Here is a 70,007-nt window from a genome sequence, read left to right on the forward strand (position 1 = left end):
TAACAAGGTTTGACTAGGAATAGCAATTGAGAAAGGAGACAGAGTCTGGGTGTAGGTGGGTGCTTGTATATCACATGTGAGGCCCTGGGTTTAATCCCCAACAATAAAGGAGGGGCCTGGAAAGAGGGAGATAGGGAGGACCCAGCCATGGCTCAGCTTTGTAGATGAGGGAATATAATAGGGGAGTGGTGTCTCAGGATCCAAGGACCACCAAGAACACACAGGTTTGAGAGACCCCATGGCTCTGTAAGTGTCTTTCACTGCAGAGAGAGCCCCAAGCCTCAGAGCGAGCTCACACCCCAGCTGCCCAGGATCCTCTACTGTTAGAGTCTCTTAGGTGTGAAAGAAAGGCTGAGAGGAAGAGTTTGTAGGAGTAGCAGGACCCATCTTACTCCAGCTCTTATTTTTCTCCACCCACATCTCTGAAGGTTTTCTCCCCGGATACCCCTGTTTTGGGTGAGAAAATAGAAAGAGCAGACACTGAACCCCTAGATCGTCTTCGCTTAACAGCTGGTGGATCGATCTCCTCTTCCTCCATGTCAGAAACAAAACTGCCTTACAGTTGCAGTCATTAGAAGAAGCGCATTAGGCTGCCCGACCTGGAAGCTGGCATATAACATGGCAGGCATGACTTTGGGAAATGGTTTTGCTTTTTCTCAATTCTCTCTGTTTTTTGCCCAGATCCCCTTTCCCCTCTCATAACCCCTTTTAGTGTTGTGATTTCTTCTCTTGGCTTACCCCCCCCCAGATGTTCCCCCTGTTTATTATGTCCCTTCCCCCACTCATCTGATCTTTAAGGCCTCTCAATATTCTCTTTGCCTTAGTGGTTGGGGTTTTTGTTTTCTCTTTTTGTGGTATTCCTCCAGAGCCTGCGGACCAAAAGTCTGATTCAGTGGGGCTAGGCAGGGGCTGCAGACAGATGTCAACTAGCATAATCTCATTCCACAACTGACCTTTTCAAACTGTAAAGGAGTTTACAGTGTGTATGAGTGTGTGTGTGTGTGTGTGGTGAAGGGTCGCTCGCATGTGCTTGCAGTCCATACCTGACTGGTTGCTGGGACCTGATTTCTGGGCCTCTCACTTAGAAAGCAAGCACCTTCATGAGCACACGGCCACCTCTGCAGCTCTGACCTTCTAAGCTGCAACTTGCCCTCTGCTCTCCAACTCACCACAATGACAGATACTCTCTTTTATTTTCCCTTTCCTTTGGAGTTTATCTATTTTATTTTATTCCAGATAGGTCTACTTATGTACCCCAGGATGACTGTACCCCAGGCTGACCCCTCAGTCCTCCTGTGTCCTGCCTCTTAAGTGTAAAGATTACAGGCATGAATGACTCCCCCAACTCTGGCTTTTTTTTTTTTTTAATGAGATTTATAAGTAACAAAACCAAAACCAAAACAAACAAAAATACTTCCCTTCCAAGACTTACAGCATCATCAATATCTTCATCCCTGCTGACTGCTGACATGTACTTCCTCTCCCTCCTTTCCTCCTTCCCTCCTTCCTTCCTTTCAAAAAGTGTATTTATTGAGACAGGATGGCATGGGCTGGCCTGGAACTCTTGTTATAGAACAGGCTGGTCTACAAAGGACTCCCAGACTGCCTCTGCCTCAAGTGCTGGGATGAAGGGTGTGTACCACCAAGCTCAGACTAACTTTTTCTATTCCCCTTTTAACATCCATTTATTTATGTGCCTGCACATGGGCTCATGTGCCTCTGTGTTTATGTGGAAGTGGGAGCTGTTGGCTCTCTCCATCCATTATACAGGCTTTGGAGCTCAAACTTAGGTCAGCACAGGCTTTATTCATTGACTTCTCATTGGAGTCCCTTTCCCACCACAGGTAACATCATGATGAATTTTATTATTCCCCTTTCTAAGATTTTTTTCAACACAAATGTATATTTTACTGACAATGTAATGTTCTTATTGCTGAACTTTAAAGCAATGACATGTTTTATAAATGTTCTGGATTTTTCTTTTTTGTTGTTCTGTTTGAGACAGAGTCTAGGCTGGCTTCAAGCTCATAATCTCCCTAAATTTCCTCTGTACTGAAATTTACCCTCCTGCCCAACAACAAACAAGCAACACTATCATTTACTTTTTAATCTCTGTATTGTTGCAAATTGTTACAGTCACTCGTTTTTTGTTTTATTTATACTTCCCTTTTGAGAAAGGGTCTTATTTAGCCCACGCTAGGTTGGAAGTGTCTATGTGGTAGAGGATGACTCTGAACTCCTGATCTTTCAGTCTCTGCCTCCTAAGTGCTGGGGTTCTGGGCATGTGCAGCACCTTGCCAGCTGCCTGTGGGATGACAGCCAGGGCTTAGGTTATGCTAAGCACACGCTCTGCTGACTGAACTATACATCCTTAACCCTATACTTTTTCCTGTAGTTTAGTATTATGGGAAGCATACCAAGGCTCACACGGTGGAGGACAGAGCACAGGTTTGTGAGATTCGGGTTACAGGGATGAGTCTCAGGTGCAATCCTGACACATCACCTGCACCAGCCCTTGCTGAGTTTGTTATTATATTTTCTTTTATTTTACCTATTTAGTTTTGGTTTTTCTAGACAGTTTTTTCTTTTTTTCTTTTGTAACCCTCAGTGTCCTGGAACTAGCTCTTGTAGACCAGGCTGGCCTTGGATTCACAGAGACCCACCTGCCTCTACTTCTCAAGTTCTGGGAACAAAGGATTGTACCACCATTGCCTGACTGTTTTGTTTTTTTGTTTTTAATTATTTCTTTTATTTTAATCCTTTTTATTCTTTTTTTTTTTTTCAGACAGGGTCTCTTTATTATGTATCTCTGATTGTCCTGGAACTCCCTATGTAGGTCAGGGATTAAAGCTGTGTACCACCATGCCGGTGTTAGAGTGTTTTCAATCCTGTTGCATACTTGCTTAGTTTCCGCTTCTTGTTTTGGTGAGAGTGCCCCTGTGAACAGCCCTTTGCTGAATACCTGTCAGAGATCTTTTCAGGCTATGTGCCCTGGACTGCTATGCCATAATCTCTCATATGCACCTTTACTAGAGTACGGTAAGTATTCCTTTCCATTCCCACCTGCGGTCTCTCTGGCCCAAGATCTCCTCAGCATTCTGTGACATCACAGTGTTGCCTGTCTGGTGGCTGTAAGTCGTTCTATGGGGTCAGAGGTGGTAGGAGCTTGTCTAGTATCTGAGAGATCCAAGCCTTCACTCCTACACAAATAGCATTGTTGTGGGATTCATTTTATTTTGTTTGAAAGAGGGTCTTATTTTTCAGCTCTGGCTGACCTGGAACTCCATATGTTAGATCAGGTTGGCCTCAAATTCACAGAGATCTGCTTGTCTCAGCCTCCTGAGTTCTGGGATCAGAAGCATGCACTACCACACTCAGCTCAATTTTTGTTGTTGTTGTTGTTGTTGCTTTTGAGACAGGGTTTCTCCCCTGGCAGTCCTGGAACACTTTTTTGTAAACTAGGCTAGTCTTGAACTTGGAGACTGCCTCTGCTTCCTGAGCCCTGGGACTAAAGGTTGTGCACTGTCAAACCACCCAGCACGCCTGGCCTTTTTAAAAAGAAACTGCATCCATGTGTGTGGGTATGTGCAGCCGGGTCCCATGTTTGAGAAGGGCAGAGGAGGGACTTTGGATTCCTGGACCCAGAGTTACAGGTCATTGTGAGCTGCCTGCCAATGTAGGTGCTAGGAACAGAACTCCAGTCCCCTGCAAGAGCAGTGATCACTCACAAGGGTAAAGCCATCTCTCCAGCCCTGACACCTCTCTCTCTCTCTCTCTCTCTCTCTCTCTCTCTCTCTCTCCTCTCTCTCCTCCCTTCTCTCATTGAAGTGTCTGCTTGGATACCAATAAGATAATCGGCACAATTTCATGATCGACAGCTCAGCCCAGCTAAAATCCTCAGTAGCAACTGACACATTGTGTAGGTATATAACTGTTTTCTTTTAAAAACTTTCAGCTTGTGTGTGTGTGTGCCTGCACTTGTGTGTTTGTGTGTGTGCCTGCACTTGTGTGTTTGTGTGTGCGCCTGCACTTACGTCTGTGCCTCAGTTGTGTGCCTGGTGCCTGTGGAGTCAGAAGAGGGTGTTGGATCATCTGGAATCACAGGAATTACAGTTGGGAAACATCCTGTTGATACCAGGACTCAAACCTGGGTCCTTATTCCGACAGTGCTCTTAACCACTCCAGCCCCTTTGTTTTCAGAATGCTGATAACCAGTTTGAACAGACTAAGATAGAATCTCTCTGTGTGGCTTGAGTTCCCTGTCCCACTAGCTAAGGATGCTGAACATTTTTTTTCATACATTTACTGGCCATTTGTGACTGGTTTGCTTGTCCATTTACTGACCAGACTGTTTGTTTTCTTGCCCTCCATCCCTTCATATTTGTCTAGACATTAGTCCCAGCACTTCTATATCTAGATTTTTCTCTCGTTTTGTAGCTTGTCTCTTCGCTCTGACAACTGTTTCCTTTGCTGTGTTGAAGCTTTTTTTTTTTAATTCACTTATTTTATTTATGAGTACACTATTGCTATCCTCAGACACACCAGAAGAGGGCATCTGATCCCTTCACAGACGGTTGTGAGCCACCATGTGGTTTCTGGGAATTGAACTCAGGACCTCTGGAAGAGCAGTTGGTGCTCTTTAACCACTGAGACATCTCACCAGTCCCTAGGACTTACTTTCATTCATTTGAATTAATCTTTGTTCAGGGTGAGAGAGAATCTTGAACTTTGCACAGGGGACCATACCAAACTCTGTGTCTTAGCAATTTCCATGTCTATACTCCTGAGAGAGCCCAGGCTCTTTCCTCACCGTGTTCAATGTGTCCTTTAGACATTCTGACACTGACCCTTTTCGGGTAATGATTTATATCAATTTAGGGCTCTGTATTTTTGCTTTTAAATAACAGACCTTTCTTTTTACAAAAATTATTTATAGCTGGGTGCGGTAGCTCATTCTTTTAATCTGGTACTCTGCAGGCAGAGGCCAGAGAATTCCTGTAAATTCAAGGTCAGCCTAGTCTACCTAGTGAGTTTCAGGACAGTCAGAGACACACAATGAGATGTTATTTCAATATAGAAATCAACCCTAGAGTCTGATATGTTGCCGCCAAAAGTCTGTAATTCCACCAGTGTGGAGGGGGCAATAGAACCATAATTTCAAACCATCTTGAGCCACATAGTAAGACCCTGAGTCAAAGAAACCAATTACATTACATGTGCAAATGCACACACACACACACACACACACACACACACACACACACAGCATGGGGGTGGGGAGAGAGACAGAGACAAAGAGACAGAAAGAGAGAGACAAAGAGGGGCAGGTGATGGCCCAGTGCTTAAGGACTCCTGATAATCTGGGCTTAATATTAAGACACAAATTGTAGAAGGAAAAAATTAGCTTCTGTAAGTTGCCCTCTTACCTCTATGGGTGTGCTGTGGCACACACACACACACACACACACACACACACACACAAACACACACACACAATTTAATTTAAAAATTTTTTAAAAAGGAAAAGCAAGCACGATATACATATATCCAAACATCACATTGTGCCCCTTAAAATATGTTCCATTATTCTGCATTGACTTAAAAAACAAACAAACAAACATTCATCCCAATTTACAAATTAGATGTAGTAGCATAGCATAGGCCAACTGCAATCCAAGCACCGGGAAGGCAAGAGACAAGGGGATAGGTGCAGCCTTTAATCCCAGCATTAAGAAGGCAGAGGCAGGTGGGTCTCTGAATTTAAGGCCAGCCTGGTCTCCAGAGTGAGTTCTAGGACAGTCAGAGTTACACAGAGAAACCGTGTCTCAAAAACACAAACCTAAATGGTCATTACCAAGGCTTTTAGAATGCAGTTTCTCATTTGCTGTGGACATGACCAAAAAGAAATATTCCCATTAGGTTTTTCATATGCTTACTTGAGTAGCAGTTAACCTGTTGGGAACAAATCCTTACCCAGTTACTAATGATATGCAGATGGTTCTAGTGCTCATCTGATTACTCCCATGTTCTTATGCAGGGCTGAAAAGCACAACTGGATGACCTTTGAGAAAGGGCTATTTCAGATGACCTGGATGGACAGCAAAGGAATCAAATACCTTAAATAAAAATTTATTGACTTAATAAATAATTCTATACATTACAAAAAGAACCCTTAACATACTTTGTAAGAAGTCAGCATGTATTTTGGGGGGGGGTCTTGAAGTTTCTCTAGTGTTCTGTAGAATGAAAATTTAGCTGTTTTTAATGAGTGAAAGACTGGCACCTGTTCACCCCTTTTCCTGCTTTGTTTTCTCTTCTCTTTGCTGCTGCATCTCAGCTAAACTGCCTGTATAACCTGTAAGAGAAATTTGTGGAATTAGGTTGACACAAGTGCCTTTTGGTGCATAATTAATGTCGTGGGCAGCTTTTCCTCTCAGGGTTCTAAGGAACTTACCTGTCTCTTTAGCTTCAGGGAGCCGAGTTTTATTCCAGATCTCTCTCTGTCTCTGGTAGGGTCTTTCCATGAATGGCTTTTTTCTTTTCATAAATGCTTCCTGTAAACTACCTGGTGCAGCAGTAATAAAAATATTCATGGAATTAATTAGCAAAAAACAAACAAACAAAAAAAACCCCACAAACCTAAACCTGAAACCAAAACAAGTTTGAGATTGTCTTCAGCTACATGGTGATTTCAAGACCAGCCTGAGCTACCTAAGAGCCTTTCTCAAGAATAAGTCAAAAAGAAAGAGGTTGGCAGGTGGGCTCAGCAGGTAATAGAGCCGGCTGTGCAGAATGCTGCCTGAGTTTGCTTCCTGGATCTCATGATGGAAGGAGAAAAGCCACTCCTGAAAGTTGTCTCCTGACCTCCACACCTATGCTGTGATACACCCAACAGAATCACAAAATAACAATAGAAATGTATAAGGTTGTGTGTGTGTGTGTGTGTGTGTGTGTGTGTGTGTTTAACAAGTACCCTTTTTAAAAGATTTATTTATTTTATGTATGTGAATACACTAACATTGTGGCTGTCTCCTGACCCACCAGAAGAGGGCATCGGTTCCCATTACAGGGGTTGTGAGCCACCATGTGGTTGCTGGGAATTGAACTCAGGACCTCTGGAGGAGCAGTCAATGCTCTTAACCGCTGAGCCATCTCTCCAGTCCAAGGTTGTGTTTTCTTTTCAGGTTAATGGATTAAATTGCAGGAATACTACCTTAACTCTTTCTAGAGAAATAGCCCAGACAAGGGGTAGGGGAAATCTTGGGAGGCTTGGTAGAAGGGCTGAACTGTGGGGGAGGCACATTTGAGGAGATTGGGCAAAGCAAGGGCTTCATGTTCGGACTCTGCACAATTCCAGGGTCAGAGCTTCTACTACCCACCTGCTGCCTCTCCAGTCCACCCTGCCCCTGGCATGCTGTCCAAGGCCATGTCTATGAGTGGTATCAATCTCCTCTTGGACTGCTCAGATCCAAATGGTGAGTAAAAGTGTGGGGGGGGTGGAATAGTAACCCCTTTTCCCATCTGTCTCACCGGCTGTCCCAGAGTTAGCTGTTTAGTGTTCAGACTGCTGACATCATACACTCCTGGGGCCGAAGGGAGGGAATCATTTTTGTTTGTTTTTGAGACAGGGTTTCTCTGTGTAACCCTGGCTGTCTTCGAACACAGAGATTTGTCTGCCTCTGATTGTACCACCCAGCTAAAGTGGGTGATTTAAAAAAAAAAAAAACAAAAAACACTATTTATTTAATGTATATGAGTATCAGATTCCATTACAGATGGTTGTGAGCCACCATGTGGCTGCTGGGAATTGAACTCAGGACCTCTGGAAGAGCAGCCAGTGCTCTTAACCGTGAGCCATCTCTCCAGGCCTAAAGTGAGTGATCTAATTCAGGACACCAGCATCTCTGAGCCTGTCATGCCGGTGGAGGACAGAGAGAAGAGGTCTTTCCAAGCTCTCTTATCACTAGAGATGGGGGTGGCTACTTAAAGTGCATCTTTGTCCTGAGGATGACATTTGGGGACTGGCAAGATGGCTCTCTGTGCTTAGTGGGTAAATGTGTTGGTCATAAGTCTAACAACTTGAGTTCCATCCCTGGGACCCACTTGGTGGAAGGAGAGACTCTCCTGATCTCACATGCCTGGCCCTCTCCTGACAGGCACACAGAAAAATAACTGCACAAAGGTTAAAGGATGGAGTATAGGGAGCTCTGTGGAACCACAGCCCCCTCCGTTCACCTGAGCTGGAACAAACCATTCAGTTCCAGCTAGCTCTTCACTTTAGCTTGTTCTCAAGTTGTTCAGCTGTGCTCTCCCCAGACCCCGCCCTCTGTCCTTGCTCCCCAGTGGCTGCCCTCAGGAATGGCGTCACATGCACCTGCAGCCTGGGAACCTGATCCAGGTGGAGGGGGGTTGGGAAGGCGGCCTTAGGTGCCTTTGTCTGGCTTTTTACTAGACACGGGTCTCTTTTCCTTGTACACCTTGTAGGTAACTCATCCCAGTCCCATGCCACAGACCTCAGCAAATGGTGAGTTTGGGGGATTCTGAGCCCACAAAAGGCCTGGATGTAGGAGAGATGGGTGTGGGCTTTGTAGCCCTAAGATTTCCTGCTTCTTCAAACACTGCCCCCCCCACCCCCGCAGTGCTTCTGATGAGAGAGGCCTTTAATCGCCATCTTCCTGAGCTGCATAGAATCCTTTAGCTTTCTGTGTTGTGCAGTAGCCGAAGGAATGGGATGGAGAAGGAGCAGGCAAAAGCCGAATAGTAGAGAGAGATCTGCTTGCTGTTGTCAGAGACATAGGGAGGAGTTGGCCATTCTGCCGCCGGATGGCAGATAACCGGCTGATAGGAAGTGCTTCTAAGGAGAGCTATTTGACGGCCTTGGAATTCTCAGCAGCGGGATAGGGCCAGCAATGGAGCTTAGAAATGGAGATGGATGTGGGACGTTTCAGTAACTATGCAAACAAGCATGCAAAATCAGCACCTGCTCGTCTGGCTTGTGTGGCCAAAGCCTTATTAGATCAGGGCAGCCCTCATATTCAGTGTGTCTGTGTGGGCAAAACATGGGCCCTTTAAGAACCGGGCTCTGATTTGTGATCCTAAAATTCTCTAGCTGACACAACCTCCTGGCTCCAGTTGGGATTAGCTCATGGGATGGGCTGATGAAATCCCAGGAAATTCAGTGCTTTATTGGCTCTAGGCCCAGGGGCTTGTTTCCAAACAGCAGAGGGTCTACACAGGGCTCTTGTTCCGACCGGGGAGATGCCCCCTGGAGGGCCCTCTCTCCAACCACTCTGGATGGAGAACAGTTTGAGAGGGACCAGGCCCTCCCATCTTCAGCTGGAGAGGAAGCGGGAGGCTGCCTTTATCTGGGAGGAGTCTGGAGTTTTCTCATAAATAGAGGGACCCGGAAAACTTGAGCACCCTGATCCAGAAGCCTTACAGAGGTGGGGATTATTTCTAGTCTCCTCACTGCTTGGCGTGGACACCTGCCATCCCTGTGCCCCTCCTCACCTCTTCCCTGTCTCTCTGCAGTGGTAAACAGCTGGAAGAGGACTCGGGGACCTGGGCAGGCTCCTCCCTGCGCCGGACCTTCAGCTTCCTCTTTGGCATGACTGGCAGGGACAAGGTAGGACCAAGGGACAAGGAAAACAGAGGCAGAGGGCGGCTCCCCTTTTATCCTCCTTGTCCACCCCTCCCCAGCTCTCCTGTTAGAGACTCAGGCTCTTATTGTAAGGGAATACCTGCTGTACCTTCAAAGCCCTGAGGGGCCCAGTAAATCAGCCTTTCTCTGTTCCCCTCCTCTCCAGCTTAACAGCCAGCTGCTACTGCAGACAGCTGGAAGAGGGAAGGTGGCAGGAACTGAGAAAAGGCCTAGGGATCCCTCATTTTAGGCCACCTATAGCTAAGAGGTGGGCAACAGGAATCTTGCCCTTTGTACATAAAAATGATAATTACAGCAGTGCCTTTCACTTATTCGTAGGGTGTTAAGAGTTTTCCAAGCGCTTTGACACTCATAATTTTATGGGTGGATACAGAGACTGAAGGGTTGAAATAAGACCACAGGCAGAGCGGGAGCGGCGAGGTGTGTGATTATTGTAGCACACGTGTGGCATGTGCCTTCGGATACCAGGAAGCGAAGGTGTTGCCCCGCTCTCTCCTCTGTCATTATCCCTTGGCTCTGGGAAGCAGGGAGCTTTGGCTGTAACGAGGATCCTTCATTTTCTTTCTTTTTAGACTCTTTTGAAACAAGGTCTCCCTCTGTAGCTCAGATGCCCCTGGAATTCACTGTGATGTAACCTAGGTAGCTTCGGCTGTGTCTTTCCTCCTGTCTCAGCCTCCAGAGCGCTGAAAGTCTATATTCTACGAATGAGACATCACACTTCGTCTTATTATTCATTCTTTGCTTGTTTTCGAGCTAGGCCCTTAAATTTCGTGTTGAAGATCTTGATTTTTCAAAAGATTTATTTATTTATCACATATAATTCACACTGTAGCTGTCTTCAGACACACCAGAAAAGGGCATCAGATCTTATTACAGATGGTTGGGAGCCACCATGTGGTTGCTGGGATCTGAACTCCGGACCTCTGTAAGAGCAGTCAGTGTTCTTAACCTCTGAGCCATCTCTCAGTGCTCAGATCTTGACCTCTTGATTCTTCTGTTTCTATCTCAAGTGCTAGGATTCCAGGCAGGCACCACCACACCTAGCTATGGTAGCCCCCCTCTCTCCCTCCCTTCCTGATTTCCTCCCTCCCTCCCTCCCTCCTTCCCTTTCTGACTTCCTCCCTCCCTCCCTTCCTTCCTGATTTCTTCCCTCCCTCCCTCCCTTGCTCCCTCCCTCCCTTCCCTTCTTTTCTCATCCCTCTCTTCTGGTGACGACGACTACCCAGCCCTACAGCCTGGTTGACTATTCTGAGCACTGGGACTGCAGGCCCCTCTTACTGCCCCACAATAAGCCACTCCCCTTTCCTCTGGTATTCATGTGGTTTCCACCCAGAGGTCACCTCTGATTGAGAGAAATCTTGAGGCAACACCATCCTATTCATCTGGCAGAACCTTGGGGTCCCCTCCCCCAGTCAGGTTGTTGCAAATGCAAAGGTCCTTTGGAGGGACTCTGAGGGCAGGATTCCCTTCCTACAGGTGAGCAGGGACAGCAGCCAAGGAAGCTAGGACTTTTTTTTCCAGAGAGGGAGTTGAAGCTGACAGATGCATGGCTAACATACCACAATCTTAGAACCCCTGGACATGGGGGAGGCAGACAGGGTCGGGAATCAGACTGCTAGAAAACAAAGCAAGCAGGAAACCCTTAGGCTGGGAGTCTCCCTCCCCCCAGGACACAGGCCCTGTCTGGCTGTCACACTGCATTTGCTCACCCTTGGCCTAGCAGCCCTGTAGGAGACTGAATAACCTGAAGAGGACTCTGGAGCATGGACAGAGACCAAGAAGAGCTAGTGTAGGTCAGCATATTGTCCTGCTTCTTGGCCTTAGTTCACCAGGGTCTCTGGGCCCAACTTTGTATCTATCTGTCTTCTCTATACCTTTATTGAATGTGTGTGCCTATATCATCCTTCCTCTCCCCTTTTCCCAGCTTGGGTACCACTGCTGTACTTTGCTAGGGATGGAGAGGAGGAGGTAGCTTGTTTCTCCCAGCTTGACTGGCATCCTATAGGTGGCCAAATACTTTCCTAGAGCTTATCTTGTACTTCTTAGAATGGCTCCAACAGTGCCTCTCAATAAACCCCAAAGCTTTCTTCTGAAAGGAAAAAGAGATATCCGGTCGTGAGGAAATCTAATCTCCTCACACGGGGCACCAATGTTGTTAAAAGATGACGTCCCGGGTTTCCGAACCATGTTAGGAAAAGGATGAAGAGAGTGGGGAGGATATGGCCCATGGAGCTGTGGCGAGGCCTGGCAAGGGAGATGCCTTGCGGGGGGGGGGGGGCATGTTAAGAATCCCTTCCCCCTCTGGCTGGAGAGATGGCTCAGCGGTTAAGAGCACTGACTGCTCTTCCAGAGGTCCTGAGTTCAGATCCCAGCAACCACATGGTGGCTCACAACCATCTGTAATGGGACTGATGTCCTCTTCTGGTGTGTCTGAAGTCAGCTACAGTGTACTTATATATAATAAACAAATAAATCTTAAAAAAAAAAATTTCTTCCCCCTGAGGGACCAGCCACAAGATGGTATAGTACAGAATAGAGTTTATTCAGGTCATGTGGAAGTTAAGAGAGTAGTAGAGGCAGAGAGAGAGAGAGAGAGAGAGAGAGGAATAGAAAAGTAGAGAAGCTGAGGCTGGCCACGAGCACATGGGGGGAGGGGGGGAGGGGGAAAAGGAGGGGCAAGGGGAGGAGTAGCAAGAGGGAGAGCAAACAAGAGAGAGGAGGGGACAAGCAGCCCCCTTTATAGTGTCAGGTAACTGGGGCATACCTGGCTATTGCCAGGTAACTGAGGGGTGGGGTATACCTGTCTGTTGCTAGGTAACTGAGGGGTGGGCTTTACAGAATCCTAACATCTTCCACAAGCTCTTGCTTGGAAGCCACTGTGGTTATGTACACCCTAGTTATCCTCAAGTCACATCCAAGGCTCAAAAAGTTCAAATTAATCTAAGGAAAGGCTGATGTCTGGACTGTATATGCTTGGATCTAGACAGTTAAGGACACTCTTGGGTCCTCTGATGGCCCTTTGGAAACCAGACCCTTCCTCTAGCTGTCAATGGTACTTTTTTTTTTTTTAAAGATTTACTTTATTTATGAGTACACTAGCTGTCTTCAGACACACCAGAAGAGGGCATCAGATCCCGTTACAGATGTTTGTGAGCCACTGTGTGGTAGCTGGGAATTGAACTCAGGAGCTCTCTCTGGAAGAACTCTTAACCACTGAGTCACCTCTACAGGAATGGTACTTTTTTTTTCTTTCAAGTTGAATGAGCCAAAGAAAGCATTGGCTACTTTTAGATTCTGGCAGAGGTTTTTGATTTTATATATATATATATATATATATATATATATATAAGTTTCTCAAAGATGTCACTGGTAGGATTATAGGGGGCCTGGGATGAGAGTGTTTGGGGAAAAGGAGGACCCCCAGAAGAAAGGAAAACGTTCATTGTTCCAGAGGCTACAGAAAACAGAAACTGAGTCAAGCTGAAGACATAGTGCACTGTCCAGATGGTTTTAAAGGTTTGTTTTCCAGAGCAGATGAGGGAGAGGTGAGTAGGTGAGACAGACAGCAAGCTGAGGTTGAGGGGAACACAGTAAACGGCTGGAGGAGGAGGTGGCCCTCTTCCAAAGACCCTCCACATGGGCTTTGGGTATTGACTCGACCCTCAAAGAGTCTTGGTAAAGCTACATTTACTGGTTACTCAAGAGTTCCACTTAGAACAATTTCTGGTTCAGGCCTTAAAGAAAAGTGAGGTCCCAGCCCAGCAGAGGTCTCTAGCCCCCTAGTGATAAAACCAGGCAGCTGACTGTGGCTCTAGCTGACTGTACACTTCTCAGCTTTGGCTGGTCACTGAGGGAGAGCAAGTCTGGAGGCTGAGAGCCTCCTCATGGGGAGGTCCTTGAGGCCTTTCCTAGGATTCCTTCAGAGAAAACAGGATTGGTCTGGAAAAGTCCTTTCCAGCCTCATCTGGCTAGCCTGGACTGAACATTGTTTCTTTTTTTCCTAGTCTTCACTATATAAGGATCCTAAAAGGGAGAATGGGTACAAAAGGTGAGGGAGGAGATTGGTCAGAGGAGAGGGGAGCAACGCAGGGGTGAGGAGGGAGGAGCGAGGAGGCCAACCAGCACAGCCGGTGGTTGAGGCAGCAGAGCCCAAATTAGAGACTGAGGCTAAAATTGGCACTCTGAGTGCTGGGTTGGGCTAGAAACCTGCAGTCCTAACACCATCCTGACCTGCTACCGAGAAAGCCAAAAGCTAGTGACAGTGGCTGGGCCTCATCTCCCTCCCTCTTTACCACACGCGTTTTTGGATTAGGCAGTACCCTGAATTTTTACAAAGCCCTGTCCCAGGATGCTCTGTTCTTTACAGAGAAATGAGAGACCTTGAAAGGTCGAAATGGAGCAGACTGGAGAATTTCCCTAGCGGCAGGAAACTCAGGTTGACTCAAAGGGTCCAGAGAAAACCCACCCACACTCCTCAGCAAGCTCAAATGTTTCCTGACTGGGGCAAGTTGTTTCCAGTCTCCTGTGACAGAAAACTGGTGTCAGGACACCAGGAAGGATTTCCTCAGCTAGCCTCGGGAAAAGTGGAGACTTCTCACCTTCACTGCCAAACTAATTGGCAGAGGTGGGACTAAGGATGGTCAGAGTGTGTTCCACGAGGCCCAGAGGGGTGAGAAGCTTGCGGGTGGGAAGGGACACCCTCTCCTGTGGATTCCTAGCCTTTGGAAATGAGTCCGCTTCTTCACTCTTTTGGGGGGGAGTGAAGCTTGCTAAAGATGAAGCTTCTAGTTCCCCTTGGGTTCCCCCCTCCTCTTGTCATATCAGTTCAACATTGTAAAAGCGGTCTGTGTACTCAAACCTGTTTGATGGGTCCTTAAGGCCAGGTCTCCCAGCTACCGATAAGGTGACAGAATCCTCTAACCTGAGGGACTTTAAAGAGTGTGAAGTTACCCGGAACAGGAGCCAGTGCTTTTCAAGGACAGCTGAGCTAAGAGGAGGTCGCTGAGGTCAGAGCGTGTCCCTAGGCGCTAAAGGAAAAAGGGATCCTCGAACCTGTCCAAGGACCCCTGTCCTGCAGGCTGCAGCAACACTAACCCTGGCGTCCCGTCCGGTGCGCGGGTACCCCGCCCTGCCTCCGCTCCGCCTCTCCCCTTCCTGAGCCCGGGTGGGGGAGGAGACTAGGGTTTGAGGAACTGGTGCTGGGTGCAGGGGCGAGGGGACTCAGACTTCCTGTCCCCGAGGCCGACGCGTGCGGCCGGACCCCTCCCCCGCCGGAGCAGGACACCCGGGGCCGCCGCGTCCTCCCGCGGCTCACGCTGGATTATGTCTCGGATCGAATCCCTCACTCGCGCGCGGATCGACCGGAGCAAGGAGCTGGCGACCAAGGTGGGCTGGCTGTGCGACCGGGCGCCCTGCCGACCTCTGGGCCTCCGCCCCGCGCCCCGCGTCCCCCCGCCCGCTCTGGGGCGCCCGAGTCCGCGCGCCGCGGCCGGACGGGGTGGGTGGGGCTGCGAGCGCGTGGGGAGGGGGCTGGAGGGCCGCAACGTGACCCGCGTCTCCAGCACCGGCGCAGCTGCTGTGCTGGGGATCTAGGAGAGCTGAGCTGGGTCACCAGTGGTTCGGCGGGACCGAGTGCTTCGGGCCGCTCGGAAGAAAGTTGCTCTGGTAAGGGACCGAGCGGGAAAGGGGGTGAGCGTGTCGGGTTCCTGGGGACGACGCGACGCTCTTGGGCACCTCTTTCCACACCCCTGTTCCCGGGGTTGCTCGAGGCCGTGCCCCCTAGCGCCGGCTCGGTCGTTCCCCCTTTGTCCCCACCATCGGGTGGAGGGGGCCGGAAGGGGTGTTTTCCCAGCTCCCTCCCCCACCTTCCCGCCCCTCCAAGACAAAAGTCAGCTCCTCCTCCTCTTGCGGATGGACTTTCCAGCTGTGATTCAGTTCTTGCCTGGGGTGGGCGGGTGGCTGGGGTCAAGACATCAAGCGGCCGCCCATTTTCCCGGCCAGACCAAGCCGATCCCTCAGGTGAAGCGAGCTGCCTTTGTGTAGCTGTGATGCCTTCTCTCGTCCTGAGCATCTCCGTGCCAGGAGCCCAGAGTAGTTCCCACCCTTATCTGTTCCATCAGCTTCCAGGCTCCTGGTTCTCCTGCCGCCTCGGCTGACCCACTCCCCACTCCCCTCAGCCATATTTCGATTATCGCCTCGGGTTGGGGGCCCCTTCACCTGTCATCTGGAGTCTGGCTGTTGTAATTATCAGCACACTCTGCAATACGACCTCTCCAGCACGCTTTCACAAGTGTCCTTTATTCCTGTCTTTGTATTCAGACTCATTCCCAAATGCCATGACTTTTCCTCACCTCAGCTCACAGGAAGTGGTGAAGCGGAGGACTTGGAGATGAATAAGTGAATACAGGGGGGTGGGGGTGGGTTCAGGCAGACGGCGCCTCCCTGTACCTCAGGGCACTCACATTATAAGGCTCTCTCAGAAAGCAAAGGCCGGAAGGGCTTTAATCTTAATCCCTGTCCTTAGAGGGAGCATAATGATCCTCTCGTAGCCAGCCAGCCAAGCAGGTCATTTTCAGGCTGGATAGCCACTCACTCTGCGAAGGGAGAGCTGCTCTCTTCCTTCCTCCTGGTTCCCCGGCTTTAGCTACTTGTTTTACTGCCACACTGGGAGAAGGTCGGTAGGGTTGGAGAGCCTGGGGAGGGAGCTCAGCCTGAGGCTTTGTGTAGGGTTTCGGGATGGAAGTCTGCTCACCGGAAGAAAGCTAGCAGGACTCTGAGCAGCTCCCGGGTGAGGTGACTGAGTGTGAACTGTGGGGTGGCAGACAGGCTCTTAACAAACCCTAGCGACAGGCCAGGCCCCAGCTCCTCCCAGAGTCTGTTTATTTTTTCAACCGTTTGAGCGAGACCCTGGAGTAAAGCCAGGGTGGGTGGGGGGAACTTTTTGAAAGCACGGAAATTTGGTTCCACCCTAAAAAGGAAAGCCACTGGGGGGGGCGGGGGGCGGGCAGACCTGTGGGGCTGTAGGAAGACATCCTCAGGGGGCCTTTCTCTAATCCAGACACCTGGCATCTCATCCCGTTTTTCTTTTTTCTTTTTCCTCAACACAGTAACTGGAAACCCAGAAAGCCTGGCTTTTTTATCTTGTGCCTAGCTAGCTATGGAGGAGGGACTGGGGAATCTGACGGGTCTCACGGACCCATGAGTGGTTCTGAGAGGGCAGAGAGACCATGGGGAGGAGGGAGGTTGTCAGTTTGAGCTGGTCGGAAGGGGAGGGACACCTCCGGAAAGCTGTGGTTACCCAAGTGGGGGGGGGTTGGTTCTCAGCCACCAACCCTGGATCTCCCTCCTCAAGCACACCAGCTGTCTCCTTTCTTTTTATACTGTGGTGGGAAGTAGAGGGGCCCACTGGAAGTGAGATTATTTGAGGAACGTGGTTTTCCCTGCTACCTACTAGGGAGAAGGGTCAGCCCAGAGATCCCCTGCCCTCCCCCCACCTCTTTCCTCACTCCTAGATATCTTTAGAGCAGGAAGATTTCGAGTGTAACCTGCCCCCTTTGCCTTCCCCGGCATAGGATCTCTCCTTCCGCCCTCGGAGCTTCCCTTTTCTCGGCATTGTCTCTGTTCTTCCAGGCTGTCTTCTGTTCTCCGCCCCTCAGTTCTCTCTGCCCTACTTCCTACCTCGTCAAGCCTCAAAGCTGCTCTTTCCATCTTTAGAGCCCCTTATCTCCCCACCCCACTTTCCTGCGCCCTAACTGCCTTGGCCCACAGAACAAAGCAGGAGCATTATGGGTCTTCCTGAACCTGGTGGGGACCAGGGAGAGCCGGCTGCCTTTGTTCTGAGTACCAGAGAGGTGGTTGGCTTTGTTTGCAGGGCCAGAAGGGCAAGGCTGGGGGAGCCCTGGAGGGAAAGAAGAATCCAGATAGTTGGGGAGACTGGACGAGTTGGATCCTCTAGGAAGCTGACGATTGGAGGCCATCCGACAAGATCCTAGAGGTCGTGGGTGTTGAGGAAAGCACTGAGTGGGGAGAAAGAAGCAAAGCTGGGCATAGGGACCTTAGACTTAAAGAGGTCATCTAGGGACTGAAAGATGTTTGAGGAGCACCTAAGAACACCCAGGGGCACCAGAGTAGATGAAGAAGGGTCTGGTCTGTAGTGCTGGAACTGTGACCTTCAATCGGGGAAGGCATGGATCAAACTGCTTCCCATGTGTGCATGCTTCTTGTTTTGGGGGTGTGTCTCTGTCAGAGATGCTCAGGGGAGCTCTTTGAAAAATTAGTGCTCACCAAGCACAGTGGATATGAAGTAGTTCCCATCTTAAAGTTCAGCCTCTGTGTTGATGTAAGCTCTGAGTGGATCGGTCATGGTTTCTGGAGCTGGTAGAGAAATGGCTGAGAAGTGCTGGCTAGACCCTTCTGGGTTTGTTTGTGTCTCCTTAGGGAGGTGGGGGTAGGGCTGCAGGCAGCCGCTACCCCCTCCCAACTCAGCTGGCCTGCCTTGTGCCAGGAGGGCAGGGAGTCTGGTACAGCTATTGTTCGCCTGTACAAATGCCCGTCTGTCTGCGTTTTTCTTGCCTTCTCCCTCTTGGCCCGACAGGTGTGGCTGGGAGGGGAGCAGGCTGGGGTCCAGGGTAACTGGTCTCAGAGCCTCTATCTAGCTGGATTTTATTGCCTCTGGCTTAAGTACCCTTTTCTGCATCACCAGGATGCTGCCCAATCTCACGACCAGTGGTTTACTATCCTTCATTAAGCAGGGGTTTGCTAAGTGCCTTTGTGTATCCCTGGCGCCTTCTCTTTTGTTTCTGGCTGAGGTTTTAGTGTCTGCATTTGTCTACCTTCCCTTAGCTTCCAGTCTTCCAGATGCTTCCCTGGGGTGGCTGAAGGAGCAGGGCCTCACGCAGACCATCCAAAGTCCTCCTCCTGGATTCCTCAGGAATCTTCTCTCTCTTCGTTCTCCAGGCTCATAGATTTCCCCTTGTGGAATTGAAACCAAGTTTGCAGGCTCTGCACTGCTCAACAACAGCCCTTCCCCTTCACAGCCATCGACCCCTGTGTCTCAGCAGTCCAGGGCGGAGCCACAGGCTTTTAGTCCCAGTGAACGCCTTCAAGAGTCCTTTGGCATTGGAGTCATAAGAAAGAGGTTGAGGCCAGTCTCTCACAATCAGTGGTGACTGTGAAAAGCACACAGTTCTCCCAGAGGCTTTGGTATGGAGAGAGGAAGGCAGTGGGAACGGGGAGAGCCGCTCTGACTCACCCTGAGGAGCCCGGGAAGCCAGAGCCTAGGTTTGCCTTTATATGAATCATTGTTTTCTCTTAACCTAGGGCCCAAGATGGCGAGAGCTTGTCTCTCCACAGTGGCCAAGATTTGGTGTGAGAATGGAAGGTTTTGAGTTGACATTCTGACCTCCAAGGGAAGTCTCAGTCTGAGGGAGTAGGAGTGCTCCAGGAGGAGGGAAAGGAAGGACTGGAAAGGGGAAAGAAGTTTCTATGGTTCTCCTAGGCAGTAAAGGGTGTCCCCAAAGTAGGGGTGCTACTGGAACCCCTATCTTTCCTTCTTTTTGTACCTCCCGTTTCCCAGCACACACTGGGCGTCTGCTGTACATGAATGAGGCCTTTGGGTCTCGGGATGAAAGTTGGCCTTGAACTCCTGAGTCTTCTGCCTCCCCCTCCCCCCACCCCCTTCCCCGCCAGTGCTGGAACTACAGGACTATGTCTGTTCAGTTTGATATCCAATAAGCCCCACATGTAACATCAGCCTGGGTAATGTCCGTGAGCAGGGAAGACTTCCGAGATCTGTGAGGAAGACGCAGGAGGACACCCAGAACAGAGCAGGCTCTGAGCCCTGAGGTGGAAGTTTAGACAAGTTTAGACAGGAATGACAGGTGACAGGTCTTTCGTGCCCCTGCGGTACTAGGATTAAACAAAGTGCTTCACGTCTATTAGACCCTGGAACAACATCTCCTGCCCTTTTTAGACATTTTCTTTTAAGAGTGTGTCTTGCTAAGTTACCCAGGTTGGCTTTGAACTGACCACCCTCCCACCTCCTTAGCCTTCCCAGTGTCTGGGCCTCCTGTTGTGCACACCACCCCTAGCTATGAATACTCCTTTCCTGGACATACTGAGGCACAGAAGGGACGAACACTGTTCTGCTTGCTGTGTGTAAATGGGGGACAGTGAATCAACCCAGCTCACACACCCCCAGCCCCCCCACTCTCCCAGTAAGCAGTTCCCATGTCATTCCATTGTCCACAGCTTGAGCCCCGGGGCAGGCTCAGTACAGCCATCCCTGGGACAATAGTGCTAGGCCGCGCCAGGGTTGCCCGCTGCTGGCCAGTGCCGGGCTGGGATGTGCTGTTGCTGCTGTGGCTGCTGCCCTCTGCTTGCCCACCTAGAGCAGGGGTCACTTGGAGAGAGGGTGAGTGTTGTTGGAGGAAGGCAAGGACCAGAGCACCTTGGGCCTGTACAGGCAGGGATGCAAGGAGGTGAAGGGCTATCAGAGCCCTCTCTGGCCCCGGTCCCTCGCTCACCCCCAGCAGAGTTGTCCAGGCAAATAATCCAGAGAGCTGTGGTAAGGACCTATCCCGGCTTTAGAATGTGTCTGTAAGCACGCTGTTTCTGGAGTGGTCCTTATCAGGCGAGTTGTTCTGGTGACTGCTGTTCTCCTTTTACTTGCTTGTTTGTTTTTTAATTAAACTGTCATAAATATTCATACTCTAGATTGGTGTCCTAGAGAAGCGTGGGAGGGCAGAGAGAGAGAGAAAGAGAGAGAGAGAGAGCATATGGCAAGGGATAGTTAGGCTTGGCCTTTGAAGTCCGAGAAGGTGAATCTGAGGTGAACTTTGATCTAGAAACAATTAAAGAGCTGTACTTCCCCACAAGACAGCCAGACGGACTGCAGAGCAATGGGAGACTTTTCTAGGGATTCAGGTAGGTAGGAGCCATTAGAGCAGAGGATGCTCAAGTGTAACCCATATTAGAGTCCGCTAAGGAGGAGCCTCTCTTAGCAGAGGAGGAGTCAGCCACAGGGACAGGGTGGACCATCCATTTGAGAAGTAGATGCAGGGCTAAGAGAAAGAGTGTAAGGCATGAAGGAAGACTGTCTGTGCCAAGAGCAGGCAGGGGACAGGAGAGAGGACCAAGATAAGGAGAGAAGAGAGCAGGCGGAATAAAGACACTGGCCCTGACCTGTGGGTGCATGCTTGCAAGTTCTGTACTTTGGTGGTTGAGGCAAGAGGATTACCTTTAGTTCAAGGCTAGACAGGGCTATATAGTGAGATCCTCAAAACAAAATACAACAAAACAAAAAAATTACCAACCCCCTACAGTACAGTAGGGGAGAAAGGAAAAACGCATTGTTGAGGCAAGAAGGGGTGGGGAGGGGCATGGGACATGATCTCTGTCTAGACCACTGGGCACCATCATCCTCGGGCTACCCAGGGCCCAGGACTCTGGGTCCATTGCTTTTGGGTCATTCAAGGCCCCGTGCACTTTTGGGTCACCCAAGGCCCAGGGCACTGTGGTCTGTTGCTTTTGGGCCACCCCAAGGCCCAGGGCACTGTGGTCTGTTGCTCTCTGGCCCCAGGACTGTTGACTCGGCATCTCTAAGCTTCCCTTTTCTCCCCCTCCCCCTCTGACTGCCAGTGTGGTTAGTGGCGTAGGCAGAACTGCTCATCCAAGCCAAGGATAAACATTTTTCACTGAATTATGTTTTTCACTGAACTTTCTGTCCTAGGGTCCTAGCCAGTGTCCTCAACTTGGGGCTCCTACTCTCAGCCTTAGCCACCTGCATGGTGTCCTTGTCCCCTAACATCTTTTTTCTTTTCTTTCTTTCTTTGAGACAAGGTAACCCTGGCTGTTCTGGAACTCACCATGTAGACCAGGCTCTTTCTGAAGTCTGAGATCCACCAGACTCTGCCTTCCAAATGCTAGGTTTAAAGTCGAGCTTCACTTCTGCCTGGCTTGTCCTCTAAAATCTTTAATTAATTAGTTAACTAATTACTTTAGATACAGGGTCTCACTGTGAAACTTTGACTGGCTTGGAATTTGCTTAGGTAGGCGAGAAGGTGACCTCAGACTCGGGATCTGCTTACCTCACCTCCCGAGGGCTATACTGAAGCCATGCCCCACTGTACCAGTTATCCTGCCCTTTCTAATGTACTGGGTTCGTGCCATGGTTTGGATGTAGGTGGCAGTTCCATCTTGCCTCGTGGGGGCTGGGGATTGACCTGGGATCATCGGGTGCCTTTGCTTTTCTTGGTCGTGGTGGTGTTTTGAGATAGAGCCTCACACCATTATATAGTCAAGGATACCCTTGGACTTCTAAGCTTTCTGCCTTTTCTTCGGTACCGTTTGTGTATGAGTGTGTGCACGTGCACATTGTTGTGAACTCGTTGTTGTTTGAGACAGTTGTTCTGTCTCCCATGCTTGTTTGCTGCAATTATCCCGTCTTAGTCTCCCAAGTGCAGGAGTTAGCAGGCCTCCGCTACCACAGCCAACGTGGACTTTTCGCCTTTTCTGGCTCTTGGAGTTTGGGGAGGAACAGAAAAGAACTCAAGGACTCTTACAGAAGCTAGAGGAAGTAAGGGAAAGCAAACACCTCAGGGGGCAAGAAGGTACTCAATCCCAGCTTCGTGATCAAGGGCATTCTTGAGTACCTGAGCCCCACCCCCTACACACACACACACACACACACACACTGCTAGCTAGGGATCTTTCAGGTTTTGACTGTAAGTAGAAGCGTTAGAGGTTTGAGGTTGATGACCTCAACACCTCTGAGTTGATGGTGTCTAGAAAGCCATTCTACCCCCACCCCCACACCCCCAGCCAATATAATAAGGGGATCTCCTGCTTTGCCATCTCTGCTCCCCCATGACTGCTTAGAAGACAGCAGCTCCAACACCCGTTGTCATGGTTATGAGAGGAGCTAACTCCCATAGATTGGAAAGGGCTGGTGAGCTGGCACCCTCTCTCTCTCTCTGCGCATCTTCCCCCGGCACAGAGAAAGCGCACAGCAGCCCGGGGGCGAGCAGAGCTAAGGCTGGAAGGTGGAGTGAGGACGCAGAGCTCTAGGGCTAGGGAGATGAGTGGTAACAGGAGGCAGCCCAGTCGCCGGGGTCAGGTAGGTCAAAGGCCTAAGCAGCCTTTGGGACTGACTACCCAGGGTCTGGTCGTGCCTGGACAGCTGTCTCAGACACCATGCATAGCAGGTTATACTTTAGCAATTGGTGTTGCTCCAGCCTCTCTCTAGGCAGGCATTTCTCCCAAGCCTCTGCTTTCAGCCTGTTTCTCTGGACGCCAGGAACCTGGGTGTTTTCTAGCCTCACTTCTGTCTCTCAACCTCTCCACAGACCCGGGAAAAGGAGAAGATGAAGGAAGCTAAAGATGCCCGCTATACCAACGGCCACCTCTTCACCACCATCTCTGTCTCCGGCATGACTATGTGCTATGCCTGTAACAAGAGCATCACGGCCAAGGAAGCCCTCATATGTCCCAGTAAGTTTTTGGTCCCAAAGGTCACCTAGACTCAGTTACCATCAACCCTAGTTCTTCCGTCTGCCCTTGCCACCCTGTATCCTTAAAGGGACTCTATTTTCTGGACCCCAGCTGGGCTCAAGTTTCTGTGCTTAGGGGCTTGGTCTCCTGCTGTCCTTCCCCAGCTGAGTGGTGGCTATCGGAATTCGGCCTAAGCTGGCTGATCTCGTGGGTGTGGGGTGACAGAGACTGTTGTTGCCCTCCGTGCAGCTGTTACTTGGATGTCCCCCTCGCTCCCTGAACAGCTGCTGACGGTTCGGAGAGTGAACACGGATGTGTGTTATGAACCAGGGTTGGGAAAGGAGCTAGGGAACGGAGGGAAACTGCCAGGCTTGCAGCTGCCTCTGCCCATCTCCCTGGACACTTCAGACAATCCCTTGCCCCTGCCTTTCTGCTGCATGAGTGGAACAGAAGTCTGCTGATTCAAGGACAAGCTGGGGTGATCTGTCTCTTTATCCCTGATAAAGAAATTCAGCAGAGAACCTGTGTGAGGGAGGGAAGGACTCAAAACTCCCAATCTGAGCTCACAGGTCTAACCTTTTTCCTGTTCCCAGAGTGGCCCTTTATTCAAGGAGCATAGAGGAATTCCTACCTCCCTAGGATACCAGTGCAGAGGGCTCCAGCTCCACCCTCCCTACCCCCACCCCCATGCTTTTCTCTGAGTAGAAAAGAGTGTTGTAGCTTGATGCTGACCAGCACACCTCCACTCTAGCCTGCTAATCCCTTTGGGATGTTGCAAAGGAACCCCAGGAAGAGCCAGTGAGGCCTGCTCCCCTACTTCTTTACCACTTGATTTAGAGCTAAAAGGATGAGGTGGTAACCCCGATCTAGGTCCCTCTAGAGACCTGGCAAAATACTCCATCCGGAAGCTTGTTGCCAGGGGAACTGGGGAGGTGGGTAGCACTATTTTGAGAGCAGGTGGAAAGCGGAGGCTTGATCCAGAGACACTAGGTGTTGGGGGTAGGAGAAGGGAGCTCCAGGGGGTGGGCACTGCCACAGCCCAGCCTCCCTGGGCCCCTTCTGCCCCACCCTGTGTGCCTTGTATTTGTGGAAGTGAGCCTGGTGTTGGGCATTGTCTGCCTGAGTTAGCAGAGTTTCCTGTGGTGTTTGGGGGCGGCAGCTGGTGGGGGGGGGGGTGCTTTTGAGCTGAGGGCATGTCAGGAAGGGAACAGCCATGGTCCTGAGTCCAGGCTCAGCTACTCCTTTTGCCTTTGCTACTTCATGGAGAGGTGGGGTGGGGGATGGGGGAAGAAACAGATGGAGTGTGGGAGCTGTAGTTTGCCTTACTGGGGAACAGAACTTCCCAGGCCTACACGGGAGAAGGCCCCCAGAATGGAGTTAATGCAGAAGGTTGCCAAGATGGAAGAGGGAAGGGCCACTGGTCCAGACTTGGAAGCAATAAGCAGAAGCCGTTGGCACATGTGTGGAAGAGTGTGGCTTCTGAATCTGAGCACATCTGAGTTTGATTGCTAGTTCTCCACCATCTGGGTGACCTATGTTAGCAACCTTCAGACCAGATTCTTCATCTGTGAAAAGAGTATTTTCGAGTGATGTGAGCTTTCCTCGGGGACCAAGGCGTGTTCTGGCTGTCTCTCTCATCTTCTGGTCTTGGGGGTCCCCATGGTCACCGGCAGTGCCATCTTCTTTGTGCTTTCTGCTCTTCCCAAACAGCAGACACCCTTCTTCCCACTAGTGCTCCAGGCTGTTGGGTTGCCCAGCCCTCTGGATCGTCCACACCAGACCCTTCTCGCTCCCATTCCGGCTTGAAGGAGGAGGGGAGTGGGAGAAGGCTTGGCATGAGATAATGACCAACAACTCTGGGAAGCTGGGAGAGTGCCTGCAGATTGTATGGCCTGGGAAGTTGGGTGTTCACATGTGGGTGTGCCACCCCAGCCCTCCCTTCACCCTCTCTACCCCACCCTTCCAGCATGTAACGTGACCATCCACAACCGCTGTAAAGACACCCTGGCCAACTGTACCAAGGTCAAGCAGAAGGTGAGATGGCAGGGAGGGCAGTGCCATACTCATTCCCTGTCCTATGTCCCTCTCCTTGCCATGGTGCATCCCAGACCCTCGGCCTATGCCCTGCCACACTACTTTACCCATCCTGATGCCCTTTTCTGAGGAGTCAGCTTTCTCCCAGGAGGGCAGCCGCCAGATCCTGGCTTGTCCTGGGTGTGTGGCAGGGTAGTCTTTGGGTGACAGCTGTTTTTGGTGTGTCTCTTTGCTCTGTGTCTCACAGCAACAGAAAGCTGCACTGCTGAGGAACAACACTGCCCTGCAGTCCGTTTCTCTACGAAGTAAGAGTGAGTAATAGGGAAGTCATAGGGCCACTAAGCTTCTGAGCCCAGGGCTCTGCTGCCCCCCTGAGGTCATACCCAGACATACAGCTCCTTTTAAATGGCAGTGGGTGGGCGTGGCCTAAGGGATGGTCCTTATTCTTGGGTTTAGTATCTAGACTGGGTAGTCCAAACAAGGATGGCTGGTTACTTGAGCCTTGCCACATCCTGTTATGACAGCCATTTATCTACACTTCGTTTGGGGATTGACTGTCAACTGTCAGTTCAGAAAAGGCACAGTGCCCAGGTTTGGATCACTGAAGACAGGTCTTTATTTCTGGCCTTCGGTTTGCTTATAGGCTTGTCTGGGGTGGAATGACAGATAAGAACAGGCTCTTAATTCATGATGGAGGCTTACACAGTGGCATTATCTTGATGAGTTTTGCCAATTTTCTTTGACTCTAAGGAGCTGAGGATAGGCCTGACAGTTCACCTTGGTGCCACTTGAGGAACCTGGGAGAGCAAAGGGCCAAGGAATTGTTTTCTCCTGATTGGCCTTCTTCCTTACAGCAACCACCAGAGAGCGGCCAACATCCGCCATCTACCCTTCTGATAGCTTCCGGCAGTCCCTCCTGGGTTCTCGTCGTGGTCTCTCCTCCTTGTCTTTGGCCAAAAGTGTTTCCACTACCAACATTGCTGGGTGAGCTTCTGTTTGGGGAAGAGGGGACCTGACAGGAGAGAGCACAAAGCCCATGAGAGCGCTGTTCCTCTCCCCGAGTTCAGAACTGGAGGCGGGTACGAGATAAGTCCAAGCACAGAGTAGCTATCCCTAGGAGCCCAACCTTGGGTCCCAGCCTGGGAAGGGACCTCCTGCCCGAGTTGAGGTGATGCAGATGGCCTCCACTTCCTTCAGACATTTCAATGATGAGTCTCCTCTGGGGCTGCGTCAGATCCTCTCCCAGTCCACAGACTCCCTCAACATGCGGAACCGAACCCTGTCCGTGGAATCCCTTATTGATGAAGGTGAGCAGACCTGGCGAGACCGTGGTGTGCGAAGCCTGGGGCGGGGAGGGCCGGGCTCTGAGGCGCCATCTGCACTGATGCGCAGGTGTCGAAGTGTTCTACAACGAGCTGATGAGCGACTTTGAGATGGACGAGAAGGACTTCGAGGCGGATTCCTGGAGTCTTGCCGTGGACAGCAGCTTCCTACAGCAACATAAAAAGGAGGTGATGAAGAAACAAGATGTCATCTACGGTACGCCAAGGGCACTTTGGTCCCCTGCCCCTTTCTTTTTAACCAGGCCCTGCTGACCTGTGTCTTACCCCTGCCACCTACCGACCATCCTTGGCCTCCATGACCCCAGCTGGCACCAGCTTGTCCCTGTACACCTACTTCTTACTGCCCCTTGGGATTTTTTTTTTTTTTTTTTTTTTTTCTTTTCTATTTAAGAGATAAGAGTCTCACCATGTAGGCCAGGCTGGTCTCAAACTCTCCATCCTCCTGCCTCAGACTCTGTAGTTCTGAGACTATGAGTACATACTCTGCACCCAGCCTGAGGCCTCACTTATGTTTTTTCTTCAACTCAGTCCTCAGTCTTTATGCTGCCTCCCCTCCCCCCAACACCGTGCCAGTAACTGGGAAATCTACACCCCTAACACACGGGACTCTTGCCCTAAAATAGCCTACTGCTTGAAATGACAAGGAAGTTTGGTCAGAGATGACAGGGGCGCAGTGTTAACTTGGAAGAGATCCATGTAGGGCCCCCATGAGTCTCTTGTGCCTGAGGTAGAGTAGAAAGAGGGACAAATGTCCCCTTGTCTCACAGAGTTGATCCAGACAGAGCTGCACCATGTGAGAACCTTGAAGATCATGACCCGCCTCTTTCGCACTGGGATGCTGGAAGAGTTGCAGCTGGAGCCAGAAGTGGTCCAGGGACTGTTCCCCTGCGTGGATGAGCTTAGTGACATTCACACACGTTTCCTTAGTCAGCTTTTGGAACGGCGGCGCCAGGCCCTGTGTCCGGGCAGCACCCGGAACTTTGTCATCCATCGTTTGGGTGACTTGCTCATCAGCCAGGTAGGAAAAGACACACGTGAGCCTGTTCATGAATGCACACTACCATGGGGCAGTCGGGAGAGACAATTCTGGGAGTTGGTCCTTTCCCATCATGTGAGTCCCAGGATTTGAGTTCAGGTTGTCAGGCACGGCAGCAAGTGCTTCTACTTGCTGAGCCATCTTGCTGGCCAAGGAGTAAACAATTCTTACCTCCAACCAAACTCTGGTGGCCAGAAGGGAAGCCAAGCAGGGGACAACTAGAGAGGAGGAAGCTAACAGAAGGCCAGAGGTGTGCTGAGGGCTAAGGTAGCAAGTGCTGACCTAGTCTTGCTCTCCTAACTTCCAGTTCTCAGGTTCCAATGCTGAGCAGATGCGCAAGACCTACTCAGAGTTCTGCAGCCGCCACACCAAGGCCTTAAAGCTCTATAAGGAGCTGTATGCTCGAGACAAACGTTTCCAACAGTTCATCCGGGTGAGCAGGCATCTCCAAGCCTTCTCATGGCTCAACCCCAAACTCTTCCATCCCCAGGGTAGCAGCAGATGGGAGCTGTGTGCTCATAGACGGCAGCCCCTAAACACCCTTGTGGACTGTGCCCCTAGATCTTTCGTTTGTTGAGACATGGTTTCTCTGTGCTGCCCTGACTGTCGTGTAACTCACTGTATAGATGTGGCTGGTCTAAAAACAGATCTACCTGCCTTCCTGTACTGCTATTACCCCCCACCCCCCACTGGGCAAGAGGATGTTGGTCTATAGTTTTTGTGCCATTATTGGTTTGCTCGTCACCACAGACCTGTGACATTCTCTCATTCATTTCCCAGAAGTTGTCTGCCTAAGCCAACATGGGGCGGATGCCAGGGTGGGCCAGCCTCAGAGCCTGGGCTCCAATCTTTCGGTCCCCTTAGTCTTTTCATATTCCCTTACAGAAAATGACCCGCTCGGCTGTGCTGAAGCGGCATGGGGTTCAGGAGTGCATTCTCCTGGTGACTCAGCGGATTACCAAATACCCAGTGCTCATCAACCGGATCCTGCAGAATTCCCATGGTGAGGAAGAGCATGGGGGTGGGGCCTGCCTGGGGACATCCAGGGGACGAGGCAGGGCTGGTGTGGAGCTGTGGACAATCTCAGATAGGATTGGGTCGGGATGAGGCTGGCTGAACTCTCTCTCATGCTGGACGTCTGGTACTAGGGATTGAAGAGGAGTACCAAGACTTGACAGCAGCCCTAGGGTTAGTGAAGGAGTTGTTGTCCAATGTGGACCAGGATGTGCACGAGCTGGAGAAAGAGGCCCGCCTGCAGGAGATTTACAACCGAATGGATCCTCGGGCTCAGACCCCTGTGCCTGGCAAGGGACCCTTCGGCCGAGATGAACTTTTGCGGAGAAAACTTATCCACGATGGCTGCCTTCTCTGGAAGACAGCCACAGGCCGCTTTAAAGGTCAGTGGTCTTCCTCTGTATGAGTTGCCGTCACCCTTAGGGACTGGTTTTTGCAGCCTTTCACCAAGGGTGAGAGTCAGAGGGAAACCTATTGCTGCAGAGGTGCAACCTCCAGCCAGAATCCCAGCAGAAGTGCGTCTGGGAGACCCAGAGTGAGAATTGGACACTGGGAAGGACCGAGAAGCAGGAGAAAAGAGATCGGGCTACAGGGCTGTGTTGGGGTGGGGGTCAGGGTGCACCATCCAGGCTTGCCTTTTAGAATTTATCTAAAGTTAAGTTCTTGCCTCTATATCTGGACAAGAAAACAGTACCTCTAAACCTTGGTTTTAGAGGTCAAGGATGGGGGATGCCTGAAGCCAAAGCCCAGACAGAATTATATGTATGCTGTGAAATTCCTAACCCTAGGGCCTGAGTCCTGTCAGTCCTTACTAGGCTCTCCTCCATCCCTCTCCTTCCCATCCCTCCTACGCAGCAGCTAAGAATATAAAGCATTGAGTGGTAAAAATAGCAGGGCTGGAGAGCTCTGTTTCTGAGCGATTAGCGAAAGCCCTCCCCTTCTGTGTCCACGGTTTAGTAAAAAATCCCCACAGGCAAAGGGTGACTGTGTTCTTGACTATAGCATTCAGGTCTTAAAGAATTGGTCTTTGGTTCCTCCCTTCCTCTGAGTACTGGAGCCTTGACAGTCTGAAAGCCCGGAGGGTGGGGCAAGAGAAAGAACCTGAAGCAGGGCCTGCTGGGACTGGAGGAGATGAGATTAGTCAAAGGTCATGGGTGAGGGGCGGTGGCCTGCAGTCTGCTCTCCTGGGAGGAAACTTTGTCTCTCTTTTGCAACAAGAGACAGGAGCATGTCAGTGTATTAGAATTCCTGAAAGGGCACTGCATCATTCAGATGCCAGACACAGAACTTAAAGGCGAAGAGCACAACCTCAGAAAAGTCTTGGGGCAGGAGAGATGGCTCAGTGGTTAAGAGCACTGACTGCTCTTCCAGAGGTCCTGAGTTCAAATCCCAGCAACCACATGGTGGCTCACAACCATCTGTAATGGGATCTGATGCCCTCTTCTGGTGTGTCTGAAGACTGCAAGCGACAGGACAGTGTACTCATACATATAACAAGTAAATCTAGAAAGAAAAAAAACCTAAAAAAGAAAAAAGAAAGATCTTGGATCAAGCAAGTCCTGCTTGTACTTGCTTGTAGCTCGCTTGAACCTATATGTTAATGTGTAAGTGTTGATGTAACAGCAGCTGGTTTACAGAGCTTCTAGAACAAGCATGGCTGCTCTGGGGGGTGCGGCTGAGGACCCTAGGTTAGGAAGTACGGGTCGGGCTGGAGAGGCGACTCAGTGGTTAGGAGCACTTGCTGTTTTTGCAGAGGGTTGTGTTCAGTTTTCAGCACCCACATGGCCTCTTACAATTTACAACTGTGTAACTCCAGTTCCAGGGGATCCAGCGCCCTCATCCAGCAATTGTGGGGATTACATGCCACAGGCAGAAACACTTAGACATACAACATAAACTTCAAAGACTTCAAAATTGGGGATTTAGGTTTTTTCTTTTTGTTATTGTTGGTTTTTCTCTCTTTTTTTTCTTTTTCTTTTCTTTTTTTACTTATTCTTTTTGACAATACCTTGCTATGTAGACCCTGGCAGGCCTAGAATTGATTTGCAAAGCAGGCTGACAAACTTTTAGATATCTGCACACCTTTACCTCACGACTGCTGGGACCACCACACCTGACTAAAACTGGCTGGTTTAAAAAAAAAAAAAAATCTGAACCAGTTGAGGCAAGAGTTCCTTTGTGTTTCTTGCTGGCCCTAGATAGGGCAGTGAGGGTGACACAGAGAAACCTTGCCTGGAAATATTGAACAGAGAAAGAGAGAGAGTCCTTGAAGAGGGGCAAACAGTTGCTTTGAGCCTTTAGTGCTGACCGTTTCCATTTTTTGTGTCTTGGCCAGATGTCCTGTTACTACTGATGACAGATGTGCTGGTGTTTCTCCAGGAAAAGGACCAGAAATACATCTTCACGTCCCTGGTGAGCCTTCTGTCCTCTTACCCATTGTTTTTCTTACCAAGAAAGTCTTGCTGGGTCCAATACCTATTATAGCTATTAATTCTACATAATAGCAAGTAAGGTAGCTATCAGGTGTCATTCCTGGGCACAGGCACATGTCCCCTGTCAGGAGGGCTGAGCTTAGCACCATGGTGTGGATGGTGATGATAAAGCTTAGCGGCTGGCGGTTCATGCCTGTAACGTCAGCTATTGGGAGTTAGCGACAGGTGGATCAGGAGTGCAGGGCCATCCTGAACCGCATAGTGAGTTCAAGTCCAGCCTAGACTACATGAGACCACACATTTAAAGAATAAGTACATTTACCATTGGAATGACGGTGCACACCTTTAATCCCAACAGTTGGGAGGCAGAGGTAGGTAATCTCTGAGTCCAAGCCAGTCAGGGGTCAGTGAGACCTTGTCTCAAAAGTAGCAACAACCACCAAAGTAAAGCAGGCGCAAGCTTCTAGTTCCAGTACTGAGAAAACAGAGGCCCATGGGTTACAACTTTAAGGCTGTTTTGGGTTACATAGTAAGCTCAGCACCACTTTAGGTTACATGGTGAGACCGGGAGAGGGGTGGGGAATGGGAAGGGGGAAGGAAAGGGAGAAAGAGTGGATGTATCAAGGGAGTCACATGCACATCTAAATTGTCCTGGCTGGTACTAATGCTTGAGCTCTTGCATATTAAGCACCAGCTTCAATCCTTTTGGTACTCTAGAACTGAAAACCCAGACATTAAGGGTTAGGATTCCTTGGCTTAATTCTTCCTTTTCCCTGACAGGACAAGCCCTCAGTGGTATCCTTGCAGAATCTCATCGTAAGAGACATTGCCAACCAGGCGAAAGGGATGTTTCTGATTAGCTCTGGCCCGCCGGAAATGTATGAAGTGCACGCGGCATCTCGAGATGACCGTACCACCTGGATCCGAGTCATCCAGCAAAGTGTGCGCCTGTGAGTGTGTGCCTGAGGGTGCCTTGGCTTCGGATCCTGGGTGGAATACTTCCCGGGGAACTGAACTCCTCATGAGGGGTCGGGGCAGAAGCTGGGAACAGATAAGATGAGTCAAAATAGAAAACTCACAGGAAAAGCTCTAATTTCTATCCCAGCTACTACTCCTCCAAAGCGCTCTGAACTGACAAAGGGTTGTTTGGAGCTCTGAGATGGCGGTGGCAGACTTGCCAGCCAGTGACCCAGTGCCAGCCTTGAATACATCACTGGCAATAGGAAGAAGGCTCTTGTTTGGGCTATGTTACGTTTTACCTCTGTTTTCTGAAAGCGGAAGAATGGGGTGACTAAAGCACTCATGTTAGTGAGCTGAATACGTTCTACCCAAAATGTTGAAAACAGCCTGGTGTGGCCTGAACACCTATAACCCAGGGCCTGGGAAGTGGAGGCAGAAGGATTCAGAGTTAAAAAGCCAACCTTAATGCATAAGGAGTTCAGGACCAGCTTGGGCTGAGGTCCTGTCTTAAAAACTACAACAGGCCCGGCAGTGGGTGGTGCACGCCTTTAATTTCAGCTAATTGGGAGGCAGAGGCAGGTGGCTCTCTTGAGTTCAAAGCCAGCCTGGTCTACGGAGTGAGTTTCAGGATAGTCAGCGCTACAGGAGAAAACCCTGTCTGGAAAACCCAAGCCGAACCTAAACAAAACCCTCCAACACAGTTAGCGTTGTAGCTTGGTTGTTAGAGTGCTTGCCTAGCATTCCGGGCCCCTCCCCCAGTACCACACAGATCAGGGCAGCAACCCACAGAGAATCAGAAGTTGGAAACAGTTATTAGCAAAGAAGTTGACAAGATGGCTCTCCCGACAGAAGGAGCCGAGCTAGAGGTGGATTCAGGCTTTTTATAATGTTCATAAGCCTGAGGGTGAAAGCGAGATGTGGATTAGTGCAAAGAGTGACTAAAGGCACAGTGTGAGAAGAGGGCCCTGTAGCACGTGTGCAAAGGAGAGAAAGTTGATTGATCGCTAGTGTCTTTCACACAAACTCAACCTGCCTGTTTCCCTACAGATGCCCGTCTAGGGAGGACTTCCCTCTCATCGAGACAGAGGACAAGGCGTACCTCCGGAGGATCAAGAGTAAGTTCCCTCCGGGAAATGGGCTGAATTACACCATATCCACGCAAAATGTAATGCTGCGCTCTCTGCTCTCCAAAAGGCTGGCTCAGAAAGGGGCTAAAGAGATGTCTCACAGGTTAAAAGCACTGGCTTCTCCTCTGGAGGGCTCAGGCTTCACTGCTAGCACCTGTTTGGTACTCACAATGGTCTAACTCCAGCTCAGTCGATCTCTTGGCTACCTCAGTGATCAAGCACATGCGTGATGCACATAACTACATGCAGGCAAAACATAGAATAAAATGATCTTGGGAGAAAAAGGAAAGCTTCATGTGGTCTGATAGAGGTCTATCCCAAAATAAATCATTAAATGAACAAAGCCAGGTTTAAAACAATGTGAAGTGTGTACGCTACAGTTTTATAAAGTTAGGGCAAATGTGTGTGTGTGTGTGTGTGTGTGTGTGTGTGTGTGTGTGTATGTGTGTGTGTGTGTAATCCCCACTTGTGGCCTCTGAGAGCACTGCCTGCATATGGTGCACAGAAGGACATGCTATATGTGGGCAAAACACCCATATGATTAAAAATAAAGGTTAACACTGGACTTGGTGTCCCACAGTTTTAATCCCAGTACTTGGGAGGCAGAGGCAGAATGATCTCTGTGAGTTCAAGGATAACACGATCTGCAAATCTAGTTTCAGGAAAGCCAGGGCGGTTACACATAGAGAAACCCTGTCTCGAGAAACAAACAAATTTTTAAAAGGTTAGGGAATTTTAAATAAATTTGTTTTTTAATTAGAACAGGCTGGGGTGGCCCACACTTGTCATCCCAGCATTTGGGATCCACGGTGGTAAGATCAGGCATTCAAGGCTGTTCTCCTTCCTTTTATACTGTGGTGATAAAACCCGTGACCAAAGCCACTCAAAAAAGGAAGGGATTCTTTTGGGCTTATAGTTTCAGAGGGTTAAGGTTCATAATGGTGGGAACAGCAGGTGGCACACATGACCACTGGACCAGCTGAGAAAGTGTGAATCCTTTGAGACTCCAAAACCTGCCCCTAGTGACATACTTCCTTCAGAAAGACTCTACCTCCTAATCCTCCGGAAACAGCCACCCACTAGGTACTAAGTATTCAAATGCCTTATGAAAACATCTCGCTCAAAATATCGCAGAGCTCACATACATGAAATTAAAAAAAAAAAAAAAAAAAAAAAGGTGGGGGGAAGCTGCAGAGATGGCTTAGTAGTTAAGAGCACCGACTGCTCTTCCAGAGGTCCTGAGTTCAAATTCCAGCAACCACATGGTGGCTCACAACCATCTGTAATGGGATCTGATGCCCTCTTCTGGTGTGTCTGAAGACAGCTAGTGTACTCACATATATGAAATAAATAAATCTTAAAAAATAAATACCCCAGAGGATATCCTCAACTATATAAGGAGCTTGAGGGTAGCCTCAGCTATACAAGACTTTGTCACAAAAGCAAAGAAACAAGAGTCCAAAGGCTGAATAGCTGTGTCTAACTCCAAATTACTCTGCTCTCTGAGCAAGCACTCTACAAGTATTCACTTTTTTAAAGAATTACACAGTGTTTGTGTGTGTGTGTGTGTGCGCGCGCGCGGCGCGTGTGTGCACTGTGGTTGCTGGGATTTGAACTCAGAACCTCTGGAAGAGCAGTTGGCGCCCTTAACCACTCAGTCATCTCTCTATTCCTACAAGTATTCTAATTGAAGAAAATGGAGAGGATGAGGTGGCCAATCTGAACCCTTAATCACAGAGTCTTTTAAGATTTACTTACTTTTATTTTACCTTCATTGGTATTTTGCCTGCATGCGTGTTTAAAGGTGCCAGATCCCCTGGAAGTAGAGCTCTATAGTCAATTGTGAGCTGATATTTAGTTGTGGGAATTGAACCCAGGTACCTTGGAAGAACAGCCAGTGCTCTTAACTACTGAGCCAAAACTCCAGCCCCTATTCATAGATTATTATTATTATTTTATAAACAAAAATAATGGTGATTTATACCACACACACAAGATTTTTTTGTTTTTGGGAATGCTCCAAGCCCATAATTAACTCCTGCCCCTCTGCTGCCCTGGGCTACTCTCATAGGCTCTTTGGGTCCTTGGGTTCCCCACTCACCTGTTCCTACCCACAGCGAAACTACAGCAGAAAAACCAGGCACTGGTGGAGCTGCTACAGAAGAACGTTGAGCTGTTTGCTGAGATGGTCCATTTCCAGGCCTTAAAAGCTGGTTTTGTTGGAATGCCCCCGCCTGCCCTGCCCAGGGGCCTTTTCCGTCTGGAGTCCTTTGAATCCCTTCGAGGCGAGCGTCTGCTAAAAGATGCCCTCCGTGAAGGTGAGGGCCCCTGATGGGTTTTGGCTGTTCGCTATACACACAACCCATGAAGGGTTTGGGAAGGAAAGGGGACGAGATCTGAGTGTCTCTCCCTTCGGCAGGCTCTTGAGCATCTTTGACGTCCTGTGGATGCCACATGGCCAACTGAAACCCCACTACCCAAATGTGAATTCCCTAAATATTTGGATGGTGTGTGTTGGGTGGATCCCCACTGGAATCTGTCTCCTATCCTCACCTCCTCTTCTTTCCCCTCAGTGGAAAGCCTGAAAGACCTGCTGTTGGGCCCTTGTGTGGACCTGCCCTTGACATCCCGAGAACCAGCCTTACCCTTAGAATCTGACAGTGGCAGCTGTCCTGGGGTCACTGCTAGTGAGTACAGGACATGAGAGCAAGATGGGAGTGGCTTAATAAGGGAGGAGGGGTCCCAGGGCTCTCCCGAACCAAGTACATTCTGCTCTTCCTCTTTTCTGCACAGATGGAGAGGCCAGGACCTTCAATGGTTCCATTGAGCTCTGTAGGGCAGACTCAGATTCCAGCCAGAAGGTGGGTTCTTGGAGGGCCTGGGAGTGGCCAGAGAAAGGCACAGCTGGCCTGTGGATCTTCAGTAGACAGCTGCTGAGGAAGGCCCCCAGGTCTGTGCCTGCTGACTCCCCATTCTTGTTCATTTCTGTAGGATCGGAATGGAAATCAGTTGAGGTCACCACAGGAGGTGAGATGGGAATTCTGTGGTAGAGGAGGCAGAGGAAAGCTGCTCATTCTGAGAAATTGTAGCTCAGTTTGGGTGATTTAGGGGAGAATCTATACTTTTAAGTCTGTCTCTACGTGTTGTTTCCACACCCTCTTGATAACTTCCGGTACTTACCCCCATTCTGAAGCTTGGGTACTATTGCATACTCTCCTCTGTCCTCAGGAGGTGTTACAGCCATTGGTCAATCTTTATGGACTTCTACATGGCCTGCAGGTCAGTGAGCCAGGGCTGGAGTGGGGATGAAAGGGAGGAGCCACCCAGAGGTGTCCATGCAGATGACAGCCCTCCTAACAGGCTTAAGTGCTCCCCCAAGCCAAGCTCTCTGGTCCCCGGGATTGAGAGAAAGGTGGCTAGAATTGACTTCTGAAGCACCTTTTGGCCTCATCCCATCCCCCACAGGCTGTTGTGGTCCAGCAAGAACGATTGATGGAAGCCCTGTTCCCTGAGGGCCCTGAACGGTGGGAAAAGCTATCCCGAGCCAACTCTCGGGATGGTGAAGCCGGCCGGGCTGCGGTTGCTTCTGTAACTCCCGAGAAGCAGGCCACGGAGCTGGCATTACTGCAGAGGCAACACACCCTGTTGCAGGAAGAGCTGCGTCGCTGCCAGCGGCTCGGGGAAGAGCGGGCAACTGAAGCCGGCAGCCTGGAAGCCAGGCTCCGAGAGAGCGAGCAAGCCCGGGCCCTGTTGGAGCGGGAGGCTGAAGAGATCCGCAGACAGCTGGCAGCCTTGGGCCAAAATGAACCACTCCCCGCAGAAGCGCCCTGGGCTCGCAGGCCTCTGGACCCCCGGCGCCGCAGCCTTCCTGCAGGCGACGCTCTGTACTTGAGCTTCAATCCCCCCCAGGTAAGGCCACCTGGAGTAGTGACGTGACACTCAGGATCGTAGGCGCCTGCAGAACCTGAAGGATACTTAGCTGACGGGGATTTGAGCCCAAGTGACAGCAGGCAACAAATTGGTGTCAGTTGGTAAAGTGCTTGCCATGGAAACATGAGACCCCTCGTCATGTGGTACATGCTCACAATCCCAGTGCTGGGGAGGCAGATGCCCGTTCACCCTTGCAGCTCATTGGCCAACCAGTCTAGCCTCTTTGGTGAACTCCAATAGGAGACCCTGTGTCATAAAACAAGATGGATGGCTTTTTTTTTTATTATTTTTTTTTGGCAGGGGGAGGAGTTCTAGACAGGTTTTTTCTGTGTAGTCTTGATTGGCCTGGAACTCCCTCTAGACTCAGACTCACAGAGTTTGCCTGCCTGGTAAACTCTGCCTTTACCTCCTGAATGCTGGGATTAAAGGGGTGCACCACCACTTCCTCCATGCTGAAGACATGACACCTGGGGTTGGAGAGATGGCTCAGAGTTAAGAGCACTGGCTGCTCTTCCAGAGGACCTGGGTTAAATTCCTAGTACCCACATGGCAGCTCACAACAGTATATAATGCCTGTCCTGGGTTTCTTTCTTTCTTTTTTTTTTTTTCTTTTATAATTTTGTCATTATACTTATGCACAGAAAACTTAGTGTACATTTAGTGTACATTTAACCCAGTTTAGTGGTGAGCTCTTTAGCCTTTGCCTTATCCAGCTTGGCAATGGGAACCACAGACTTAGGACCCAGAACGTTGTCTCCCCAGTGGCGATGGATCTCATCATATCTGTCATTATAATTGGTCCTGATAGCTTCCACCAGCTTAGCCAGAGCACCCTTGTCTTCTGAGTTAATCTGTGTGAAAGCAACAGTGGTGCATGTCTTTCTGTGGACCAGGCGCCCCAGCCTGGCCTTTCCCTTGATGATGCAGTAGGGCACCCCCATCTTTCGACACAGGGCAGGCAGGAAAACCACCAGCTCAATGGGGTCTACATCATGGCCAGTCACCACCAGCTGAGCCTTCTTGTTCTCCACCAAGGTGGTGACTGTATTGACTACTGCTCGGAGGACAGGAGGTCTTTTAGTTGGGACCTTTGCCAGCAGCTTTCTTCTCAGCACGGGCCTGTAGCCTTTGCTTCTTCTCTTGCTTTGTCTCTGGCCTGTACTTGTGGGCAAGCTTAAGCAGCTGGGTAGCTGTTTGCCTGTCCAGGGCCTGGGTGAACTGGTTAATGGCAGGAAGTACTTTGAGCTGCTTATAGAGTTTGGCTCTTTGCCACTGCAGCCTGATGTATCGGGGCCATTTGACGAATCATGTTAGATCTCTTTTGGGCTAGGTGTCCTGCCCAATGCCGAAGTTCTTGGGCCTTTTTTCAAACAAAGGATTGACCACCTTTTTGGCTTCTTGACCACGGCCAGAGCCACCTTCTTCCTCTTGGCCTTCTTTCCTTTGGGCGTTTTGCTCAGCTGGAGGAGAGCCTGTTCTAGGGTTTCTAACACCCTCATACTTACATGGAGGCACAACAGTATACGTAAAATTTAAAAGAAAGAGAAAAGGAAAAAAAAAAAAAACAGGCTGCCTCTAGCCCACTCAGGGTGGAGAGATGGCTCTTAAGAGCACTGACTGCTCTTCCAGAGGACCAAGGTTCAAGTCCCAGCAGCCACATACAGTTCCAAGGGATTTGGCATCCTCTCACACACATACAATGCACATAAAGTCAAAGTGAATAAATCTTTAAAAGAAAACAAGAAAGAAGGAATGACCCCCTCCCCACACACACACACACACAGGTTGAAGATGAAACCAAACAGGAGCCTTATTGTTGCTAAGGAGCCACTTTGTTATACGTTGTTACTAAGTATCCATATCTTAGAAGAGTAAGTTTGTTTCCTATGTTTAGTATATCCGGCACACTGTTTTTCAAGCTATGCTGAACTTGCAACCCATAATGTATTCCCACATCTTTGTGCCTTGCTAAACTGAACATAGGTGACTACCCTTCTACGAGAAGTATTCTTGCACTTAGCTACCCAGCAGGCAGCTTTGTGCCCTGAACCTCCCACTCTTCAGTCCAGACGCTCACACCAATCTAAACAGTTGTTTTCTATCAACCCAAACCCGTTCCTATAAAAAGGTCCTCAAAAGGCAATGAAGGGCTGCTCTCTGAAACCCTGACTTAGCAGGGGGGCAGTCATCTGGCCAGACCCTGTACTCTTCTAAATACACGTGTACACTTGCTTTCTTTAATCAGACAGTTGTGGAAATGGTTTCCTCTCAGGTCTTAACCTCTGGCGTCTTCATACATGAGTGCACACACATATAGATAAAAAGTACAGTTAAACTGAAAAGAAACTTAAGGCTATATGCTTAGTGGCAGAGACCTGTGCAAGTCTCCAGGACTTTATTTCTGCCATTATGGGGTGTTATGGGTACGTGGAGTTCTTGTGTATGAAGGCCAACTGGAGGACCAACTGAGCCCAGCAGATACGGAGTGTTCAAGGACATCGAGTGGGTGGTAGATCTACTGAGAGGGAGTCATTGGTGAACCCCAAGAGACAAGGCATGTTGGGACCCAGGAGACTCACTGCCCCGGCCCGCCCGTGCCTGCGCGATGCTCATCCCCGGACATGTGCTTTTCCTTTTAAAGCCCAGTCGAGGCCATGACCGCCTGGATTTGCCTGTGACTGTTCGTTCCCTCCACCGACCCTTTGATGACCGAGAGGTACAAGAAGCTGGTAGTCCCGAGGACCGACTGCAGGACAGCAGTGACCCTGATACTGGTAGTGAGGAGGAAGTCAGTAGCCGACTGTCTCCACCCCACAGTCCTCGAGGTGAGACCCTACAGTGGTTGTGGGGCCTGGGTCCAAGCCCTTGGGATTGTGACTTCTGAATGTATTCCTGAGGTTTGGTAATTATGGCAGACTGGGAAGGCTTCCTTCCCGTTCTGTGAGAAGACAAGCTGGTGGTAGAACTCTTGAGAAGCAGTGTTTTCCCCCTGGTTGGTAACTCCCAACCTTTACTAGTAGTAGAAATCCATTTTAAAGTAAAACAGCTTAAAGACTTCCTCACCCCTTATAGTAAGGAAACCAGAAGGAATCAAATACCACATCCAGTTTCCTGTTGTAATGGTGACTTTACTGCCTGAGGGTCATCCGGCCAAGGTGCTCAGAGGCCCCATCCTCACCCTAGGGGCCTTTGTGTGAGTCTGTGTTGCTCTTGTGAGAGCTGCCTGCTGGCTCATCACCTCTACCCTATCTGTCACCTTCCAGACTTCACCCGAATGCAGGACATTCCTGAAGAGACAGAAAGCCGAGATGGGGAACCTACAGCTTCAGAGAGCTAAGGGGACACGTCCCCCTGCCTGGTGCCCCACTGAAGAACATTAGTAAAGGGGGCCGACCCTGAAAGAACTGCTGATTGTCCTTGCCAGTTCCTGAGGTCCCTGGATACCTAGGGGCCTTGGGGACTTGGGGACTTGGAGGCCACTGCACTCCTCGTGTTCTCCAGCAGCCACACCACAGATGCCGATTTTTCATGCCTTCTCCCCCTCCTTAGGAAAAATTATTTATTTATTGTTTATTGGTTATGGGGGGGTGATTTAAAAAGGGCCAGGGACATGGGAACCAAGCCATAGGTATCAGAGGGCCTCTCCTTTAATACCACTGGGATATGTTTGGCCTTAGCCACAGAATCTAACACCAACCCCAGTGACATCCATCTGTGACCACAGAGCCTACTGCCCCTGTAAGGAGGGCTGTGGGTAGGACCATGTCCCTTTTCCCACTCCCCTTAGCCTCTTTCTGCTGTTCTTTTTTCTATCCTCCATGGGAATCTGGCTCCTTGGAGTTGATGGAGCAGAGGCTAGGGTAGCCATAATGTATTGTGGTGGGGAAGGAAGAATCTACAGGGACCAGAATGTTTTGTTTTTGTTTTCTTTTTTTCTTTTTTCTTTCTTTCTTTTTTTTTTTGTACCAAAGCCAATCGCACCTGTTTTATATTTTTAAAAGAAGATTGTAGGCACTTCTAGCTCTATGTTTTTGAACTTGAGGAATTAGGGAGACATTGACTTACTTCGTCAATGGTCAGGGGGCTCCTATTCGGAACCCTTCCTCAGCCATTTGCCAGAAGCTCTAAGGTGGGTTGGGAAACCTCTACGAACCCTCACCTCATCTCCCACCGTCGCAACTATGTTTGAAACGTAAGCAAGAATTGGGGGGAGGGGGATTTTTTTTAATGCAACCCTAATGTCCACCAGCGATAGTCATTTGTCTGCCAATTTAATTGTTAAAAAACAAAACAAACGGTAACAACAAAGAAAAGAAAGAAAAAGCTCACGCGGGGAGAAATTAAAGACCTGAAACGCATGAGGTGCTGTCTCAGTGCCCGTTCTGAGGACTGCGGTGCCTGCAGCCAGGCAGTGACCACGGTTTCTGAAAAGGGGCTGTCACTACCTCACTGAAGAGGGCATGAATGGATGCAGCTGCTCAAACAATTATTAAAAATCTCAAAATTGCAAGGCTGGAAATGACGCGCCTGTTTAACTTCCCCCAGCTGTTAACGAGCAGACATTAGAAAGCTCGTACACAGTGCTTGGACAAGCACATCTGGCTCTTGCCACGCTTTTCTTCCCCTCCCTGCCCCCCATTCTCATTCCCACCCTGCCAGAGCCCAGGGCCTAATTCTCGGTGTAGCATCCTGTACACAGTAACTGGTTTCAGTTTTTGGTTTTGGCTCATTCCACTTCCTGTTTCTAGGCCCTATACTTAGGCAGCGGGGCAGAGCGAGTGAGTGCGCATGCGCACCCTCACAGCCCATGAAGTAGGGTGAGAAAGGGTCTCGGCCTCCCACTGAGAAGAACTGAAGTTGCCCGAGCTTTGTTGGATTGCTTCTTTCCCTTCCAGCCGCCTCTGGCCCTTAGTATTATCTTTGAGACAAGGTCTTACAGTGAAGCCCAGGCTGGCCTTGGATTCAAGGTTATCCTCTCGCCTCGGCCTCCCAGATGCTGAAATGACAGACATTAGCCAGTATGCCCAGCCCACATAGTTTTTCTTTTACACAATGGGTGCAAAAAAAAAAAAAACTTGCCAGGCCAAGAAGCCAGCCCCCACCTTCCTCCGCCGAACAACAGAAATGCTTCAGTTGCGAGCCAATTATGCTCAGGGTTGTGTTCCAGACAGCACTGGGCACATGGGCACGTGCAGAGGTCAGGTGGAAGGGAGTACAGTTGCCCAGCCTTCCCCAGAGGGGCCAGGAGAATAAACCTAGAATCTGAGATGCATTTCCCGAGTGTGTGTTGGGAGAGGCTGGGTTCCTCCAGTTGCCTTACTACCATAGCCCCAACCCAGCATCAGCCCAGAGCTTTTCCCACCCCCTGTCATCGGCTGTCCCTTGTTTGTCCTCTTCCCCAATTCCACTTTCTGAACCTAAGGTCTAAATTTTTTCGACGCACACACCCCGCGCGTGCACCACCGCTATTTCGAAGCTCTGTGACTGCTCTAAGAGCTAGGATCCAGCTCCTTGCTTAAGACTCCCTTGGCGGATGCTCTAAGCCTGGACACACAGCGTTCCACTGGCACACCCTTTCCTCCTTTCTGCCCTCAAAATTAGGGCGCACACACAGTTACTTGAGTTAGTCTTGTCAATATTTACTCCCAGGGTTCTGTAAAGCAGATGCCCCCCAGATAAGGCAATATCCCCGACCCAGCCAAGCCTGCAGAGGCGCTGCAGGGAGGAAGAGGAAGAATGCTTAGGTAAGGGAGGTTTACCCACCTTCCTGGATGGCTAGGAATAGACCTGGCATTTTGGAGCCAGTTTAAACATTACCATAAAGAGGAAATTAAACATCAAGAAGCTAATTAAATCTTCTTCCTATCCTTTACTACATTTCGAGTTGGGTGATTTATTAAATGCTTCTCAACCGTGAGCAGGCTGTGATGCCTGGAGGTATTGCAGCTGCTATTCTGGGACCTTGAGTGGCCGGTCACAACCTGGTTACAAAGCATCCGCAGAGCCCCGTCCTGAAGGGATGGAGTAGGAGCTCCATCCATCTTCTGCTTTTCCTTTCCCGAGCAAGCTCTTTTCTGATAGACAACTTAGGTCATTATGGTTTAAAATGACTATGGAAATCAAAGGGGTACCCCCTCCTCAAGAGACAATTGCAAAGGGGGCTTGGAAGGACTAAACTTTTAGTTAGTGTCTATCTCTTAGAGTTTGATGTTGGTTTTCAACCTTGCTCTTCACCTGGTTGTTTTTTTGAGACCAAGTGGGGAGCATGCTAATTTGCCTTAGACTGCCAGAAGGTCTCAGGGCCTCCTGCCTTCCTCCCCAGCACCACTTGGGTCCAGTGTTTTTATATTGGGTGCTAGAGCTTGAACTCAGGTACTTAGCACATGTGCTCCAAGTACTTTACCCCCCCCCCCCGTACTCGTTCTTGCTCTAATTTCCGATGGCATTAGAGTGTGTGGTGACGAGCGTCAGAGCATGTGGGTGGAAGTTAAAAAACAACTTTGCATGCTTGGGTCTCTCAGTCCACCTTTATGTGGATCGTGGATCGGGCAATCCAACCCAGGTTGCCTGGTTTACGCACCGAGTATTTTCCCTGCTGTGCTGTCTTGCTGGTTCTTAGTCAGAGTCTGTGTCTGTGGTGCGCATGTGTGGGTATGTGCGACCAGATCATGAGACTTTTCATTATAGTCCATAAACTAGGATGTGTGAAATAACATTGAGACCTCAGCCACCCGTCTGCCAGCTGTCCTTGTTCTCCCCTTTCCGTTTCCCATGGAAGGTGCCAGTGCTAAGAACCCTGAATCCTGCTGGCACTGTTGGATCCTTTTATTTTTGGAGACAGTATCTAGACCATGCAGGTCCTGAACCCTTTATTCAGTTTAAGATCTTGAATTTAAGGGATTAGGAAAGCACTCCCAGCCTCCAGAAAACAGAAAGCAGCACTCACCTATAACCCCAGTACTGGGGGGGAGGGGCAGAGAGAATCAGGAGTTTGAGGCCAGCTGTGGCTATATATTGGGTTAGAGGCCAATCTGAACTACTGCACAGAGATGACTCAGTACAGCAGTTGCCATGCATACATGGGGACCTGAGTATCTGGCACCAACCACATGGGGCTGGAAAGCCAGCTCGGGAGTCTAGGGTGTTTGCTGATCTTCCATAGGACCTAAATCTGGTTCCCAGCACCAGCACCCACACTGGGCAGTTAACAACCGCCTGTAACGAGCTCCGGAGGAGCTGCTGTCTATGCACTCGCCCCATACACAGACAAGTTTTTTTTTATTTTCAACTGAAACTGTTTTTGCCAGGCAGTGGTGTTGCACGCCTTTAATCCCAGAACTCGGAGGCAGAGGCAGGGGAATCTCTGAGTTAGAGGTCAACCTAGTCCACAGAGTGATTTCCAGAACAGCCAGAGCTACATAGAGAAACTGTCTCAGAAAAAAAAAAAAAAAAAAAAAAGATCGAAAACAAAATAAACCATGGAGGGTTTAGAGAAATGCTTCAACAGGTAAAGATCCCTGCCAGCAAGCCTGACAGCCTACACTCAATCCCGGAATCTCAGATGGTGGAAGGGGAGAACAGACTAAGCTGTCCTCTGATCTCGTCCAGTCACACTTGAATTAAGTGTAATTTTAAAAAATAAAAGCAAAGTGCGATGGCTCATACCTGTAATTCCAGCATGTGGGAGGCAGAGGCAGGTGAGTCTACAGAGTGAATTCCAGGATAGCTAGTAAGATTCGGTCTTTAAAAAAAAAAAAAAAGGAAATGAAGCCTCACGTCTGCCTCTGACAGTCACATATGCAAGTGTGAATGCAAATGTGCATCTGTACATAAGCAAAAATAATATGAATTTTAAAAGCTCAACTTGTTGGCACATGCCTACAATTCTAGCACTTAGGAATCAAGATAAGGAGTTACAAGCTGCCTGAAGCTTCATAGTTCGAGACCAGCCCGGGTGTCATGAAACTCTCCAGTTTTGAAAGGAGAGAACTGACTTGTAGAAGTACGTTGCCTGAGGGGCAGGTTCCCACCGCATGCACTTGGTGGATGCAGCTGTGGATGAGGAGACCACCTTCTAGTATAATATAAGCCTCAGCCATGGAAGCAGCAGGGACCAAGCCACTTGGCATCTCCCTGAATTTTTGTATATTTTCTTTTTAACACTTGGGGGGTGGGGGTGTGTGCACAAGAGTTCGTGGCATGAGTGTGGAGGTCAAAGAGCAGCTTGTGAGAGGCACGTCTATCCTCCTATCCTGGAGATTGAGTTCAAGTCATCAGACTTGGCAGGGCCCCTTCACCCACAGAGCCACCATCTCTGGCCTCTCCACACTGACATTTTAAGCAAAGTAGCACCGGGGGCTCAATCAGAGGGACACAGGAAAGGCATAGTAACAGTGGGACTCCGGGTGCATGTGTGTTCCTCTCTTTTTTCTGACTCCTAGTCTGGTGCCCTAATGCCATATTCCTTTCCTAGCTTCTTACACCTCTCCTTTTCACAGAGAGCTCTTCTGGTTTGTCTCTGTCACTCCAAACATATCTAGCACCTCCCTTTCCTTCTCTATTACATGCATGTTGACAGTATGAACCTAGGCTGCCCCACTGGTGTCCAACTGGGGAGAAGTAGGCTGTTCCACCCACACCCGTCTCTTCTTGGTGTGAGCATGGGCAGGAGCTCTTACAACCCAAAGCTCCAGACCAACACCCAGATTCCAAGGGCTCTCCTGAGAGCTCTCCTGAGACTGCTGTGGTGCTTGCCAGGCTAAAAGAGCTCCCTGGCTCTTCTCTGCTCCATCAACCTCCAGTGCTGTGTGATGGCCACATCCAAATCTTTTGCCTCTCCACCCTCCTCTCCTGGCTCAGTGGCTCTGGAGACAGCGTGCTGAGTGCTGCAATGCCTGTCATTGAGGGTCATGGTTGCACTGACCTATGGACTTGTATCATTGGCTTGCTGGGAAATTTGGCTGTCCTGTGGGTGCCCAGCCCACCTTCTGACACCTTTGTCTTCAGCCTGGCTCTGGTAGACTTGGGGCTGGCCCTTATTCTCCCTTTCCGGGCAACTGAGTTAGCAGCAACAGACTTTCACTGGCCTTTCAGAAGGGCCCTTTGCATGATTGTCCTGATGCCCACCGTCCTTGGCATCTTCCTGATCACAGCACTGAGTATCGCTTGATATTGAGTGGTGGGCAGGGCCGTGGGACCAGATAGCCACCTCTCAGTCTTTTGGGCCCTGGCAGTGTGGGTGGCAGTTGCCCTGGTAACTGTGCTCACCGCAATATTTGGGGCTGAGGTTGAACTGTGGGGCGTATGCCTCTGCCTACTGTGTTTCCACAACAGATACTGGCTGGGGGCTCACCAGCTACAGAGGGTAGTTCTGGCCTTCCTCATGCCCTTGGGCATCATTACCACCAGCTACCTGCTGCTGTTGGCCCTTTTACAAAAGCAGCAACAATGCAGGCTCCGGCAGTGGCAGGACAGCCAAGTGGTAGCCTGCTCTGTCCGTATTCCGGCGACTTCCATTGCCCTCTGCTGGTTTTCCAACCATGTAGTCATCTAGCATCTCACAGCCGCCATCTTTAGCTCCCGTTCTAGAGAATACGACCCCCCTCTTTGGGTCGCCATTGGTTTGCATGTGCTGCATGTACACACATGCAGACATACATATAAAATAAAGATTCCTTACAGAAGCTCAATCAGATAAAACTGTTCCATGGTACCGGTTGCTGGAGCTAATAGGATTCCGCACCTTGTTGATCTTTGCATGATGTCATTTCAAAGGGGGAAGTTTTGGAGTGTTGGTCATGGAAGGGGGCAGGACAATGAGCAGCTGTTGTTTTCAGGCCAGGGGAACACTGCCAACTAAAACACAGGTCGGAACACAGTGCAGTACCATGAGACTTTGATGCTAAGAAGAGGAGAGAAAGGAAAAGAAGGAAGTTGCAGTTTCCTTGTGTACCCCTTCCAGGCACACTGAACTTGTGAGGCTGTAGGCGGAGAGACACCTCCATGCCTTGAGGCCTGCTCTACGTCACTGAGCAGTCCTGCCAACCCCTCCCAGCCCCACTGCCACTTCATCTTTCTGGTGGACTCAGAGTCCAGTCATAACCACATTCCTCCATGTCCCAAGTCTCATCTTGGAGTTCTGCAACCTGAGAAAAGCTTTTACCACACCTCATCCTGTCTCCCCATGAGCTCAGTCCCAACTGGAAGATTGCCTCATGAGATCATCTCCTTTCTCTCTCCACAGCAGGAGCTGTGGGAGAGAGAGCATGGACTGGGAAAGTAAGAGTGATTTTCTTTTTAGGGATTCTGAGAGCAATTCGGTACCTTTGGGCTGGTTAAGGCAGAACTGGGTTCCCTTGGCATGCTGGGGGCGGGGTCAGAGAGGGATGCTTTTTCTGGAAACAGGATGCTGGGGGCTTTGAGCAAGAGAGAGGTGGGATGAGGTTGGCAGAAGGTGCTCAGCTGCAAGCCAGATGAGCCCAACCTGTAGGTGTGGCAGCTCTGAGAGGAGAGGTATCCTGGCAGTCCGAAGTCAGGGAATACCAAAGTCGCTCAGCACAACAAACCCCATGCCAAAACCAAGAAGCTTACGTTGAGGAGGGAGTTTACTGAGGAGTTACTGTAAGCATGAGGGGCTCCATTCAAAGCCCTGGAGCCTATGCAGAGCTGTGCTCAGTAGAGAGCACCTCTAACCCCAGTGCTCCAGGAAGATGAGAGGCAGCATTAGTCACTTTTCTGTAGCAGGACTTTGGCTACTTTGTGGGTTTTTCTTTCTTCCACCCTTCTCCACCTTTCTTCTACTCTTTCACACACACACACACACACACACCAGCACTAGATAAGAGAGAGAAAAGGATAGAGGGGAAAGGAAAGAGATCTCTGGTTAAAGTCAGGGGTCTGGAAGGGGCAATGTCATTGTTACACTACTTCCTGCTGTTGGGAAGCGTTGAGTTTCTCGAGGCAAGTTTGATCTCTGCGGTTAGGATATCTAATTTCTTTTTTTTCCGTTTCTTCTTTGCACATGACTACTTAGTAAATCAGAATAACAACCAACAACCCACCCTCCCTCTTGAGGCTCTAGCATTTATATAGCCTCTGAAAAGTCGCCAGAATTCCAAATATTACACAATCTCAAAAACTATCTGCAGCTGGGAGAATCACGCCCCTGCTAGAGCACGAGGCAAATCATAGTCAGCTGCTGGGCACATTCTATGCAGGGCAACCCTGTATCCCACACCTGGGGTTTTAACAAAAGTGCATTCCTATTCCTATCTCACTATGCTTCTCTGTTGCTCTGAGAAAGTGCCATGGCCAAGGCAACTTAATTAAGGAAGTTTCTTTTAGTTTATGGTTCCCAAAGACCATTGTGGTGGGAAAGTACAGCGTCAGACAGCAGGCACGGTGACAGGAGCTTGACACTCAGAGAGCAGGAAGTGAAGCAAAACCGTAAACACTCTAAACCTGTTACCAGGTGACATTCTTCTAGGAAGGCTCCACCTCCCAAAGGCCCCCACCCTCCAAACAACACAGTCAATCCAGTAACTAAACTCACATTGTTTAAATATCTGAGCCTATGGGGACATTCCCATTTAAACCAACACATAACTGGACCTGGAAAACTCATGGGTCAGCTATGGTCGAACAAGAAGACCATCACCAAACATTCTCCATTGAACTCTATAGAAATGCATAAGCATACACACACGAACACACAAAGACACACACACACAAAGACACACACACACAGACACAGACCATATATTCAAAAAAAAAATTTAAACAATTTTGGTGTATTGGATTTATTATCTTTTGTTTAGAAGAATGAATGGGGCAAGGCTAGAGAGGTGGTTTAACACTTAAGCGTGCTTGCTGCTCTTCCATAGAACCCAAGTCCATTTCCTAACACCCACAGAAAAAGGATTCACAGCTGCCTGTAACTCCAGCTGTGGGGGAGTTACAACACTGTCTTCTGGCCTCTACAGGCACCGACACACATGTGATATATACACAAACTTTGTATACATCTTTCTTTTTTGTTTTTGTTTACTTTTGTTTTTGCTTGCTTGCTTGTTTTACGGAAACAGGGTCTCTCTGTGAGGCCTTGACTGTCCTGGAACCTGCTCTGTACACCAGGCTGGTCTATACATCTCAAATTTATAGAGATCTGCATGCCTCTGCCTCCCGAGAGAGAATTGGAATTAAAGGTGTGTGCCACCATTGCTTGGCTGGTGTTTTGTTTGCTTGCTTCTTTGAAACAGGGCTTTCTCTGTGTAGTCCTGGCTGTCCTGGAACTCACTCTCTAGACCAGGCTGGCCTTGAACTCAGAGATCTGCCTGCCTCTGCCTCCTGAGTGCCACCAATGCCTGGCTGCATTTGCTGTTTTTACAGAGGACACAGGATACTTCCTAGCACACACACAGTGCCTCATAATGCTCTCCAATTCCAGTTTTAGGGGATCTGACACCCTGTTCTGACCTCTGAAGGCACCATACAAAACATTCCTACACATAGGATAAATCTTTTAAACACAGTGAGAGCTGAGCATGATGGTGACATAAAATTTTAAGCCCAGCACTGGGGAGGTAGAGGCAGAACAATCTCTGTGAGTTTAAGGCCAATGTGGTCTATGGTGAATTCTGGGCCAGCCAGGACGGACTAGTGAGATCTTACCACAAAGCAACAACAAAATACTCTTTGGTTTTTTTAAATTTATTTTATGTGTATGGGTGCTTAACTGCATACAACGTACCACACGCATGTGCGGTGTTTACAGAGCCTAGAAGAGGGTATCATATTCCCTGGGACTGGGATTACAGGTGGTTATAGCCTCCATGAGGTTGCTGGGAATTGAACCCGGGCCCTCTGGAAGAGCAGCCAATGCTCTTAAACACTGAACCATCTCTTCAGGCCAGGGCTATTCTATTCCCACTATATCATGAAAGGCTTTAGGCATCTTGAATCATCTCTTCCTCTTTCTAAGTACCAGAAGCACCTGTCCCCACCCTTGGGAATCCCCATAGCTATAAAAAGCAAGCCTGGACAGATAAACAATGATAACTTTTCTATAAATGAGTTCTTCATTTACAATTGCTGGGGAATGAGAAACCAGAGTCCACAAAAATGCTTTTGTTAGCCCTGTGTTTGCATCACCTCATAGGACCATAATTTACCAGCTTAATTTACTCTCTCAGTTACAGCCTGAGAACTGATACTGGCAGTTTATGGTCCCAGCCTTATATGGAAGGGACTTCCTCCTCTCCCCTCTGAATATCCACCCTACCTGGGATCCATGCCTTTCTTGTCTTTCAAACCCGGAGGACTGTGGGATCCTAGAGAGCTGCCAAGATGTTTAGGACTGAGCTAGCCTCTTCAAAGTAAGGCAAGGGGATTACAACTGCATCTGTCGACTGGACCCTTGAGGAACAAGAAATGGTAGGGGCAGGAAGCCCAGCCTAACCTAGTTCCATAATTTCATGTCAACTCTGTCAGCCACTGTCTTAGGGCTGTTTCTGTTGCTGTAATAAAGCACCATTGTAGTGGTAATTACTTAAAAGTTATGTTTTTTAGGCTCTGCCAGAGCCGTACTGATACTGTTGAGGATGCTTGCAGCTAACCATCAGACTGAACATGGGAACCCCAATGAAGGATCTGGGAACTGAAGGAGCCAAAAGGGGTTGCAACCCCATGAGAAGAACATTATCAACCAACCAAACCCTCCAGAACTCCCAGGGACTAAACGCCAACCGATGAGCACACATGGAGAGACCCATGGCTCCAGGTGCATATGCAGCAGAGGATGGCATTGTCTGCCATCAATGGGAGAAGAGGCCTTTGGTCCAGTGAAGGCTCGTTTTTCCACTGTAGGGAAATGCCAAGGTGCTGAGGTGGGAGTGGGTGGTTGGGAGAGGGAGCACCTTCATGGAAGCAATGGGAGGGGGAGGGAGGATGGCAGTGGGAGAAAAGAGGATAGCATTTGAAATGTAAATACAGAGAATATCCAGTTTTTTTTTTAAAGAATTATTTATTTATTTTATATATAAGCACACTGTAGCTGTCATCAGACACACCAGAAGAGGGCATCGAATCTCATTACAGATGGCTGTGAGCCACCATGTGGTTGCTGGGATTTGAACTCAGGACCTCTGAAAGAACAGTAAGTGCTCTTAACCTCTGAGCCACCTCTCCAGCTCCCCAGTTTTTTAAAAAAGTTATGCTTTATGTTTGAGGTTAGGTGCTTGAGACTCCTCTAACCTGCCCAAGAGCTCTGAATTCTCAAATGAAAGACACACTCTGGCTTACTTTTAAAATGCCTTAACAGAGCTACGGCTGGGCTTCTCCCTAACTTCACATGGCTAACACACTTTCCCCTCTGATATTCCTGGGTTATCGCTTTCTAAAATCTGCATTTCAACTCTGCTATGCCAGACCGACTGGAGGAGAGGTCTCTGGGCTGCTTTCCCCAATTCATACACGATTGTTATTCTGTCTTCTGCGGTTCTCCTGCCTGCATTGTATTTCTCTCCTGGCGTGGCAATTCTTCTGCCCCTTCTCCAGTATTCCCTTGGCTGAGAATTCTAAAGCCCCGCCTCTGTCTCCCTGACCAGCCTTTGGCTGCCCTAACTTTATTCACCAATTAGAGCTAACTGGGAGCAGGGATCCTCAGCTTCTGGACACGCAGATTCTCTTGTGATTTTGGGAGCCAAATCATCACAAATAACATTAAAACCATCCCCAACATCTCACCCCTTTTGTCCAATTAAAAAAAAAAAAAAAGGCTCTTTTCTCTTAGTTTTCCCTTAGACATTAAATTGAGCACAATCATAGCAATTATGTAAATTATAAACTATGATATGTAATTAACATTCAGTCCATCATATTTGTCTATTTAGATAAAGTACTCTAACATCTATCCTGAATTAAAGAGTTCACAATTGTACACTGGAGAGTGGTGGACCGTGAGAAGAATCCTGATAAGGCAGAGCTAGGGCTTCAAGCCCCGAAGACCTAAAAGGGACGGTAGGAGCTTCACCTGCTCCCAATTCCAGGCCCCTGTCACGTAGCCACAACCTCCCATATAGAAAATTGTGGCCATCAGACACATAGGGGAAGTGCCCACAAGTCCCTCCACATGTAGATGAGGCATCTCAGGTCAAGCCAATAACACACTGACTGTCAGACCCAACCCGTCCCAAAACTGTATTTAAGATCCTATCCTGAAGGAATAAAGGTGTGTGAGAATTACTCTGTCATCTGTAACACTGCATGGGAAGAGAACGCTCTCATGAAGCCTTCACCACCAGAAGCTCCTCTGCGCTCCACTTGCTTGCAAGCCAGCTCAGCTCCGATTGGCTCAGCAACAGGGGCTCCTAGGGTAGCAGCACCAGAGCAGTGGCAGTAGATAATGGCTAGGCAAAGGGAGATGGGGTGAGACCCTTAGGTTTGCAAGGGCTAGGAACTGGGGAAAAGGAGAAAGAGAATCACCATGACTCAGGGGAGAAGAATGGGATGTAGGAACTGCAAGAGATAAAGCTAACCAGCCATGTGAGAATTCAGAAGGGTAGCCTTTGGTAGCTGTTGGTCACTTCCCCATTGGGCCTGAGGTAGCAGGGAGGATTTAGGAGTGCCCAGCCTTTGAGGTAGCCAAGGAATTTAAAAATTAACTGGCACACGTGTGTGTGTGTGTGTGTGTGTGTGTGTGTGTGTGTGTGTTCCATTCATGAATCCAGATACCTTCTGGGCAGGTGTGTGCATGCAACCCATTGGAAGACAAAGTGATATAGATAAACTCACCGCAAAAAAACCTGGCAAAGCATCAAAACATATATATTTATTAGGGATAAATATGACAAAAGATATTTAATAGTATTGTGCTTAAAACTATAAAGCTGAGAGACTACAGGGATGGCTCCTACAGAAGACCTGGGTTTAATTGCTAGCACCCACATCAGGTGTCTCACAACTGCCTGAATCTTCAGTTCCAGGGATCCAATGCCTCTGATCTCTGAAGGCGCTTGCATGCATATAGACTACAAAACCTCACACTGGCACGCATGCTTACAGAACAAACAGCAATAACAAAAGTCCCTCTAGAAAGCAGAGCTGAAGGCTAGGAAACTGAAGCACAAAGATCAGAGTTCAAGGCCAGTCCAAACTAATAAATAAATAAATAAGGCTAAAAAAAACCCCCATGAGCCAAGTGCTAGTCTGACCTTAAACTCTAAGATCCACCTGCCTTTGCCTCCTGAGTGCTGGGATTAGTGTGTGCCGATGCTACTGCCCAGAGGACTGTTTGTTTTTCTGTGATTGGCCAGGAACTCACTATGTAGACCAGACTGGTCTAGAACTCACAGGGATCTTCCTGACTCAGTCCTTTGTACTTGGCAAGTGATGGTCATCATGGGTGTATAGGTCCCAGGCTGAGTCAAATGAGACCCTTCATCAAAAAGGGGAGGCAAATGAGAGATGGTCCAGAGATTAAGAAAACTTGTCCTTGCAGAGGATCTGAGCTTAATGCCCAGCATCCACAAAGTGGATCATATCCATTCATAACTCCAGTTCTAGGGGAGCTGAAACCCACTTCTGAATTCCTTGGGCACTAGGTACACATCTTGTAGACAGACAGACATGTAGGCAAAACATTTATGCACATAAATAATTTTTAGAGGTGCTCAGTTGGCAGAATGCTTGGCTATCGCATGGAGCCCTGGTTTCCTTCTCCAGCATCACACAAACCTGGTGTGCTGGTGCACGTCAGGAATCCCAGTACTCAGGAGGTGAAGACAGGATCAGAAATTCAAGCTCATTGTCAATTACATATGGCGTTTAAGCCCCACCCCCACCCACTCAGGCCATGTGCAACCCTGCCTCAAAATCAAAACAAAATAACAGAAAGGACAAAGACATGGTTTGACGTGTAAAAGTGCCTGCAGCTGGGCTCAGTGTGATCCCAGAACCTACATACCGGAAGCAGAGAACCAATTTCTGCAAGTTGTCATCTGACCTCGATACCATGGCCCTTCCTTCCTGCATAAACACACACACACACACACACACACACACACACACACACACACACACAGAGAGAGAGAGAGAGAGAGAGAGAGAGAGAGATTTTTAAAGACTCTGAAATTAACATAGAAATGCAAATATATCAGCAAAATTTTTAGATAGGTCTCACTGTGTACTCCTAGATGGCTTAGCACTTTTTATGTAGACCAACCAGGCTGGACTCAACCTCACAGAGATCTGCCTGTTCTGCCCTCTGATTGCCTTGGTTCCTCAGAGACCAGAAAGGACACCAGATCTCTAGAACTGGAGTTACAGATGGTTGTGAGAGGGACTGTGTAGTTGCTACTAGAACCTGGGTCCTCTGGAAGAGCAGCCAATGAGTGCTTTTAACTGCAGAGCCACCACTCCAGCCCCATGAGGTATATTATTTCAGCAGCTACTTTACCAAGGATGATAAAAGTGCAGAAAATATGGCAGTAAAGCTAAGGTTACATGTATTAGTGATAGGGCACTTGCCATAAAGCTCTGGGTTCAATCCCCAATACCATAAACAAACAAACATTGGGACTAGAAATGTAGTTCTAGTTTACATACTAGGTTGAGTGTTTACATACCCTATATGAGGATCAGGGCTTGATTCTTAGTATTGCATGAACCAGGAATGGTGCACACATCTGCAGTCCCAGAAAGTGCAACATGGAATCAGGATTCTCAAGAGTTAAGGGTCTTGTTTGCTACATATCAAGTGGGAGGTATATTAGAATTCTAGAAGAACAGAATATCTATCTATCTGTCTGTCTGTCTATCTGTAAAAAGAGGATTTATTAAAATGGCTTACAAGGTGAGGTCCTTCTAGTCTAATAATGCCTATCTACCACCTGAATTCAAGAATGCAGTAGTTGGAGGCTGGAGCACCGACTGCTCTTCTAGAGGTCCTGACTTCAATTCCCAACAACCACATGGAGGCTCACAACCATCTGAAACGGGGTCTGATGCCCTCTTCTTGTGTGTCTGAAGATAGCTATAGTGTACTTGTATACATTAAATAAATAAGTCTTAACAAAAGAGAGAAAGGTATATATGACAAGAAAAAAAAAACTGAGTTCAGTAGTCAGGCTGGAGAGATGTCGCTACCGTCTCTGACCAGCAGAAAAGGAGTAACGACACAGCGTTCTTCTCAAAGTGGTTTATTCAGGAACCTTACAGCATGCCAGTGAAAATCTTTCTGTCTCCTTTCTGTCTCTCTTTCTGTTTCTCTTTCTGTCCTCTCCTCCCCCAAGCGCAGTCCCTTTTTTATCCTCTCTCAACTCCTCCTCCTCAGTGTTGAGAGGCTGCAGTTCATAGGTCTGCGCCATCTGGCCTGATCTCGCGTCATGGGTGTGCCTGCGCAGCTCACACAGTGGGCGTGGCTAATCTCAGGGGCAGGAGGAAGTCAGGTGCTAGTCACAAGACTAGGCCGGAGTCCCTAGCGCCATCTTTGGACTGCCGCCACACCGGCTGTTCACCAAGAGATGGTTCAGTGGTTAAGAGCACTGACTGCTCTTCCAGAGGTTCTGTGTTCAAATCCCAGCAACCACATGGTGGCTCACAATCACCAGTAATGGGATCCGAGGCCCTCTTCTGGTCTATCTAAAACTCAGCTACAGTGTGTTCATATTCATTAAATAAATAGGGAGAGAAACTTTCTTCTTCATATAGGCTGCCATCAAATTAAAGATATATTTTCCAACTTAAAAAAAAAATCTGGATTAAAAGTGAATCTTTTGTACAGTGATGGTGGTGGTGCATGCTTTTCATGCCAGGACTGTGAATTGGAGGCCAGTAAATTTTAGGACATCCAGGCCTATACAGAGAAACCATGTCTCAAAAAAAAAAAAAAAAAAAAAAAAAAAGAGCCTTAGTGGTTAGGTGTTGTAAACTGCATAGGTCAGGGACTGACCTTTCCCTGGTGACCGGAAATGAAATGACAGATGCATGTACAGAAAAACTGAGATCATCAGGGTTGAACTCTCTGGAGAGGTGCACCAGTAATCCAGAGTCTCAGAATGTTTATTATTTACAGCTGGACAAGGAGTTGCATTTATCATTTATAGCTGGACTTAAGTTACTGATCTTGGTAAGGGGGTCTCTGTAGGACAGCGGTCTCAGGCTGCAGTCATCTGTGAGGAGTAAGCTGTGCTTGGTACTTTATATCCACACGGTGAGCATCAGTACTAGACCAGGGACTGCCTTGCCATTCCTCTGAGCCTGACCTGAGATGGCTCTGCCATTCCTGTGTTTGAGGTATTGCGTTTCACATGCTCATGCTTGATATGACATGTTCACAGCACACAGAATCACAAAGCAGAGCTCATAGGGGCCCACAAGGACAGAAGTGACAGCCATAGAACCTGCAGGGGTCTGTTCTAGATCCTGTACACATATGCTGTGGCTGTTTAGCTTGGGATTTTTGTGTGATTTCTAACACTGGAGTGGGCGTGTCTCTGAGACCCCTTTCCTCCCACTGAGTTGCCCATCTAGTCTTGATAAGAGGGTCTGTACCAGTCTTGTTTTTTTTTTTTTTTTAAAGGGTTTATTTATTCATTTAATATATATGAGTACACTGTAGCTGTCTTCAGACACACCAGAAGGGGGCATGGGATTCCATTACAGATGGCTGTGAGCCACCATGTGGTTGCTGTGAATTGAACTCAGGACCTCTGGAAGAGCAGCCATCTCTCCAGCCCTGTGCCTAGTCTTATTGTAACTTCTTAAGCCATGTTCAGTTGACTTCCCTGTGAGGTCTGTTCTGAAGGGAAACAAAGAAGCATTGGTGCAGGGAGGGAGAATTGAAAGAGTGAAAGGAGGGGAGGCTGCTCTGTGTTCAGGATGTATTGTATAGGAGAATAAACAAACATATAAATAAGAATGAATACATACATACATACCTACGAATAAATCAATAGATAAATAAGTACAAGACTGACTACATATCAAGTCTTAAGATTTAGCCTTATCCTTAAAGTTTTAAGGCTTCTAGAACCGTAATACACTAGACACTTTGTAAAGCAGTCTGGAATTTGGTTTTGGTTTTTGAGACAGGGTTTCTTTATGTTTGCCTGGCTGTCCTGTAATTTCCTCCATAGACTTAGCTGGGCTCAAACTCAGAGATTCCCCTGCTTCTGAGTTCTGGGATTAAAGGTGTATCACCACCACTCAGTGAATCTGGAATTTTTTAAACACCCATTTACTGTATGTTCCAAGCATTTTACTTAATCTACATAAGAGACAAGAAAATAATATTTGTTCACCTAATGAGTTGTACATGAGTTTGACATGGTGGCTTAAGACTGTGATTCAAGGATTCTTAGGAGCCTAGAAGTTTGAGGCCAGCCTGGGCTACAGAGTGAGGACCTGTCTGAAAGAAAAAAAAATGTACATAATTATTCAGTTGTATTTGAGGTAGCTAAAAAATTGGAAATAATTCAAATGGTGGATCCGGTCATCCATCAAGAGGTGAGTAGGACAACCAATTGTGGCATCTTTATACACCAGAATGCTACTCAGCTGGGCAAACAAATGAATCACTGGTGCGTGCAACAGGAAGAGAGCAAGGGCCAGGGAACTGCCAGGTCATTGTTGCTCACTTCCTGGTTTCACCAAAGCATGTACCTGAAAAGTTAGAGCAGCAAGGCTGGTCCAACCATTCTCCACCCAAGTCCTACACATCAGCCTGAACTCTGGAGACGAGAGCCTCTGAAGCTGGGCATGGTGGTGCACGCTTTCAATCCCAGCACTCAGGAGGCAGAGGCAGGTGGATCTCTGAGTCTGAGGCCAGCCTGGTCTACAGAGTGAGTTCCAAGGCAGCCAGGGCTACACAGAGAATCGCCAAAACCAAGCAAACACACAAAACCAAACCAAACCCCACAAAACTCTAAAATGGGATGATCCCATTGCTGAATGCATTTTCTTGAGCCAGTTACATTTTTAGGGCATCCTAGGCTGTGACTTGGGGAAACTGGTCTTCCTGTCCAAAGCAGGTTTTCATTTCAGGTGCCAGGTCTTTCTCTTCCTGAGACAGACCGATGCAGCTGACTCCTGACTTTTGTTGTATTTTTGACAGGAGACTTCATTGTCCAAAGTAGCCTCCTGATCCTCCTACCTCAGCCAAACACGTGTTTGGATTACATTTGTGTGATTGCTACCATGCCTGTCTTTGCAACCCTTAATCAATCTTAATAAAATGTGATGAAATGTGAACCACCATGAGGTTGCTGGGAATTGAACTCAGGACCTCTGGAAGAGCAGTCAGGGCTCTTAACCACTGAGCCATCTCTCTTAGAGAAAGGTTTTGACTCTAACACTGTAAAACTATTCACAACAATGAAGCTATTTCCACCAAGCTTTTCACAATGTTCAGTTTGGTTGCATTTGGCAGTTTTAGGATTAAATATGTTTGAGTCTAAAGTCTGCAAAATCTTCCTGTCAATCTCATCTGAATTCAGCAATTTGAATGTCCTGATCAGTTTGTAGTCCGAAGCTGATCTTTGGTGTTGTTCGTTAACTTTTTGGCAATCCTGGCTAGGTAGGACACAGCCGTCAACCCAAAGGTGTCCTCTGTTTGCACTGAGTTGTCAGTGTTTATTGTAGAACATCTAAACATTTAAAATACCATATTCAACAGATCTCTGAAAGGAGGTTTGAGGACCATAATCTACCAAGTACATCTGAAGTACACAAGTTTTGTTCCTATTAAACACTTCAGACTCAAACCCGAAAACATGTACAGGAAGCTAGATAAAGCGTGTTTCTAGAATTAGTACTCTGTATACGTGATAATCTTATAGTTTTTTACATAATATTAATACCTTAAGTTTTAGAGTCAAATGAAAACCAAAAGACTATGAGATTAGTGGCAATAGAATCTGTCCCATACCAGGTGACTCTTCTGATCTGAGACAGAGATTTTAGAATTTCCTTTAACAAACATGCATGGGTTTAGAGGAGAGAGCCATGTTCCAACCCCAAAGCCAGCCTTAAGTTTTAATTGAAATGAGACCACATAAGGACCATATGCCACTTATGACTGTAGAGGGCAGCAGAGACAAGCATTTGGGAATCCGCCACGGCTGACCAGCAGCTTAGCAGGAAGAATGAAGGGTTTGCCCTGGCTGACCCTCCCTCCTTTCCAGAGAATTGTGTGGTTGTCTGATGGGAAGGGCCTGTAGCTGGGATGGTCTTAGGTTCTGAGCCGGGATTTCAAGCCAGTCAGCTGGACGTAGGCGATACCACTTGGTCAATTTACTTTTTTTCTTAGGATATTTTCTCGTGATCATCCGTCCTTTTCCTTCAGATGTTTCCCTTGTCTAGTGGCTTCCTTAGTTGGATGTTTTTATTCTCCTAGAAAGATAAAACCAAAAGCCGTCCCAATACTAATAGGGTGGGGTTGGGTTTGGGTTCTGGCAGATTATATTTTTCCTAGGTGTTGTTGTTGTTGTTGGTTTTTTTTTTTTTTTTTTTTTTTTTTTTGGCAACAGAAGAAGTATTGTCTTTCAACCGAAAATTTAAAAAAATTTTTTTTGAATAAGTGAAACTAAATATACCTTAGTATGTTCAGATAAATATACCTATATTTCCCTATCTCTTTATGTATAAATTCCAGGTTTAAGTGTATTTATTCTTAGATCACAAAAGGAAGTTCCCTTTGAATGACAGCCTGCCTTTTGCAAACAGCTTATAAATTTAAATTACCGTAATTCTTATGTGCCTGCCTCTGCCTCCCTAGTGTTGGGACTAAAGGTGCGAACCTTTGACTGGCTGTGGGTCCCTCATAATACTTCTTCTCACGGGGTTGTCCTGGTTAAATTTGGCTCTTCATTTCCCCTTGTTCTTCAGTGTTAGGGGGAAACTCTCACATTGGTGAATGTGCAATCTGTTGTTCTCACTGACACATTCTGAATTTGTGCCCTGGCAAATCTTAACATTTTAGTCTTAATTAAACACCGTGCCAACTTGTCTACTATTTCACGATTTTCCAATGTTTTGTCTCTTGCCAGTCTGAGCTACATAAGATTTGATATCTTGGCCGATTTTTGTTTTTTTCATTCGTGCCTCCCGTAAGCAGATATCTCTGCCATTTATCTGCCGGAGGCTTTTCTGTTTTGATGACCATACAGTTAAACCATTGCACACACACCATGAATTCATGATGGAGTCGTTCCTCCTGCTTTCCTAGTTGTTTGTCTCATAGCCAACAGTGCTGCGCTGGTTTTGTAAAGTATTGGCCATCCACATACCCCACCCCCACCCTGTCTATAGGCTGCTATTTCCATTGGTATGGGTTCTGTCAGGTCAGTGGTTGATGATTCGTCAGTAAAGCACACACTAGCCAAATGTGATCTTTCCCTTGGACCCCACAGGTCAATAGGTAGCTCTTTTTAGCCCCTTGTTGATTTGCATTCATCACTCCAATGCTGGCCTTTGTCACACTTCCTGTATACTTGCACAAGGCTGGGACCTTCTTTTTGGATTATCTCTTGAAAAAACGTTGTTTCTGGGAATGCCTTGCCTACAGCTCCTTTTCAAACGACCTTGCCTACCACAATTAAAATATCTGGCATTTTGATTTTTCTTAAAAGTTTTAGAAATTGCTCTTATCAGAGTAGTATCATAGGGATCCAATATCAGTTGTATCTCTAATTTATTTACCTGTTGGTACTAATCTGGCCTTTAAAGGCCTAATCACTTTTCTGATTCTGAATTAACATTTTCAATAGCCAAAGATTCCATTAATATTTGTCTGACTTCTGAATCTGACACTATTCTATTTATAGCTGAAGTCAATCTTTGCAAAAAAAAAAAAAAAAAAAAAAAAAAAAACCACTGAAGGCTTCTGGCTTCTTTTGGACCTTGTATAATTTTAGTTAAAGACTCAGACCTCTTTCTTTTATTTTTTTTTTTTCTTATAAAGGACAGCATTTAATTGGAGCTGGCTTAACTTTTAGACGCTCAGTCCTTTATCATCATGGTAGGAAGCAGGGCATCATGCAGGCAGATGTGGTGCTGGAGGAGCTGAGAGTTCTACACCTTCCTCAAAAGGAAACCAGGAACAGACTGACTTCTCAGACCTCTTCCTTTTTCTTTCTTTCTTTTCTTTTCTAAGATTTATTTATTTTATGTATGTGAGTACACTATTGCTGTCTTCAGACACACCAGAAGAGGGCATCAGATCCCCATTACAGATGGTTGTGAGCCACCATGTGGTTGCTGGGAATTGAACTCAGGACCTCTGGAAGAGCAGTCAGTGCTCTTAACCACTGAGCCATCTCTCCTGCTCAGGGAAAGTTTTCTTTTATTAATATTACTTAACTCTCTTCTTGAGGAATTCCCAGGTGTCTTACCAAGTCTGATGCCTTTCAATTTCTTCAGAGCTGGCATGATTTCTCAGTGTAGTCATGCCACACATTAGAGCACCAATTTCTTTTTAAAACAAAATCTCAGTTGTTCAACTTTACCAATAACAACTCAGGAGCCAGATGCTAGGGTGAAAGCCTATGAGCTCAGAGAGGGAAAGCACCCAGCTCACCATCCTCCTCAGCTGACGTCCTGTCAGGATTTCCCTCTCTCTAGCTGTTCAAACTCAATGTCCCTCCCTTCTACTTCCAGTATGTCTCTCAGTCCTTCTGAGTCCCTCTTGCTTTTTTTAAATATTATGTTTACTTCCTGCCAGTTGATTGCTTGCTCCACCTCCTGATCTATGGCTGACCTTATTTAATCCTGTTTACAATATTTAAGCAGAAAGCTTTTAGATTAAAGATGTGTGCTAAGGCTGAGCCACACCACAACTAAAAACAGTTTGTTCTTTCTTTATCCCGGTAAATAACACAATCGCAGTGTTCACAATGTAATCAAATATCCTACAACATTTACTTCTTAAGAAGTAGCACATTCCAGTTTATTGGGGTTAGAGAAGTCTCCCTGTCCTTAGCATGCCAAGAATAAGTGTCCACTTAGACATAAAATGTGTTTCTTTCTTAGAAGAGGCTGCTGGCAACAGTAGTACTAACATGTAATTCTAGTGCTTAGAAGGTGGAGGCACAGGCTGGAGAGATGATGCCTCGGTGGTTAAAAGCAATGACTGATCTTCCAGAGGTCCTGAGTTCAAATCCCAGCAAGCACATGGTGGCTCACAACCCTCTGTAATGGGATCTGATTCTGCTGTTGTGTCTGAAGACATCTAGAGTATACTCATATACAATAAATAAATCTTAAAAAAAAAAAAGAGGTTAGAGGCAGGAGGATCAGAAGTTTGCAATCAGATGGTTACAGAAGGTCTGCTTACAAAGCAACAACAGTAGCACAACATACTACTGAATTGCTAAAAAGCTGGGCGTGGTGGTGCTTGCCGAGAATCCTAGCACTTGAAAACATGTGGCAGGAGGGTCACAATTTATGGTCAATTTAAGTCAGGTAACTGACATATGAAGTTGACATATATGTTGTTGTCCTTGTTCAGCTGATGGTGAAAATTTATGGTGCAGCTTCTGACATTTCCAGGAGATACAATGTTATAGCAAACTCCTAGATCCTCCAGCTCTTAGTCCTTTTACCCTCTTTGGCAATGTTCTCTGAGCTACAGATGTGGGAATGTTTTGTACATCTATCTAGCCTGGGCTTCACAACTCTTCATTTTGATTGATTGTGGTGTTCTGTTACAGTCTCAGTTTCAAAGAGTTTTCTTGATGTGGAGTGAGGACTACACTCTAGGTGAAGTGTTTAATTGGTGTTAGGATTTATGCTGTTTTAGTAAAGTGGCTTGTAGAGGAATTTTAATTCAGCATATGGCTGCTCTGGCAAGAGATCACATCCCTAAGACCTTCTAGGTCTATGTGGTCCAGCTGGAGCAGTCATACCTTTAATCCCAGGAGACAGAGGCAAGCAGATCTCTGAGTTCAAGGCTAGCATAGTATAGAGGAAATCTGAGGTAAAGAAAAGCTTAGGTCCATTAAAGAAAAGCTTTGATCCCAGTACTCAGGAGACAGAAGCATTCCAATCTCAGAATTCTAGTTCAGTTCCGTTCAGTCAGTGGAATTCAGAGGCAGGTTTTTGTTCTTTTTTAATTAAGATTTATTTATTTATTTACTATATATAAGTACACTGTAGCTGTCCTCAGACATACCAGAACAGGGCATCAGATCTCATTACAGATGGCTGTGAGCCACCATGTGGTTGTTGGGGATTTGAACTCAGGACCTCTGGAAGATCAGTCATTGCTCTTAATCACGGAGCCATCCCTCCAGCCCTCAGACGCAGTTTTACCAGGAGACTTTTATGTAGTCAGGTTGTAGAGAGAACAATGGAGACACAGGTAAAGACAAACAAATAGAGAAGGAGAAGCCAGAAGATTAGAATAGATTGCCAGAGTTAGCTAAGAGCAATTCACTAGGAAGAAGTACAAAGAAACCAGTTTGAATCAGTCAGCTTGGAGAGAAATCTAAAGCCAGCCAGCTGAGTTGAACCAGCCAGCCAGAGCTAAGAAAGAACTAGGAAGGGAGAACTCAATAAGTAAGTCTCAGAGGCTGAAAACCTGCTAGGCCTAGATAAGATTGTATGGAGGCTAAGTTTTCAGGACTGGGCCTAGGTTAGCAGATGGAGGCAGTGAGCTTCAGAGACGACAAACAAAAATAAATAAATAATAAAAAAAAAAACTTTTACAGTGGTGGCTGCAGGTTCCTGTCCTTTCACATAGTATCACCAGGCCCTGGGGGCTGGGGCAGGGATGGAGAGAGAGAGAAGGAAGAAAGGAAAAAAGCGGCCTTGCCATGCTTTTAGTCAAACATATGACTTAACTATTCAAGCCTGGTGTTCTTCAGGAAATTCTGTTTCCTCTAGACTTGTGTGGTGTTGGTAACTGACCTTTGGACTTAACTCTGCTTCACACTGGCTTATCTTGCAATTCCTTCCCATGTTAAAATGGCCAAAGACTGTCTGCAGTGCTAGCCCCAAAAGATCAAGGTAGCACTTCTTTCATACTAATGTGGTTGACACCACAGAACAGTGTCTTCATCCCTACCACAAATGTATACTTATTTATTATATGCCAAAACCTCCTATTATTCAGCTTTTAAGTGCTTTTTATTCTATGGATTATGCCGGAATGTAAGCATCTCTGTAAGCTAGCTGTCTGGGTTGGTTTGTTTTCTGTTGGAAGGATAGTTGCATAAACGTTAAGAATCTGTTTTCCAGATTCACCTAAAACTCCTTAGCAGTCAGAGCTTTTTAGTATATTGAAGAGGCAGCCAAACATAAATGCACAGCCCCCTCAGAGAAGGGGATTTCATAGCTTTTGATTTTTAATTTCCACCATGACAGTTCTTAACTTTTTAATTTAGCATCCCTCTTTCTTTATGAGTGCGCGTGCGGAGATCAGAGAACAACTCTGTGTGCTCCAGGGATCGAACATAGATTATCATGTTTGTCCACTAGTGCCTATGTCTGCAGGGCCACCTCTCAGTCCCTAGCTTTGGTTTCTTAAAAGTCCAACCACACTGAGCAGTTTTTCTTCAAGTTTACTTGTTTTCATAACAAGTTGTCCAAGTGCTTACGATTTTGTCACCAATGCTATTCTTATGGTCACCAGAAGAGACGCCCTGCACCTGACTGGAGCTTTATATCCCCAAGGCGGGGGCGGGGGGGGGGGGAAGAAAAGAGAAAGAAAGAAGTTGTGCAAATGATCTTTAGAAAGAATCATTTTTCATATACTGAATCGAGAAGTGCACCTAAGTCGCAAGAAGAGTTCTCCTCTGCTACAGGATGGTCTCCACGTGAGCGAACAGAACTCGGACAAAGTCGGATTCATTTTCTTAGATGTTTTCCAGGCGACTAGCTTGCCCACAATAAAAATGGATTCTCCAAGTCCGAAACTCGTTTTTGAAAAATCAAGCACAGCAACCATTTTTACTAAGGGCAAGAGAGCAACACGGAGAGTCGCCCGGCATTCCTGTCACAGAAACTCCAAACGCTTTAAATTACCGAGAGTCCAATCGGAATCAAGATTTCTCACCGGAACCGTCCTACCTCACGGCCGGAAGAGGCTGTGCGTCAGCGCGTTGGCCGGAAGTGGCGGGAGGGCGGTGGTGGGTAGTTGGCGGGTGGCTGACTAGAGCCGGCCGCCATGTCCGCAGGGAGCGCGACACATCCTGCCGCTGGCGGGTAAGCGCTTCGCGGGCCAGGCGGGGGCAGCGAGCACGGGCCGGGGCAGGGAGGCCGGCAAGGCTGCGTGTGGGGGCGACAGGCCCTCAAGTAGGACGCGTCCCTACGCTGAGGCCGGGGTTCTGGAGAGAATGTTGAGCAGGCTTCGGGCGCCCGGAAAAAGGCCGGCGGCGGTGCGAGGGAGAAGGGAACTCGGAGTGTTTTAGAAGGGCGAGCCAAGGAGAAGGCAAATGCCAGAGGATTCCGGGCCGAGCTGAGTCTTTGGGAGGAAGTGAATGGAAAAGACTTGTTTCGGGAGGGGATCGAAAAGATGTGGGAACCTGGGGAGTGTGACTTGAGTTTTAGACACGGAGTTCGGTCATGTATATGGAACATGACAGGCGCAATGGGATAGAGTGTACTAAGAGAACGACACAAAGGAAGGCTTTAGGCCCCAGTATTTTCCTTTTCCTACCTGTAGGCGCCGCAGCAAATGGGATCAGCCGGCTCCAGCTCCGCTTCTCTTCCTGCCGCCAGCGGCCCCAGGTGGGGAAGTCACCAGCAGCGGGGGAAGCCCCGGGGGCGCCGCCACCGCTGCTCCATCTGGAGCCTTGGATGCCGCGGCTGCCGTGGCCGCCAAGATTAATGCTATGCTCATGGCCAAAGGGAAGCTGAAACCATCTCAGAATGCGGCCGAGAAGGTATTCCGAGCGCCGGACGCTCTGGTCTTTTGTAGTTTGGTTCCCACCCCCCCCCCCTTCTTTACCTTTCAGTTGCGTAATCATTGGGGTTAGTGAAGGTGAAAACAGAGCGAAAATCACGTTTGGGAGTATTTAGATTATACCTTGCTAAATTGTTGTTGTAAAGCTTAGGTTTTTGTTTGAGACAGCAACTCTATACGTAGACTAGGTTGGCCTGCTTGCAGAGATGCCTCTGGCCTCTGTCTTCCAAGTATTGTGCGCCATCATCACATCCTGAGGTCAGGCAGTTTTAATTGGTCTAGTTAGTTACTTTGTTTTGTTTTTCGAGACAAGTCTGTGTAGTCTTGGCTGTCCTGGAACCGAGGTCTAGCTGTCTCTGCCACTGCCAAGTGCTAGGATTAAAGGCATGCACCACCACCACCCGGCTGGTATTGTTACTTTTATGAACTAGTTTTTTGTGCTTACAAACTTAATTCATTTTTTTATGGATATTTAAAGGAATATATTTTTGATACATGAAGTTCTGGAAAATCAAGTCAGTATTTTAAAAATACTCATTTGTATAGTATTTCAAGTGTCATAGGATTTGGGGTTTGACTATGTGAGGAATCTAGGGATAGAAGGTCATCAGGATGGCAGTAAGCACCTTTATGCTCAGAGCATCTTGCTAACCCTCTGTTGAGTGTGTTGCTATGCCATGCATAAGTGTTTGTCATCAGAAAGTGCCATTGCCATGGTGAATGTAGGAAGTCAGAGAGGATACTGTGGTATCAATATTTACCTTTTACTTTGTTCGAGTCCTAGTCTGTTTACTACCGTTTATATTAGCCCCGGGATTCTTCCTCGGCCTCCCATCTTGCTGTTATCGATATGAGCTAAAATATTAAAAAAAAAAAAAAAAAGGTTTGTAGCTGGGCAGTGGTGGAACATGCTTTTAATCCCAGTGCTCAGGAGTCAGAGGTCAGCAAATCTCTCCCTGTCTCCAAAAAGGGGAAAAAACAAACAACAACAAAACAGGCAGCAAAAACCGTTATCTCTAATTAGATCTAAAATATGTATTTTAATAATTGTTCTCAGGCAAGTTGAGTGTATCATTTGGTTATTTTAGTCTACACAGTGTAATTAAATCTTCATATTGAAGCTTTGCTTTGCCATAAAGTGTAGCAAAATGTCGTTTGTAAAGACAAAAATTTAGGTTCTGGAGAGATGGCTCAGAGCTAAGCATTGACTGCTCTTCCAGGGATCCCAAGTTCAATTCCCAGTAACTACATAGTGACTCATAACCATCTGTAATGGGATCTGATCCCCTGTTCTGGTGTCTGAAGAGAAAAGCAGTGTACTCATATAAAATAAATAAATCTTAAAAAAAAAGTTGTATAAATAGAGCTTCCTATTTATACATGTGCTTGAGTGAGGTGTATGGGTTGTGTGTCTTCTTTTTACAGTCTTACTCCATAGACAGTCAACAAATTGATCTGTGAAACATCATCACTTTGTGTGTGTGAGACTGTGTCCCGTCCTGTCTGTCTGTCCATATGTCTGTGTCCCCATCCCAGTGTCCCTGTTTTCTATATTCCTGGCTGTCCATGAACTCTTTGTAGACCAGGCTAGCCTCAAACTCAAAATCCAACTACCTCTATCTCCCAAGTGCTAGAATTAAAGGCATGCTTCACCATACCTGGCTGAAGTCAATGCTCTTAACTGTCAAGCCCTGTCTCTAGTCACTAATTGATATGCTTTATTTCTTAAGAGTGTGTGTACACTCCCACTATACACATATCTGTGTATATGTGAATGTATGTGTTTATGGACACAGACACCATAGGACTGTTCTGTGGAGTCTGTTCTCTATTTAGTTTTGGTTATTTGGGGGTTTTGTTTGTTTGGTTTTGGTTTTTTTGACTGAACTTTGGCCAATAAATCATGTATGGCATGTGCCTTTACTAACTGAGCTTGCCAGTTCTATGATGCCGTTTAAATGAGGTTTTATTTCTTTTTTATATCATTTGTGAAGAAAGTCCAGATAGGACTTGGTAGGCAAGGAAAAAACAGAAAGTGGTGGGACTTGAGATAGCTGTAAGTCAGACAACTAAAATTATTATAAAAGCTTTTATTTATTTATTATTATTATTATGTTTCTATTTTGTAGCTTCAGGCTCCTGGCAAAAGTCTAACTAGCAATAAAAGCAAAGATGACCTGGTGGTGGCTGAAGTAGAAATCAATGATGTGCCTCTGACGTGTAGGAACTTGCTGACACGAGGACAGACACAAGATGAGGTGTGTGGGAATCGGGGCACTTTGGGGAGGTGGAGAGTGAGTTCAGAAAGGTGCTTCTAAACCCAAGGATTCCTCAGTGGTTTGGGTGTAACTGCAGAAGACAATAACAAATCATGTGGGTGACCACCCTCTCGGGGTGTGATGCCATCAAAATTTCAAATAGAGAACAATTTATACCTGTTGAATGAATGGGAGAAATAGTTCTCTATTCAATTTGAAATACCTTAATACCAAATTATAGTTTTGTTTTAAATTTTATACTTATATACTTGTGTTGCCTTAGTGCTTGTGTACCTTTTAATAGAATGTGTCTTCTTTTAGATCAGTCGGCTTAGTGGGGCTGCTGTATCAACTCGGGGACGATTCATGACAACTGAGGAGAAGGCCAAAGTGGGACCTGGGTGTGTATCCTGTGGTTTGGGGACAGACAGGATGTCCATGTCTTGTTTGCTTTTCTTAGGTAATCTGTGCTAAGAGTGTTTGGTTAGTAGCTTGAGGAGGAGTGCTGTTAGGTTTCATTTCACAGTTGCTTTTTCAAGGATAAGAGCCAGGAAGGTTTATAATATGATTAATACTTAAACATTTCTTGTGACCTGGAGAGATATTTCAATCTCCAAAGTGCTTGTAATGAAAGTATGAAGACCTGAGTTTGAATGTCCCAGTATGGAAATGCTGCAACTTGTAGCTATAATCTCAGGTCTGGAGAAGCTGAAAAAGATCCCTAGGGTTTGCTAGCAGCCAGGATAGCTGAATTGTTGAGCTCTGGGTTTCAAAGAGAGAGACTTTGCCTCAAAAATCAAAACAAAAAAACCTAAGAGTGGTCATTCTGGTCTAGAGAAGGGTCATTGGTTAAGAGTATTTGTTGCTCTTGAAGATAACCTGGGTTTGATGCCTAGTACCACATGGTGATTTACAACTGTTCATGGGCACCAGGTATGTATATGGTCTACAGACATGTGGATGGAAAAGGCCTTACACACATCTTTTTTCAAAAAAACTTGAAGTGTAACCAACCACTGGCTTTCAGTGTATCTTGTACACAGGATCAGAATACACACAGCCACACTTACCTGTCTCTCTTTCCCATAAAAATAATCTTCAAATGTCAGGTGTGGTAGTGAGCACCTTATGCTTGAGAGGCATAAGCAGGTAAATCTATATTTGAAGACTTTTCTGTGTAGTGAGTTCCAGGCCCGTCAGTGCTATCTAGTGAGGCCCACAAAAGGGTTTGTACTGTGTTATAAAAGCTATTCCCATCTCCCATTGGAAACTGAACCTAGTGGTCTACATACGAATTAACCACAGACTCAACCACTGAACTAAATTCCCAGACCTTTCACATTTATTTTTGGCTCTGTAATAGTTACAAGCTGTAGTTATCTAGTTAATTTCAGTTTTAAGTTTTCCTTCTATTAATTAGTATGTAAGATCTCTTTATACTCTTGGTTTTAAGACAAGGTCTCTTCAAGCTCTGACTGCCCTCCAACTTGTTATATAGCTGAGTGTGGCTTTGAACTCCTGATCCTTTTCAGGATCCATTTCAAAAGTGCTGAAAAGAGGTTGGGTGGGAAGTATGAGTGTGTGAGCACAAGTGTGCATGCATGCATACATACATGCATGAAGGCCTCAAGTTGACATTGGGTGTTTCCTCTTACTTCTTTTTGAAACACATGTTCTCCCTGAACCTCCAAGGCACTGTTTTGATTAGACTGGCTGGCCTGTGAGCCTCCAGGCCTGGCTTTCATGGCTTTTACATTTAGTTCCTTATGTTTGTGTGACAGGCTTTTGTCACTGAGTCATATCACTACTCCCTTTTATGTGTGAAGG

The 70,007-nt window shown here is 47.7% G+C and overlaps 3 protein-coding genes and 1 pseudogene across 5 annotated transcripts in view; 3 read left to right on the forward strand and 1 right to left on the reverse strand.

The window, feature by feature from the left end:
* Nucleotides 1-9,408: 9,408 nt before the first annotated feature.
* On the forward strand, nt 9,409-41,519 carry ARHGEF2 (Rho/Rac guanine nucleotide exchange factor 2). Of its 2 annotated transcripts, XM_080915941.1 has the most exons (23): nt 9,409-9,443; nt 9,532-9,625; nt 23,005-23,149; nt 25,116-25,183; nt 25,431-25,494; nt 26,038-26,167; nt 26,381-26,490; nt 26,576-26,722; nt 27,294-27,544; nt 27,870-27,995; nt 28,448-28,565; nt 28,711-28,959; nt 30,912-30,988; nt 31,789-31,958; nt 33,016-33,083; nt 35,213-35,413; nt 35,669-35,782; nt 35,889-35,956; nt 36,087-36,122; nt 36,324-36,374; nt 36,561-37,004; nt 39,667-39,850; nt 40,289-41,519. In XM_080915941.1, the coding sequence occupies exons 2-23, from the start codon at nt 9,608-9,610 to the stop codon at nt 40,360-40,362; spliced, it is 2,913 nt and encodes a 970-aa protein (XP_080772067.1). In that variant the 5' UTR covers nt 9,409-9,443; nt 9,532-9,607; the 3' UTR covers nt 40,363-41,519. The 2 variants fall into 2 exon arrangements, with proteins under 2 accessions (XP_080772067.1, XP_080772068.1); XM_080915942.1 differs by lacking the exons at nt 9,409-9,443; nt 9,532-9,625 and adding an exon at nt 14,912-15,046.
* LOC308419563 (large ribosomal subunit protein eL8-like) lies at nt 37,694-38,524 on the reverse strand (annotated as a pseudogene). The gene has a single exon. The product of its transcript is annotated as a large ribosomal subunit protein eL8-like (transcript).
* Nucleotides 41,520-45,835: 4,316 nt separating the features above from the next.
* Nucleotides 45,836-46,578, forward strand: RXFP4 (relaxin family peptide/INSL5 receptor 4; the record flags this gene model as incomplete). Its single annotated transcript, XM_080915956.1, is given in 6 exon segments — nt 45,836-45,866; nt 45,869-45,923; nt 45,925-45,956; nt 45,959-46,191; nt 46,195-46,197; nt 46,201-46,578. Coding segments are annotated over 6 exon segments (732 nt in total).
* An 18,562-nt stretch (nt 46,579-65,140) lies between these two features.
* The window catches only part of KHDC4 (KH domain containing 4, pre-mRNA splicing factor), a 25,433-nt gene continuing 20,566 nt past the window's right edge, over nt 65,141-70,007 (forward strand). Inside the window, exons 1-4 of the mRNA XM_080916199.1 lie at nt 65,141-65,222; nt 65,683-65,902; nt 68,052-68,180; nt 68,502-68,581. Coding sequence (XP_080772325.1) covers nt 65,185-65,222; nt 65,683-65,902; nt 68,052-68,180; nt 68,502-68,581 — 467 coding nt within the window. The 5' untranslated portion in view covers nt 65,141-65,184. The remainder of the gene's footprint in view (nt 65,223-65,682; nt 65,903-68,051; nt 68,181-68,501; nt 68,582-70,007) is intronic.

This window comes from Micromys minutus (genome assembly GCF_963924665.1).
Source record: "Micromys minutus genome assembly, chromosome: 4".
NCBI lineage: Eukaryota > Metazoa > Chordata > Mammalia > Rodentia > Muridae > Micromys > Micromys minutus.

What these genes read in the sequence shown, in the direction of transcription:
- ARHGEF2 (XM_080915942.1), top strand. Translation starts at nt 14,984, where the DNA reads ATGTCTCGGATCGAATCCCTCACTCGCGCGCGGATCGACCGGAGCAAG. An exon ending in GTGACTTGCTCATCAGCCAG is followed by an intron (nt 27,545 to 27,869) that starts GTAGGAAAAGAC and finishes CCTAACTTCCAG; the next exon opens with TTCTCAGGTTCCAATGCTGA. An exon ending in GACTTCTACATGGCCTGCAG is followed by an intron (nt 36,375 to 36,560) that starts GTCAGTGAGCCA and finishes CATCCCCCACAG; the next exon opens with GCTGTTGTGGTCCAGCAAGA.